Genomic DNA, 72,089 nt, shown 5'->3' on the forward strand with positions numbered 1-72,089 from the left:
TGTACATCAGTTGAATATGTCACGAGCATTGGGAGGATATCACATTAATCGTAATGTTTCCGGGGATGAGGTTAGACATATCATATTAATGATATCTTGTCAATAGTACTGTAAACTTTGTTGTGTTTTTGACCACAGGAGTACAACAAGTTCATGATGCACCATGATCTTTGCAAATTTTTAAGTACACACTTCTCTAATGGTATCGGCTTTGTCAATGAAAATACAACATTTGTGAATGTTTTACATATGCGGATGCAGTATAAAGTTCATTCAACATCCAGACAGTCCGACAAACAATGAAGGATAGAAAAGAAAGTGCATTGAGTTTCAATCCAACACAATAGAAGGTACTTAAAGATCCGTTCACTGGGATTCAGCGGTGCTCTTTTAGTCTGATTCACTTTAGTTCATGTTATTTGTTGCCATAATAATTAAAAACCCACCTGCCCCTAAGACCAGAATAATCAATTGTCTGTTGATATTGCTAGAGAATAGAACAGTTGTAAAAGATATTTTGACTAACTATATATCTATGTCTTTTCAGGCTATTCCAGCCTTTTAAAAAAATAGTATCAAATATAGACAACATTGGAAGTCTTCTTAAAATATAAAATTAACTAATATGTACCACCATTTCAGATATCTTAACCAGCTTTGCTTGTGGATAGGCCATCTGACTTCAAGTAAAAAACTAACTTATTCAATTGAGAAAGTGATAGATGCGTCACGTTTCTGTGCCCAGCATGAACACTGTTGCCTTGGTACTTCCTGGGAGTCTGAATTGTAGCTAGTATGTGAACAGGAGCAGGAGAAGCAGAGGCAACTTCGCACTGGTCCGCAAATGAAGGGTAAAAAGAATCAGCGCTTCATGGCAGTTTTCAGAGTTTGAATTGCGACCAATCAGCGAAAGGGATTCATTAGCAAGGGCAAATAAGAATAAGGCAGAGGCAAGCAGAGTGATCAGTTTTGGAGAGGGCCAGTGGGGAGGCTTCCATTTTGGCTCATCAGGCTTGGACTAAGTAAGCAGCTGAAAAGATTCTTCTTCTTTTTTATTCTTCACTCCTTGTCTGTTATAAGGCACAGTTAGATCAGTGATAATGACTGCAGGAGAGTGTGATGTTCTTTATGTAATATGTGGGAATTCTGGGAGACCTACAGCATAGCAGATAAACACATCTACACCAGGTGCACCAAGCTGCAGCTCCTCAGAGAACATGTGGTTGAGCCCACTAGGGGATCAGATATTCTGGATTGAGTGTTGTGCAATGAACCGGAATTGATCAAAGAGCTAAAGGTAATGGAACCCTTAGGGACCACCGATCATGATAGCATTCACCCTGCAATTTGACAGAGTGAAGCTAAAGTCAGATATATCAGTATTACAGTGGAGTAAAGGGAATTACAGAGGCATGAGAGAGATGCTGGCCAAAATTGATTGGAAGGGGACACTAGCAGGGATGATGGCATAGCAATTTTGAAGGCACATGATAGATATATCCCAAAGAAGCATAAGTATTCTAAAGGCAGGATGACACAACCATGGCTGACAAGGGGAGAAAAAGCCAACATAAAAGCCAAAGAGGGGGCATATATTGAGCAAAAATTAGTGGGAAATTAGAGGCTTAGGAAGCTTTTAAATACCAATGGAAGGTAACTAAAAAAAGGCATAAAGAGGGCAAAGATGGAATATGAAGGTAGGCTAACTAATAATATTAAAGAGAATACCAAAAGTTCCTTCCAATGTAAAAAGTAAAAGAGAGGTGAGAGTAGACATTGGATTGCTGGAAAATGATGCTGGAGAGGTATTAAAGGGGTACAAGCAAATGGAGGTTGAACTGAATAAATACTTTGCAACAGTCTTCATTGTGGAAAACACTAGCAGTGTGCCAAAAGTTTGAGGACCTCAGGGGGCAAAAGTGAGTGAAGTTGCCATTACTAGGGAGAAGGCACATGGGAAACTAAAAGGTCTGAAGGTGGATCAGTTGGTCTAACCTTGGGGTTCTGAAAGAGGTAGCTGAAGAGATTGTGGAGGGAATAGTAATGATCTTTCAAGAATCAAGTGATTCTGGCATTGAAGACTGGAAAATTGCAAATGTCACTCCACTTCAAGAAGGGAGAGAGGCAAAAGAAAGTAAATTACAGGCTGGTTAGTCTGACCTCAGTGGTTGGGAAGATGTTGAAACCAGTTGTTATGGATAAGGTTTCAGGATTCTCGAAGGCACATGATAAAATAGGCAAAAGTCAGCATAGTTTCCTTAAGGGAAAAATTTGCCTGACAAATCTGTTGGAATTCTTTGGAAAAATAGCAAGCAAAATAGTCAAAAGAGAATTGGTGGATGTTGTGTACTTGGATTTTCAGAAGGCCTTTGACAAGGTGCCACATATCAGGTTGCTTAACAAGTTAAGAACCCATGGTATTACAAGAAAGATACTAGCATGGATAGAGCAGAGACTGATTGGCAGGAGACAAAGACCGGGAATAAAGGGAGCCTTTTCTAATTGGCTGTCAGTAACTAGTGGCATTCCACAGGGGTTGGTGTTCGGACTATTACTTTTAACTTTGTATGTCAATGGTTTGGATGACGGAATTGATGGCTTTGTGGCCAATTTTGCGGATGATATGAAGATAGTTGAAGGGACTGGTCATGTTGAGGAAGCAGAGAGGCTGCAGAAGGACTTAGACAGATTAGTAAAATGGGCAAAGAAGTGGCAAATGGAATAGAGTGTCAGGAAGTGTATGGTCATGCACTTTGGTGGAAGAAAGAAAAGCATAGACTATTTTCTAAATGGAGAGAAAATTCAAAAATCTGGGTGCAAAGTGACTTGGGAGTCCTCATCCAGGCTTCCCTAAAGGTTAATGTGCAGGTTGAGTCAGTGGTGAGGAAGGCAAATGCTATGTTAGTATTAATTTCAAGAGAGCGAGAATATAGAACCAAGGATGTAACATTAAGGCTTTATAAAGCACTGGTAAGGTCTCATTTGGAATATTGTGAGCAGTTTTGGGCCCCTTATCTAAGAAAGGATATGGTGACATTAGAGAGGGTTCAAAGAGGTTCTCGAAAATGGTTCCGGGATTGAAAGGCTTATCATATTTGAAGGCTCTGGGCCTGTACTCACTGGAATTCAGAAGAATGATATTGGTGGGGGGGGTGGGGTGCGGGGTTCTCATTGAAATGTTGAAATGCCTCGACAGAGTGTTTGTGAAGAGGATGTCTCCTGTGGTGAGGGAGTCTGAGAGCGGAGTGCACAGCCTCAGAATAGAGGGACATTCATTTTGAACGGAGATGAGGAGGAATTTTTTTTTAGCCAGGGGAGTGGAATTTGTTGCCACAGGTGGCTGTGGAGGTGACATCTTTGGGTATATTTAAGGCAGGGGCTGATGAATTCTTGGTTAGTCAGAGCATGAAGGGTCATGGGGAGGAGACTGAGAGGGAAATAGATCAGCCATGATGAAATGTTGGTGCATAGTCAATAGGCCAAATGGCCTAACTCTGCTACATCTTATGGTTTTATGGACACTTTCAGAGATTAACTTCTCCAGCCAACCGCACAAGCTGAACCAGACTGCTTGGTATCCTGCTTAGCTTGTTATAGGGTCCCAAAATTTACATTCTGTCACTGTCTAGACTTCTCACTCCCGCACAGTCAACAATGCTCCACTCAGCCCCAACTTCAATCTACTGAAAGCCTTCGACATTTCATCTCATTTCTCCACTAAATAAACATTTAAAACATTGGATGTAAATCAAAATAAAAACAGATAATTCTAGAACATGCAGAGGGTCAGCTAGCATCCAGGAAAGAGAAGAGAGTTAATGTTTCAGGTTCATGGTGGGTTTTAATTTGATTCTTCGATGTTCTTTCCATTTGCACAGAAGCTGCCTGACCTGCCAAATGTTTCCATGTTTCTGGGATTTTCTGTTTTTATATTTTATTTCTCCAGTGTGCTCCTTGCAAAAGTTAAAGAGACGTGACGAGCAAATCTGTTTCATTTGGAACGTTGGAAGGTGATAACCAGTCAACTAACTCTAAAACCACTTCTTTCAAAACTTTGGGATCTTGGGATTTATTAGAATTGGGTCCTACTAATTTCCCCATTGTTATTATTTTGCTGCTGTTAAGAATGGAGCGAAACCAAAGACATCAGAGCCCAGAAATTGGATTCCACCTTAAGCATTGTGGCAGGTAGAACTAAAACTGAATTAGAAGCCTCCTAAGAACCATTCAACTGGCTGAAAAGGTCATTTGAAACAACACTAACGCTATGTTGGTTTATACAATCTAATGGCTGGTTGCTTCTCAAAAGGACCACGTACAGTTCAGTATGACTGTTGAGGTGCTTTGCATTGAATGCACATGAACACACATTGTGTGTGTGTGTGCTCACATGCATACAATGTATAGAGGTTATACATGTGCATCTGCACATACACTTCTCCAGACATGAGGAGATTATCCATCACCCTTCTGGTTAAAGATGCTACCTAAGAATTGGGCAGAGTAGAAGTCTGTAAGGAAAGGAGAAGGCTATGATGAGGGATCAGAATCAGAATGTCTAATATCATTGGCATACGTGGTGAAATTTGTTGTTTTGCTGCAGCAATACATAATAATAAAGAAATACAAATTACAGTAAGAAATATATATATATATATAATTTTAAAGTCTAATTAAATAAATAGTGCAAAAAGAGAGCAAAAAAAGAAAAAATATATATTGGGATAGTGTATATAGTTTATTGTCCATTCAGAAATCTGATGGTGGAAGAGAAGAAGCCAATTGAATCATTGTGTTTACTGCCTCACCTCAAGGGACAGGTAGTATCAGGTTTCACATGTAGAAACAGTGAACATTAATGAGCAGGAATCTAACAGCAGAGTGGGGATATAAAGGAGATGAATGCAAGAACAGTACAGTTCCAGAAGAATTTGGGTTTGCTGTTCTAGCAAACTAGAAGGACTCCTAGGAATGGCTAAGAAATTTGGGAGATAACACATTAAGAAATGAAACATTGCTTCATCTTCATCTTCTCTAGAAGCTCTTATTTCATGTTGGGTCCAGAAAGTAGTAAGTTTATGTGTGAGGGACTTAGTGAAATGTGATGGCTTGTGCAGAACAGCCACAATCAGTCATTGATCAGTCCAAGTAAAGACTGTCACACTATCACTGCCCTGTAGTGGACCTTGAAATGGCCAATTGATGCAATGATTTAAAATGAACCAGAGTCAGACAGTCATAATGGATTTCACATTGACGAATAATTGTTTGATTTCTTAAACTTAAAATGATATGCCTTCCTTAATTCCTTTATGCATGGACACCGTTGGAAGAATGTTTTCACATCTTTTTCTCTTGCTGCTGTGGCTACAATGCTCCCTTGTGACAGTTAATGCTGAGCAGCAGGAAATGGGTTCAGCAAGGTGGAGAAGATCTGCAGAGAGTATAGTTTGTACAGTGGTCACGGTTCTTTCAGCACAGTATCATCCATTGAGAAATACAGAGATTATGTAGCAAGTCACAGGTTATGGGACTGGGGACCATTACCTGATTCATCTCAGGTGGATTTGCACAGCACAACATGGAGATTTGCTGTCATCTGGGCTCTTCTTGCTGATTAATGAGGCAGTGTATTGTTGCTAAGAATAATACTGCAGAGAGAGTCACCTATTGTGTTTTGAGAACCGTGACTTTGCTAGCTTATATAAATTATTTACCATTTGGGTATCCCTTATGATGTTTGTACTCCTGAGCTCAGCAGGGAGACGAGAGTGTGGCTGTTGACTAGGGACATCCCCCAACAGCATATTCTTTCTCCTCCTCCTCTTGCTCCTGCTACTCTCCAGCTTAATCTCAGAACCTTGGGCTCTGCATCTCTTTGCCCTTCTTTCTCAAAATGTTGCCTTTGTTGTATTATAGTGATGGCAACCCCACATCCATATATGATGATGTTCAGGGCACCCCACCCCATCCACTTGCAGCCAACAATTCTCAGCCTGAGGAGTCCATTGCCATTTTCCACTCTGCTACTCTTAAGGTGATTGGTGGAAAGTATAGAGGGGAGGTCAGAGTTATTTTTGTTTACACAGAGATGGTAAGTGTGAAGCAGCTTTGCCAGAATTAGTGCTAGAGGCTGATACTTTGAGTATTTAAGAAACTTTTAGATAGACACGTGGATGATAGAAAAATGGAGAGGTATGTATGAAGATTAGATTGATCTTAGAGTAGGTTGAAAGGTTAGCACAACATTGTGGGCTGAAGGGCCTGTACTGTGTTGGAATTTTCTATGTTCTTTGTTCTGGTCTGTACATTATTGCTTTAATTGGAAAGTGCACTGTGGGACAGCCAAGGAGTATGATGTCATTTCAAGGTGATACATCTCACATATATTTATGCAACATAGCCCTCCAGCACCAACCATCAAGCATCTATTTACATTAATCATAATTCAATGCAATTTTTTCAACATTCTCCCCCTTATTCTCATCAATTCTTCCCAGATTTTTCCACTTAGCCATATACTAGAGGTAATGAGACCTGGCTATTCATCCCAGCAACCTGCATGATTTCAGATATGGGTGAGCGAGCCTATGTAGTTAGACGGAGAGCATGCAAACTCCACAGAGACAGCATCAAGGTTTAGGATTGAACTCGGGACACCCAAAGGAAAGCCGTGTTGTCACAGAAAGATCATGCAGACTCCACAGGGGCAGCATCAAGGTTTAGGATTGAACTCGGGACAACCAGAAGAAACCTGTGTAGCCACAGGAGGAACATGCAGACTCCACAGAGACAGCATCAAAGGTCAGGATTTAACACAGGTTTCTGAGCTGTGAGGCAACAGTTCAACTTGTCTGTTGCTCATTTTGGACGGTAAGAGTTTTGTTTAAACTTACACATCCACTTTCAGAACTTCTGAGGTACAGTGTGTTATGTTTCGGCAAATTCTTACTGGTCTGTGCCCTGAAGGATTGTCAAAGACTTGCTGGAACCCACATGTAGTTTTAAAAAAGTTTTGTCCAATTAAGCTGTAAAAATTTCCTTTGCTATGAGGGTTTGAAGAGAGATTACAGAAATAAGAATGGTGAAGAGCAGTTAAAGAGCATGTGCGCTTAGTACAATCTGCCATTTCAGGAATGTGAAGTTAAAGCTGATAAAAGTTTGTACTAATGGGTTTCTTATTCCTCAGCTCCACATATGCTGTTTTTTAAGCTGTGTGGTTTAGAGTTTAAGGTTTGAAGGCTGTAGTCCCTCCCTTGCCATCTGTGTCACAGCCATTACCTGTATTTATTTCACAGCGCCTTTAAAACAACATGTCATTCTACTAATTCCTTACAATAGCACTGGAAGTTTCTGCATGTACAAGCCTGCTATATTAAATCAGTCCCGTTCAACATCTGCTCTGTTGCTGTGCTCTACTTGAGCTTTCTCAGGCAAGGGTGGAGGGGTTGCTAAAGGGGACAGGGAGCTCGAGCTGTCACTAAAACTCCTTGTAGTCTTTGGGTAAGTTTGATCTTGTGGCTGGGCCAGATTTCAGTTCTCACAGATTTATATTAAAGTTCAGTGTGAACTCCACCCAGTAATGGAAGCTCCTGGTTTTCTGTTTCCTTCAGCTTTGTTCAAAGAGTCCCTTGGTAACTGACATATTTTTTATAAATTTCAGATATTTAAGCACAGTTGCAGTCCTTTGCCTCCTGAGCACTGGAGATCATTAACTTGATAGGCATCATCAGATGTACAACTGGGTACAGAGCACCAGGTGTATAGTTTCTTCTCTATGAAATATTGTAAAGTGAGATTACCAATTTTAGCTAGAAGGAAAACATAAAATCATTCTTATCCTCATAATTCCTGATTGGAAAAATATGAACAAATATAATTATAAAAAACTAATTAAGGCAAACATATTAAAAACTGCAAAATAATTAATTAAAGATGGTGACTTACTTGTCCAGTGACCATAGAACTAAGGACTCACAAGAATCTATGTCAGGTTATTTCTGGTTCACTCACACTCAAATCATTACCATATTTTCAAAGTTTCTGATATAAGCCACTCATAAGTCTTTCTCTGCTTCCTTCAGAAAGAATATACCATTCCTCCAAAAAAAGATACATCCCATATCCCCTAAGGTTAAAAAGCTTTAGCAGCCTTGGAGCCAGCAGAGGTTATGATGATGAAAGCTGTTTGGAACTTTACTGTGGCAGACACTGTAAAGATCTGATTCCAGCAATTTGTGGGACATTTCCTGAAAACATGACCCTGTGACAAAAAAGGAATGGTGATATAACTCCAAGTAAGGATGGTGTGTGGTTTGGAGGGCAATGCCTCACTGATGGCATTCCTATGATTTTGCTAGTAGAGCTTGAGGGTCTGAACGGTGTGCCGATTGGTGGTGGAGTGAGTGAATGATTGTGGATGGGGTGTTTCTCAAGCTGGCTGTTCTGTCCAGTATGGACAAATGTCACGGATGCACTCATTTAGGCAAGTGAAGAGTTTTCCAGCACACTCCTGACCTGTGCCTTGTAGATAGTGGGTAGTCTTTAGGAGATAAGCAGTGAGTTTCGCAACCAGGGATTCCCAGCTTCTAACTCACTCTTGTAGTCACATTCTGGCTGTGGTTCCTGCAGTTCCATTTCATATTCATCAAATTCAGTTGCTGTGCTAATTTTAGAGGCTAAGTCAAGTTTGCAGCTTCATTCATGAGCCAGATGCTTTGCCAGCACTCAGACCTGCTCAGAATTTTAGCTATCACAGAACATTTTCAAACACAAAGCATTATCCAGGAGGCAAACAGTGGACCATGTTGGAAATAGATATACAGGTCACTGTATGAGATATAGGTCATCCAAAATACCTTATCCTAAACTTATACCATGTCCTCATAACTTTATGCTGGTACCTCATGATAACATTCTCATCGTCTCATTTACAAGGGTTTAATCCATCTCACAGCCTGATCTCACCCAGGCCCATTGAATCTGCTCCGCCATTTTATCATGAGCTGATCCATTCTCCCATTTAGTCCCACCCCCCCGCCTTCTCACCATAACCTTTGATGCCCTGACTACTCAGATACCTATCAATCTCTGCCTTAAATACACTCAATGACTTGGCCTCCATTGCCGCTCGTGGCAACAAATTCCATAGATTCACCACCCTCCGGCTAAAAAAATTTCTTCACATCTCTGTTCTGAATGGGCGCCCTTCAATCCTTAAGTCATGCCCTCTCTTGCTAGACTCCCCCACTATGGGAAACAATTTTGCCATATCCACTCTGTCCATGCCTTTCAACATTCGAAATGTTTCTATTAGGTCCCCCCTCATTCTTCTAAACTCCAAGGAGTACAGTCCCAAGTGGTCAAATGTTCCTCATTATTAACCCTCTCATTCCTGGAATCATTCTAGTGAATTTTCTCTGAACCCTCTTCAATGTCAGCACATCCTTTCTTAAATAAGGAGCCTAAAACTGCACACAGTATTCCAAGTGAGGTCTTACCAGTGCCTTATAGAGCCTCAACATCACATCCCTGCTCCTCTACTCTATTCCTCTAGAAATGAATGTCAACATTGCATTCGCCTTCTTCACCACCGACTCAACCTGGAGGTTAGGGGTATCCAACACGAGGACTCCCAAGTCCCATTGCATCTCAGAACTTTGAATTCTCTCCCCATTTAAATAAAAGTCTGCCTGTTTATTTATTCTACCAAAGTGCATGACCATACACTTTCCAACATTGTAATTCATTTGCCACTTCTTTGCCCATTACTCACTGTTTCCTCAGCACTACCAGCCCCTCCACCTATCTTTGTATCATCAGCAAACTTGGCCACAAAGCCATCTATTCCATAATCCAAATCATTGATAAACAACATAAAAAGAAGTGGCCCCAACACGGACCCCTGTGGAACATCACTGGTAACTGGCAGCCAACCAGAATGGGATCCTTTTATTCCCACTCTCTGTTTCCTGCCAACACTCTATCCATATATGTAACTTTCCCGTAATTCCATGGGCTCTTGTTTAGCAGACTTATGTGTGGCACCTTGTCAAAGGCCTTCTGAAAATCCAAAAACACAACATCCACTGGGCATCTCCCTTGTCTACCCTAATTGTCATTTCCTCAAAAAATTGCAATAGGTTTGTCAGGCAGGATTTCCTTTAAGGAAATCATGCTGAGTTCTGCCTGTCTTGTCATTTGCCTCCAGGTACTCCGTAACCTCATCCTTGATAATCGACTCCAACAACTACCCAACCACCGGTGTCAAGCTAACAAGTCTATAATTTCCTTTTTGCTTCCTTGCCCCTTCTTAAATAGCAGAGTGACATTTGCAGTCTTCCAGTCCTCTGGAACCAGGCCAGAATCTATTGACTTGATATTAGGTATTGCATTGAACTGCAGCTTATTTAACAAATTTCATGTCACATGCCAGTAATAACAAACCTGATTTTTATTTTGATTCTGATTCCTCCTGTCTGTTCTAAAAGTTCTCCCCTCTATTTTGTAGCTGTGCCCTCTGGTCTTATACACTCCCACCATAGGAAACTTCATTTCCACAATACAGTAGTTTAACCAGCTATTCATCAGTACAGTTTATCAGATTTGCTGAATTTTGCTCTTGAGAATTGCTGCTTCATTTCCCTGGGCATGTTTTCAACAACATTAAATAGTTTTTAGTCCTGATGAAGGGTCTCAGACCGAGACAAACAGTTTATTCATTTCCACAGATGCTGCCTGACCTGCTGAGTTCCTTTAGCATTTTGTGTGTGTTGCTTTGGATTTCTAGCATCTGCAGAATCTCCTGTGTTTAGTTTTTAGCGTGTTGAATTGATAAAGACAATTCATAGTTTATGTTTCTAAAGTTAAAATGTTGATATAAGAGCAATGAAAACATGCAAGAAGGATGCCAAGAAAGGGGTTGGGGGTAGGAGGTGGGGAGAGGTGCAGCCATCAAATAGTATTAATAGGATAAGGTTTTGATCTTTTGTTGAGAGAGCAATATGGTGGAAATTTGAGAGGATGAACACTGGGAAAGTTGTTTTAATCACACTTCTAGGAAAGCACAAAATCAAGGGTGATAAATACAAAATATCAAACATTGAAAACGATTGACATGATACTAAGGTTGAAAAAGAAACCAAAGCAGTATTATTTGAGGTATTCTCATTTCTAATCCTTCCTGGAAGAGTCATAAGACTGTACAAATAGGGACCCACATGAAGTTTGCCCTTTGCTGATTTTCTGCCTATATGAACTTTTAATTGCCAATTCTATCTGCTTCCACTTCCAAACATTTTCCATCTCCACTTTCTCCTTTGTTTCCTCTAGGCTTAACTAAAGTCTCCCCAACTCACCTCCCATCCTGCATTTTCCATAAACATGAGAGTTCACCCAAAATGGACTTCCAGTCGACATCTTCTGGATAGATCATGAAACCATATATTTCACTTCTTTTATGTCTTTTACATTTCTATTTGTCTTGAATCTGATTCTGGAACTGTTGGAGTCTGTGATTTGCAGTTTGGGGAGTGTTTGTGTCTGCCGTCTCTGAGAGGATTCTGGAAGGCAGAGGCAATGTGCGGGAACCTCATGCTGAGAAGGCTGCAAGTCGACGTTCGACTCCATTTCGCAGATTAAAGTTTCTGTTGTTCACTGATTAAAGCGACGAGGGAGATCGAAATGCCAGCTGCCTGCCTTTTTAACACCGGCGGATTGCATCTGCTGCTGAGGAGGGGAAATTGCTTTTTTAATCGGTGATGAGATCATTCTGCTACGGAGAGGGGAGATTGCCTTTACATCACTGGTGAGATTGCCCTGCTATGGAGAGGGAGAATGTTGCCCAGGTTTTCTGCTTTTTGGATGTGGACTTGGACTGTGGACATTTTTTCAGTCTTATGGATTTTTCTGTTTAGTGCTTTTCGCCTTATCTGTCTTGTATTTTTTGTGTATGAGGGAGGGGCATTTGGGACTGGATGCACTTGCTCAGCTTTTGTTCATTTTTTTGTGGGGAGGAGGGATTTGGGGGTTGATGTACGTGCTGCCGTTCCTTTCTTTCTTGGTTTCGTGGCTACCTGGAGAAGAATTTCAGAGTTGTGTGCTTTGATAATAAATGAACCTTTGTACCTTTGAACCATTTCAGGCCTGCTAGCTTCCAGGTCCTGTTCAGTGATCACCCCTGTGTTTGGTGGATTATACTTACTCCGTTTGGGCACAGCAAATTCCTGCCTTTATAATTCATGCTTATTTTAAATCCCTCTGAAGTTTCTCTCCTCAGTATATCTATACTGAGTCCAGGATTAATGGTCAGTTACCTAAGAGGGTGGATGAACAAAGGGACCTTGGGGTTCCAATCCATACATCCCTCAAGATCGCTACACAGGTTGATAGGATAGTTAAGAAGGCCTATGGGATGCTAGGCTTCATTAACAGGGGGATTGGGTTCAAGGGTAGAGAGGTCATGTTGCAACTCTACAAATCTCTGGTGAGACTGCACTTAGAGTATTGTGTATAATTCTGGTCACCTCATTATAGGAAGGATGTGGAAGCTATGGAGAGGGTGCGGAGGAGATCTACCAGGTTGTTGCCTGGTTTGGAGAACAAGTCTTATGAAGCAAGGTTAGCAGAGCTGGGACTTTTCTCTTTGGAACGTAGAAGAATGAGAGGGGACTTGATAGAGGTCTACAAGATTATGAGAGGCATAGATAGGGTGGATAGTCAATACCTGTTTCCCAGGGCACCAATAGCAAACAACAGAGGACATATGTACAAAATTAAGGGAGAGAAGTTTAGGGGAGACATCAGGGGTAAGTTTTTTTATACAGAGGGTTGTGAGTGCCTGGGATGACTTGCCAGGGATGATGGTGGAGGCTAAAACATTAGGGGTATTTAAGAGCCTCTTGGACAGGCACATGGATGAAAGAAAAATGGAGGGTTATGGGGTAGTGTGGGTTTAGTACTTTTTTTATGGCTTATGTGGGTCGGTACAACATGGAGGGCTGAAGGGCCTGTACTGTGCTGTAATGTTCTATGGTTCTATAACTTGCTTTATTGGTAGAGCCTTGTGAGCCATCCAAGTCTCTCCACCTCTGGATTCTTGAATGAAACATGATTTGCCTCACCTGACAATGGTCACTGTGTATTTTGCTCCCTGGCCCCTAATCTCTAGCATTCAGTATATAAAGGGATGTTGTTATTTATCCTAATTGATGCAGCATTATACTTCTGATGGTGAGAAACTGTCTGAATTGTGGCATTAGCCCAGATTCATCACAGAGAAAGAGACCGATATTTGTTTCAAAAACAAAGTACAATGCATGTAACTCTGTATGTCTCAGGGAGGATCACCTGTTGCAATCAAGAACTTTAATGCAGCTCTGTGTTCGCTATTTTGCTCATTAGTGGACAAAATAAGAACAGACAGCTTAGCACAGGCCAATTGATCAACTGATGTGATTTTACCTGCCCACTTGTTGTACTATTGTTGATTCTTCATACGTTGCACTATTAGGAGTGGCTCACTTATTAGGGGTTATCTGTATTAAATAAAGCTGGACGTTGTACGTGCAGGATTGTTCGTAGTGACACTTTAAAGAACAATTTGTATCCTGTGTGTTGATGCTTATCAGGGGGAACTAGAGCTTCAGAAATAGTGGTGGAGAAGGAGCCTTGCTTCAGGAACTGAATAAACCGGTCATTCTTATTCAGAGCAACACTCAGCAGGTCAGGCAGCATCTATGGAAATGAATATACTGTCGATGTTTTGGGCTGAGACGAAGGGTTTCCTTTCCAAGGCATCAGAGATGTCCTCTTTCTTCAAAGACTGTTCTTTCTCTTCCTCCACAATTGATGCTCCCCTCACCTACATCTCCTCCATTTCTTGAACACCCTTATCTTCCTGTTGCCTTAACAGGGATAGAGTTCCTCTTATCGTCACCCACAACCCCATGAGCCTCCCCACCCAATGCATCATCCCCTGCAGCTTCTGCCACATTCAATGAGATACTACTGCCAAACACATCTTTACCTCCCCCTCCCCCCCCACTCTCCACCTTATGCGGCGATCGCTCCTTCTGTGATTCTCTTGTCCATTCGTCCCTCCCCATTGATCTCCCTTCTGGGATTTATCCTTGCCAGCAGCTGGCATGCTAGACCTGTCCACTCCCAACTCCCTCAACTCCATTCCGGGCACCAAACAGTCCTTCCTGGTGAGTCCATCCGGCGCTCCCAATGCGGTCTCTTCTGCATCGGTGAGACCCAATGTGGATTGGGGGACTGCTTTGTCAAGCACCTTTGCTCCATCCGCAAAAAAGCAGGATTTCCCAGTGGCCAACCATCTTAATTCCAATCCCCATTCCCATTCCGACATATTGGTCCATGGCCTCCTCTCCTTCCATGATGAGGCCATTCTCATGATACAGGAACAACACCTCATATTCTGTCTGGGTAGCCTCCATCATAATGGTTCCTTCCTTTTTTCCCATTGTACACTCTCATCTCCTATCAGATTCCTTCTTCTCCATCCCTTTACCTTTTCCACTTATCAACCCCAGCTTCTTATTTCATCATCCCCCCATCCATCTGTTTTAACCTATTGCCTTCTAGCTTGTACTCTTTCCCGACCCCACATCTTCTTACCCTGGCTTCTTCCCCTTTCCTTTCCAATGTTGATGAAGGGTCTTGGCCTGAAACATTGACTGATTATTCATTTACATAGATCACGTCTGACCTGCTGAGTTCCTCCAGCATTTTATGTGTGTTGCTCTGGATTTCCAGCACCTGCAGAATCTCTTTTTTTTACATTTCAGAGCTATGCTTAGCATTAGTTTCTTTATAATGCATCGCTTGCATCAAATCAAATCAGTGAGGATTGTATTGGGCAGCCCACAATTGTCGCTATGCTTCCGGCACCAACATTGCATACTCACAACTCACTAACCTGACTGTACATCTTTAGAATGTGGAGTGGAACTTCTTACAGACAGCAGTGGGAATTGAACTCTGCTCTTACAGTTGGTTTTGCTAATCGCTACACTATCGTGCCACCCTGAGAAATAAAGATTGCAATCTGAACCTATACTTCTTGTAATTTTTCCTGATGACCAATTTACATTTCAGTATTGTCCACTCTTCCTTTTGGCACACCTGGAAACTTCCAACTACAAATATGCTCATATTAATCGATACAAATCAAAATAATTGCTTCTTAAATGCAACTTCTTTCAAAATTTGACATTAAATTTACTGCAGTATTTCCCTAAGGCAGAAGGTTTTTACCTAATTTATGGTGGTAGTGGCACTGAAGTCTACCAAAATACTGTTCTTCCCCTCCATAGACGCTGCCTGACTCGTTGAGTTCCTCCAGCATGTTGTAAGTGGTTCTCCATGATTAACTTCTTTGGCAGAACAAAAAGTATGTGTGGGTGTTGGGGGGGGGGGGGGAGGAAAGCTCGGAGGGTTATGAATAAAACACAAGAAACTGTGGGTAGCAGGGAGGATGCTGTGGTTGGCATGGGCCTGTTGGGTCGAAGATCCAGTTGCTGTGTTGTATTACTCTATGACTATGGCCAACATTTATCATTATATCTCTCAAATCAATTCTCTTATAAAGTTCCTATAAATACATTTATCTATTGCATGACTTGCAACAATGCACATTGGGTCCAGTGTCTTACTATTGTCATGACCCATGACTTGAACCAAAGGCTGCCTGTGTCTGAAGATTGTTGAAGCGTTGAAATTAATTACAATATGTTAAACAACACCATGAGGGACACCACTGGGGCCACAATTTTTAAGAAAATATATTTGTAAGGAACATTTTTTAAACAAAATAAACTATTCACAATAAAAATAATTATTTACAAGAATACATCGTTCTATGCCTTTCCATTCTTTATATGCATGGTCAATGCTTTCCATTCTGTTTTAGGACAGCTGTCACTCATGTGGCACTCTGGCGATTTATGGTAAGTACTACAATAATTGAGGGGCTTCCACCCCCACTCAGCTCCTCCCTCTCCAGTAGGAGAAGAACCCTGCACAGCCGTCCTTCCCCTCTTTTCAATTTCATAAAAAAAATTAGAATTGATTTTGAATCCTTCATTCTTTTAGTGAACCCTGTTTAGTCTGCCCTCTTTTCATTATCGCATAAATATTTCCAGTAATGAACTTCTTATGCATAGAAAAGAATTATAAGAGGGTTCCACAATATCAGACCTTACTGAGCATGAAACAAGCCATATTTTGATGACTGTCCCACCAGCCCAATATTCTATGACTGCCTTGAAGAGGAGTTTTAAATAATATTTTATACTAATTAGATCATAGATAACTCTCCTTCAGAAGTTCCTGCAACCAATTTTATCCTGAACATCAGTATTAGCTGATAGAGAATCTGTACACGATAGAGGAAAGAGAAGCAACAGAATAACTTACCAATGCTGGTGATTTAGAAGGGGAATGGAAGAAATCCCCTTTAATCTCTGGTCATTCAGTAACATTGCCAGTTCAGTAAATTGGAAATGTTACTGATTGATCAGAGATTAAAGGGGATCTGGATGTTAAAGGGAGTCAAGGGATGTTGAACAGTGCAGGAAAAAGACACTGAGGTAAATCAGCTTTAATCTCATTGAATTTAAAGGGACAGATAGCCTACTCTAGTTCCTCAGTACCAGGACATTACGACAGGGTAAAATCATGGTGTGTTGAAGCTGTTTTTGATTGCACAGTTCATGCGTACACTTCTAATTGTGATAGAGCAAGCCAGATGTGGTCTCATCAGAACACCACACATTATTTTATCTATATTGCAATGCATTGTTTGACTACAGTTTTCAATTCTATATACTTTGCTATTTTGTTGCCATATGTTAATTTGGAAACATGGAACACTGAATCTACTAAGTTGTCTAGAAATCCTCCAGCTTCATCCTGAGGTATTCTGATGCAATTCATTGAACTTAATGATTATGTACCTCACACAAAATGCTGGAGGAACTCAGAAGTCAGGCAATATCTATAGAGAGGAATAAACAGTTGACATTTCAGACCAGACTGTTCAAAGTTCAAAGTAAATTTTTTATCAACATACATATATATCACTATATACAACCCTGAGATTCATTTGCTTGCAGGCATACTCAATAAATCTATGATAAAGTATAACCATAATAGAATCAATGAAAGACTGCACCAACTTGGGCTTTCAGCCAGTGTGCAAAAGACAACAAACTGCAAATACAAAAATAAATAAGTATCAAGAACATGATGTGAAGAGTCCTTGTAAGTGAGTCCATGGGTTGTGGGAATGTTTCAGTGATGGGACAAGTCAAGTTATCCCCTTTGATTCAAGAGGCTGATGGCTGAGGAGTAATAACTCCTCCTGAACCTGTAGTATGAGTTCTGAGGCTCCTGCACCTTCTACCTGATGGCAACAGTGAGAAGAGAGCAAGAACTGGGTAATGGGGGCTCCTGATGGTGGATGCAGCTTCCCTCCAACAGTGCTTTGTGTAGATGTGTTCAATGGTGGAGAGGACTGTATCCTTGGTGGACTGGGCCATATCCACTATTTTTTGTAGGATTTTCCATTCAAAGGGTGTTGGCGTTTCCATACCAGAATGTGATCCAGCCAGTCAATAAACTCTCCACCTATGTTCCCTCTAAGCTGTGTGCACGCACACACATTTTTCAACCATTGCACAAAGGAAATTAATGTGCACACAAAAGGTTAGTTACCTAAAATAATGTAGTAATTAATAATTATACTTATTGAAAATAATCTTTTAGCTAAATGCTTCTGTTAACTAGTTAGTTGATTTTTCAAATACCTCAATGCACATCACTAATTTACGTCACCTCACCTCTCCTGTTCCAGTTTGTACAGCTGCATCTTAGCAATAGCCATCTTTGGCAGACAGTGTTCATATCGTAAAGTTTACAAAGATCTGTTTCAAATCCTGTAGATAGCTTACTAAGTTTTTATTGGGAAAAAAATATTGATTCACTATGTCGAATTCAAAAGAAGTGAAAGGCGTGAAGCGCAAAAGAACTGCAAATTTGTTTAAAGTTTTGCTAAGCCAACAACATGAAGAAAACGTCACAGTAGATACAAGCTCACTGTTGACTTTTATAAATAGTCTTTGTGTTCAGCTAGAAGAAAGGTTTCCTGAAGATGAGGTGCAAGAATGGTCAGCTTTTGATATCTCCGCAATTGCAGATTGTGACTTCGCATTTTGCGATGAACAAGTTAATGCCTTATGTCTAAAGTATGATTTTCTAGCTGAAAATACTGTAATAGTTAGACAGTTTAATGATTTCAAATTTTCTGTGCAAGAAAAAATTAAATTCAAACTGATTCCAAACTTTGCTCAAATGGTGGCATTTGTACTTCAAAATGAACAGCTTTGTGACCTTGCACAGTTGACGGACATTGGGAGAACCTTTCTTGTGTCTAGTGCGGACTGTGAGTAAGGTTTTACCCTAATGAATCAACTCAAAAACAAGCTGAGAACCGTTTAGCTAAATGTCATTTGGATATGTTAATAAGAATCAAGAGCTATCAATTGGATGGAAGTTCCATTAGTCTAGATAGAGTTTACAAAGAATGGGTAAATGCCAAAGACAGGAGAGAGAAAAAATAACTGAGTGACTTAAATATGTATGTCATTTTGTTGCTATTCTGTGCAGTTTTATATGAAATATTTTGTAAACCTACATAAACTGTGCCATGTGTGCATTCAGTGCGCACATACTTTTGTCACAGGAAAACAAATTTGCACAACATAAGATTTTTGCGCACACTGGCTACTAAGAATTAAAGGGAACATTGCTCTCCACCACACACCTATAGAGGTTGGTTAAAGTTTTAGATGACATGCCAAATCTTCACAAACTTCTGAGGAAGTACAGACACTGCCATGCTTCCTTCGTAATTGCACTTACTTGTTGGACCCAGGACAGGTTCTCCCAAATGGTAACACCAATGAATTTAAAATTGCTGTCTCTCTCCACCCAAGGTCAATATTCAGCTCCTTGGTCTTGCTGACATTGAGTCAGAGGATGTTGTTGTGACACCACTCAGTCAGATCTCCAATCTCCCTCCTATATGCTAATTCATCATCGCCCTTTATTGGCTAAGGACAGTGGTGTCATAAGCAAACTTAAATATGAATTGGAGCTGTGCTTAGTCACACTATCAAGAGTGTAAACTGAGCAGAGCAGGGGGCTACACATGCTGCCTTGTGGTGCACCTGTACTAATGAAGATTCTGAGGAGATGTTGTCACCAATCCAAAAGGAATGGGGTGTGCAAGAGAGGGAATCGAGGATCCAATTGATAAATTTTGAGATGATGATAGTATTGAATACCAATATGTAGTTGATAAAGAGCATCCTGATATACGCATCTTTGCTTTTCAGATGTTCCAAGGTTGAGTGAAGAGCCAATGAGATGACATCTGCTGTGGACCTGTTGCACCTGTAGGCAAAATAGAGAAGATCCAGGTCACTTCTCAGGCAGGTGCTGATATGTTTCATCACCAACCTCTCAAAGCACATTATCACATGGATGTAAGTGCTACTGGACAATAGTCATTGAGGCAGGTTACCACGTTCTTCCAGTATAAGTGAGGTCTGCTTGAAGCTGGTGGGTACTTCAGACCGTCGAAGCAAGAGGTAAAGATCTCAGTGAACTTTCCAGCCATTTGATCAGCACAGGTCTTTAGTACCTGGCCAGGCAGCTGTCTGGGCCAAATGCTTTTTGTGAGTTCGCCCTCCTGAAGGCTGTTCGCACATCGGCCTCAGAAACTGAAATCATAGGACCATTGGGGGCTGTGGGAGTTTGTGATAGTTCCTTCATATTTTGATGGTCAAAGCAAACACAGAAGGCATTGAGCTCATCTATAAGTGAAGTCCTGTTGTTGCCTCTGTTGCTTGATTTACTTTATAAGAGGTGATAGCATGTCGAGCATCCTTCATTGATTCAAGTAAAGTCCGAAAATGCCTCTTCACCCATTGGATGGCTTTCCAGAGATCATACTGTGACCTCTTGTAAGTCTCTTGGTCACCAGACTTGAATGCCTCTGATCAGGACATATTGATTATGTTTTCTTTCCTAAATGAAGCTCTTATGTAATTTCCACTCCTACTGTTCTGTCAGTTTAGACGTTTGTCCCTTCCAGTTTGAAATTCCTGGTCCATCTTCTCAGAAGCAACTATCCCTCCTGGCATGATAGCACTTCAACATTTTGTCTGATCTATAGATATTACTAAAACCACAGCACTATTGTCATTTATATGTAGGGAGCATGACCTTCAGAAACTGTTACATAATTTGAACATTATTTAAGTAGCACTTTGTATTTATATTTCATCTGACACTTATGTCCCCAGGTGATCCCAATATTTCACAGCCAACAATCATTTTTAATTGTATTCACTGTAGAGAAGTAATAGTTTGAAGACGCAAAACAGGTTCGGTACAAATAAAAATTTTTAAAAGGGTTTGATTATGTTGATGGCATTGATCATGACATCATTTTAGCAAAAGGAGGATCATCCTCTTGTCTTTTAAGTTACGTTATGGGGCATTTAATATCCACTTGCACATGACATTTGTTCAAAATTTAATTCCAAAGAAAACATCTGATCCAGCTGTCCTGTGCTAATGTGTTGACCTGGCTTACCTACTCAAATCCTACAGTGGCATTTGAATTTGCAGTTCTCTGGCTTTGATTCAAAGCTGCTGCCACCGAGCCAAATCTTCAATGCTTAAAAATAGTAGATGCCATCGTATCTTAATGTAGGTCTGAAGCCCCACTTAGTCAACAGAAGTGTGACATAGACTACTAATTATGATATTAGAGAGCAATTATTACATTCCAAACAGGTTACATACACACATTAGAATTTGTTCCCAACTGCATTCACAAGAAGCTTAAACAATAATCCTTTAATAATGTAATGTACCTATGATGCTCCAAACCCATAATAACTTTAGTACCTCCTGGCTAATATAGCAAGTAATATCTAGCATTAACTTACATGGAATGGACAACACTTGGAGCTGATTCACGATGAAAGATGAAATGTAAGCAAACGTAACCCATGGTGTTGGTTGACTTGCAGCTATTATTGTTAAGATGAAGTGCTAGACCTTTTGTCACTTTCTCTAGGGTACATTGAGACCAGCAGAAGGTAATTATGGTTTTAGTGTTTCCTGGATAACCTGACAGGCAGTCTGGCATTTCTTCAGAAGTCAGTGCATTTTCTACTTAAAGTCTCTTTTGATTGATGAAGCATATTCATCAGTCAGATGACTGACGTTTCTAAATGACTGTGGTTTTGCACCTTCAGGATGAGGTCCTTATCATTATTTTATTGCAAGTACACTTGTCGAAATCCAAACAGATCTCTTAGATTTACTTATCGGCTCCTTTATCTATCATATGCTTCCTTTAGTATCCAGAATTTACATGGATTAACTCAAGAGTATAAAGTGCTAAAAATATCTCTTGTCCTGTATACAGTAGTTTATCCATTGCTATTAATAGAATCTATCTGCCCAGTAAATATGGTTCAAACCATAGCTAAATATCTGAAACCTAAAATCCCATCAATTTTAAATAGCTGTAGTCAGTGAGCCAGTAATAAATCAAAGAGTAAATCACTTTGTTGTTTAATTTAAAGCTGAAGAGTCTTTTAAAAAACTTTACCTGAGTCTTAAAGCAATTTTGAAAATAATCAATACTTTCTAATAGTTGCAACATCAAACCTTTTCTTGTGGTGGATCTGATTGTACTCGATGGTCAGAATCAGAATCAGGTTTAGTATCACTGGCATGTGACGTGAAATTTGTTAACTTAGCAGCAGCAGTTCAATGCAATACATAGTATAGCAGAGAGGGAAAAAAATAATAAATGAATAAAACATAATAATAAATAAACAAGTAAATCAATTACGTATATTGAACAGAATATTTACAAATGTGCAAAAACAGAAATACTGTATATTTAAAAAGTGAGGTAGTGTCCAAAGCTTCAACGTCCATTTAGGAATCAGATGGCAGAGGGGAAGAAGCTGTTCCTGAATCGCTGAGTGTGTGCCTTCAGGTTTCTGTATCTCCTACCTGATGGTAACATTGAGAAAGGGGCATGCTGGAGGTCCTTAATAATGGACGCTGCCTTTCTGAGACACCACTCCCTAGAGTTGTCCTGGGTACTTTGTAGGCTAGTACCCAAGGTGGAGCTGACTAGATTTACAACCTTCTGTAGCTTCTTTTGGTCCTGTGCAGTAGCCCTCCATGCCAGACAGTGATGCAGCCTGTCAGAATGCTCTCCATGGTACAATTATAGAAGTTTTGATATTTGTTGATATGCCAAATCTCTTCAAAATCCTAATAAAGTGTAGCCACTGTCTTACCTTCTTTATGACTACATCAATATGTTGGGACCAGGTTAGATCCTCAGAGATCTTAACACCCAGAAACTTGAAGCTGCTCACTCTCTCCACTTCTGATCACTCTATGAGGTTTGGTATGTGTTCCTTCGTCTTACCCTTCCTGAAGTCCACAATCAGCTCTTTTGTCTTACTGACGTTGAGTGCCAGATTGTTGCTGTGACACCACTCCACTAGTCGGTATATCTCACTCCTGTACACCCTCTCATCACCACCTGAGATTCTATCAACAATGGTCAAAGATTAATGCAGTCTGCAACTGCAAACATATAAATATTTGTAACAAATAATAGTTGCAAATATTGAGTTATATACCATGTATTTATGACAACTAGAATAGCAAATTCCTCTATGCCCTGCTGCTTTGTATTTCATCCTATTGATGGATTGAGAGGAGCAATCTCTTATTAAAAGCCTTTAGAACAAGAGAACCAGAATCAGAAGATTTTATTTAGTTCAATTCTATTTAGAGATACAGCGTGGAATTGGTCCTTTGAGCCGTGTTGCCAACAATCCGCTAGTTTAATCCTAGCCGAACCATGGAACAATTTACAATGACCAATTAATCTACAAACTGATATGTCTTTGGACTGTGGGAGAAAACAGGAGCACCCGGAGGAAATCAAGGACCTACAAACTCCACTCAGATGACGTCAGAAGTGAACTCCGAGATCCAACGCCCCAACCTACACTACCGTGGCGCCCACCATCTTCCCAAGATAGGAAGAAGAATCGAGAGACCACAAGCGAAATGTGAGTCAACGCATTCTTGGCCTCTGCACCAAGTGCTCAGCAAAGTGGAAGTCAGAGTGGAGCTGGAGTTCAGCCACTAGCATGCTTGGGAAGGACCCCAGTGAAGGGGTATTCTGCTACAGGAGAGTAAGGGGGTGGGTTGGGAGAGGAAAGCCCTCAGATATCGTAGTAGTGTACCACCCAGGGGGCCACAAGAGTGGCAGCAGTGCTATTGGTGTGTAGGAATATAACTGAACAGTACTGAAAGAATTTACTATGAATATAAGAATGAAAAGGCATTGTATGGTTTATCTTCGTAAATATATTCTTATTATAATGAATTAAGTTTATTTTGATATAAAAATATTTGACTTCCTGCTCCACCACCAGACTCAGCACTAATTGCAGGAGGTGAGAAAAGTGCCACAAACAGAGGACTTGGATATATTTCACATTTACCTTCTCAGCATTACAGCAGAGTTGAATAACGTAGTAAGAGCATCCCCTTCATTCAAGTGAGATCTCTGCTTCTGATCAAAAAGTAAATTCAGGGAAGCACTTTGATTTTTCTTTGTTTTACATAACAATGATATTTTTCATTAACTTCCAAGGTATTTTAAGTAATTTATAATTATTTTTTACTTTAATTCATGAAACCCCTTTGAACTGGTTTTGAGCCCTTCCCGGCTTTAGACCCATACAAAGTTCAAAGGTACTTGGCAATAGAAAGCTGTGAAATGTCCTGCAGGACATGTGTTGTCTAGGGCCTAGATGCCTCTCATGACCTACTCTGCCCGACTAATCCACAAGAGCACAATGTATGTACTCCCTTAGGAGCAGATAGTCTGTGTGCTTGGGCATCAGGCAAGGTTGAAGGTGATTGGGTCTAAAAATTCTTCAAGACTGGAGGCCTACATTCAGCAGAAGGTGAGAGCCTTTATTCATAAAGTAACTAGCATCATCCTGCATGACAGTGACCACCTTCCTGTTTTCCTCATGACAGCAGACGTTCTGAGATTGCATTCAGCCATCTCTCATTGTTCCTCAGCTGTGAGGAACTGAGGAAAGAATTATTTAATTTAGATATTTTAAGATATTGATTAAAGGTATTCAATTATTTTAAATGTTAGAGATTATTGATTTTTAATTCTTAATCATTCACAGTTTTGAATTTCTCTGGAAGTTTTTAAAGTCCATAACTTATAGAATCTTAATGAATTGTCAACATTTACCCTCTGTCAGTGTGTTCTGGAAGCCAATGAAAAAGTAGAACTTGTGGTCCAATATAAATCAGAGGTGACCTTGCTATGGTCCAATATTTGATTCCGCTTGGAGCCCAGCAGTGAAGCACAATGTGCTGAATTCCCAGCAAGTATATTGAGGCAAATACGTGACAAGTTGAACCAGGTTCAATAGCTCAAAGCCCATTCGCGTGACTGAAGAAAAACAGCTTGCAGAAGGTATTTTTTATAGTGTTCGTTTTAGAATGTATTTAACTTAGATGTTAATTTGTAATAATATTTTGTTATTTAATTGGCTTTTAATAGTTTAATAACATTGCCATTATCAAATGCCATACCAGCCTTTCTTTACAAAGTAAATTGCTGTGATTTGCAATGCACGGCCGAAAAGGATGGAAAAGGCTATTGGAATAAAAGTTGAAAGTGAAGGATTTTTTTTGGACTGTAAATAAACGCAGGGGATAGATCTAATTGAAACTTAATTCAATGGTCCAAAGAGATTGGACTTGTGCTGGAAAATTCCTGGAGCTGCTGGCTCTGGAAGCTGCGTCACAGGAGGCTGGTGGGAGTGATCACACGGGGCCGAGCTGGGCCAGGATCCTTTCCAACTCCCCAAATGGACACCATCAGAGGGAAGGAAAGGCGTCGCCTAGTTCAGGAGGAGGTGAGAGCAGCAGTGGAGGAGGCGAGAACCTGCAAGGCGGTGGGAATGAAGCAACAGGGAGCTTGGACAAGATGGGAGAATGTGGTGGAGAGGAAAGTGACCTGGGCTGAGTTTTGGAAAGCTGAGCCACACCGCATCCAATTTCTCATCCAGGCAGTGTACGATGTGCGCCCAAGCCCATCAAACCTGCACACATGGGGCAAAGCAGAGTCATCAGCATCCCCACTGTGTTCCAAGCGAGGAACCCTGGAGCACATCCTCCACAGCTGCACAAGGGCACTTGGTGAGGGACGGTACCGATGGAGGCATGATCAGGTCCTGAAGACCATCGCTGAAGCCATCAGCTCAGGAGTGAGTGGGCAAAGCGGTCCCGACCCTCCAAGCAGACCATTGCCTTTGTAAGAGCTGGGCAGCAGCCAATACCCACCAAAAGAACATCAGCAGGTATCCTGACCTCTGCAAGAGACTGGCAGCTGTTGGTGAACCTCGAAAGACAGCTGAGCTTCCCCAACCATATCGCAGCCACCACCCTGCGACCAGACATTGTCCTTGTGTCTGAATCTACGAAGCAGGTGGTGCTCCTGGAGCTGACAGTCCCATGGGAAGATCACTTGGAAGAGACCTTTGAAAGGAAGCTATCTAAGTATGCAGGACTGGTCAGCAACTACCAGCAGGCTGGATGGAGAGCGAGGTGTCTCCCAGTGGAAGTTGGTTGTAGGGGATACACAGCCCATTCCTTAGCCAGAGCCTACAGCAATTTGGGCATTGAGGGAGAGAGGGAGAGGAGAGCCATCCGCAGTACCACCGATGCGGCAGAGAGGGCCTCAAGGTGGCTGTGGCTCCAGGGAGGGGAGCCATGGAGTCATGTGTAGCCAGCCATCTGGACACAAGCTGGGGTCTGATCAGCCCCGGCTGGGTCACCTGGAGAAGGGTGTATGATGTTGAAAGACCCGAAACACCCGATGATTTCAGGAACATCACTGATGATGTGCCCAGAGGCTTCAGTAGATGTATGCACACAGTAGCAGAAATTAATAAATAAAATAGAGTGCTGAACTGTGTTGTTAAATCATTAGATTGCACGTAATGGAGTTGACATATTCAAACTGTGTAGTGAATTGCAGCAAACTCTTTCTTAGCCAGTAGTTATTCATCCAGAATTCTCATGCAAACAGCAAAAATTAGTTTTTTTGGAAAATAACCTCAGTGAATTTAATTTCAAATGATATACAAAGTGTGAAAATCCATCTTTTTTTACATAGATGTATATCAGGGCAGTGAGTTGCATGGTGATCAGAAGCAACAGCCTCTGAGGGTTTGGCACTGCACGTCTGGGTGAGTGCAATAACTTATTTGATTTGTTTTCGCTATATTTTAAATTGATACTGTTTAACCTGAACTTATAGAATTTCAAAGTAAAACATTTAAATGCTAAGGGGATGATACGTAGTTCAGAAATTTCCTTAAAGGTTTATTTTCATTGAATTCAGTGTGTGATGCACTTTCACTATTTCTCCTGCAACCAGCATATTCCTGGAATCTGCAAAGCCCCATAATCCAGAGGATTCTGGATGAGTGAAAGTATTCCAGTGTCAGACCATTCAATGGTAACCAATAATGGATTTTTCCTTCAAGTTTATAGAACACTAATTCAGCTACAATTGAATGCTGGACAGGACAAGATGTGAAGGTGTTGGAGAGAGTGCTAAAGGCATTTACCAAAATGATTGCATGGATGTGTTAATGCAGGGGTTGCCTTTATTCAGATTTGAGCTCTGGGCACAAAAATATATGAGATTGAGAAACAGAGAATGAGACCGTGGTTGTATGTATATAATAGCTCATCTCATGACATCCAAGGTGATTTAAAATAAATGAAGGGTCACTATTGTAAATCAGACAGCCACTTGTTATTTGTTACATACACCTGTTAGGGTGTAAACTTCAAGTCAAATGAATGCAGATGGTATACTGGTATTTAGGGTATTTTCTGAGTCAGAATGTATATTACTCTGGAGTTGACTGTAACGTTAAATATGACTTCGGAACAAAGAAATATAGTTTAGTTTATTGTCAAAACGCAAGTGTGCAATGAAATCCCTTGCCATTGTGAAGATCTGTGAAATAACAGTATATGTTGCAATACAGCAATAAATACAGTGAGCTCAAAACCACAGCATGGCGTAAAGGCAGCAGTATAATCTGAGGTAGAGCAAAAAGAAATTATGAAGAGGCAATGACCAAATAACCAAGAGAAGTAGAATTAAGAATACGAAGTTCCAAATGTAGAAAAGTGGAGACAGAAAGGAACGCAATCTGCAGTAACACACAAAAAAACGGGAGGAACTCAGGCAGCATTTATGGAAGGAAATGGACAGATGGCATTTTTGATTGAGACCTTTCATCAGTCAATTGTCCTGTTTCCTCCGAAGATGCTGCCTGATGTACTGAGTATTTTGTTCTCCAAAATTGGGTGTGTTGCATATGTTAAACTCTATCTACATAGTCTCATTGTTTTAGTAAATCAGTCTACATAATCACCCCAGACATCCTCTTTTATCTCCCTCCCACTGGGCAGAAGATAAAAAAAAAGGTTGAAAGGCTTTACGAGGCTCAAGGACAGCCTCTCTCCCACTGTTATAAAATTATTGAATGTTTTATTAATATAATAAGATGGGCTCTAGACCTCACAATCTGCGTGGTTCTGAGCTTTACTGTCTATGTGTGCAGCACTTTCTCTGAAACATAACATCTTATTCTGCACTCTCTTATTGGTCTACTTTGTGCTGCCTCACCAAAGCTACAGCACAACATTGTAATGATTGCATACGTATGAACGGCATGCAAAACAGGCTTTTCACTGTACCTCGGTACATGTGACAATAATAAACTATTTGACATGGAAATCTGCTAATTCGAAATGATTGCTGGCTAGAATCCAGAAGGGTCAGGCCAGAATTCTGCAGTTACACACACAGAGGAGCTCAGCAGGCCAGGCAGCATCGATGGAAAAGAGTACAGTTGACATTTCAGGCCGAACCCCTTCAGCAGGACTGGGGAGAATAGCTGAGGAGTAGATTTAAAAGGTGGGGGAAGGGGGAGAGAAACGCCAGGTGATAGGTGAAACCTGGAGGGGAGGGGGGACAAAGTAAAGAGCTGGGAAGTTGATTGGTGAAAGAGACAGAACGAAAAGTGGGGAGGAGCACTGGAGGGAGGCGATGGGCGGGCAAGGAGATAAGGTGAGAGAGGGAAAGGGGGTGGGAAATGATGAAGGAGGGAGGGGTGGGGACACTACTGGAAGTTTGAAAAACAATTTTCATTCCATCAGGTTGGAGGCTACCCAAACAGAAGATAAGGTGCTGTTCCTTCATCTCAAGTGTGGCCTCATCACAGAGGAGGTGATGAGTGGAAGAACTTGAGGAATTAGTTTTGTCGGCGTTAGCTAGTTGAAAATGTATACAGTTAAAGTTGAAATACTGTCATCTAAGAGCAATTTTAGATTTATTTACTTTGTTTAAAGATGAGAAGTTGTGGGAGCATAAAGAGCAAAGTCTTTCTCGGTCAGCTGTAAATTTCCAAAATTGCTGGACCTCAGTAGCAACTCATCCTGTTCATTTAGAAATCCAGACCATCAACCTTGATATCACCGAGGCAAGCAGGGTGCCACACCTTTGCTCCTAACCACATGCCTGGCCTGCACATTGCTCTTCACTATCTTCTGCTGCAGCTAATACTCCTTCATCCACACATTGTAACATTTCCATTGATACGATTATTTGGTGCAAGTGTGTTGGTGGTGATTGACATTTTCATGGGCATGTTGCAGTTGTGAAAAAGGTTGCTGTTTGCTGTCATGATGGGTAAAGTAAATTAATTGATTCTCCTCGGTTTTGTGGAGAATGAAAAGCTATTGAAAGAAAAAAATGTTCATTTGCCATTTACAAACAGCTGGAGTAGTTAAGCATGCTGAGGAACATATTTCAAAGATTAATAATACCAAGGAAAGAATATGCAACTTGGGCTCCTACCTTGTTCTTCACAGCATGTCCTGGGTGCTGTAATTTCTGTTTGGCCAAAATTCTCACTAGCACAGGCCCTTTTTAAACCTACTGTAAGATCAAGATCAATCTATCCACATAACACACAATTTTCTATGTAATGCCCTGGTTCATATTTTTCCTGTTATGCTGTATGTATTTCATTTAGCAGTTCTGTAAGAGCAATCTGTTCTGCTGTCAGCCTGTTTGGGTTATTGTTGAAGATAAGGGATGACGAGGAATGTGTGCCATCCAATTAGGATGGTAGAGTTAGGGGGTTTTCTTGGTGAGGGTCACTAAGGTTGGTCTTGGGGTTTTTTTGGTTCAGCAGGAGATGAAGAGAGAAAGCACTGGGGAGAACCAGTCATAGGATACAGGAGGGCAGTTTGTTCGAAACGGCTTGCGAGCGACGTTCGGAAGGTGGTGTGGGCTTTCACACTGACCGAGGGCCCAGAGTGTGAGTGACAGTGAAGTTCAAGATGAGCTCCAACTTGTGCACATTTGACTGCTTAATTAAAATGGCCTTTTTCTTTTTGTTTTTCTTTACTAAATCTTTAGTTCAATTAAGATCCGTAAACATATGTAAAGGGGGTTTCTTTTTTTTCTTTGTTACTGTTGGGAAAGGGTTTCCTTTTGTTAACTAGCAGGAATGCTAATTTACTGATAACGAGAATTGTATTCCTTTGTAAACCAAATGGGGATTAATGTTCTTTCTTCTGAGTCTGTAAGCTTTTGTTGACGGGCTTTTGGGCAGATCGGCGCGAGGGGGTCGAGAGAGAGGACGCAATGCTCTAAGCTGGGCGAGGATGGTCCGAGGCCGGGAGATTCTCCGAGGGGGGGGGGGATGAAGCTAGATGTGCTTGGTTGACCACTCGGAGGGTCCTGAGCTGTTTGGAGAGTCGAGGAGTTCGGAGGGTCCTGAGCTGCGAGTCGAGGAGTTCAGAGGGGATCGAATGGTGGCCAGAAGACTTCAGTAATTGAGCTCCAACGGCTGTGCACGAAGTGGTTTGGACTTTGATAAGTTTGGCGCCTTTTCTTTAATTTTCTCTTCATATATACTGTATCGTTATTAATCACTTAGTTATAGTAACCTTTATAAATTGTACTCATTTAATCGCATATGGTGTACTGTCTGTTTTTGGGCGAGGCGGGGACATCACACAGCATCCACACCAGCTGATTACCCAGTTTGGCGGGGCCGAAGGCTGCTCCCCCTAGAGCTGAGCGAGCCTGAGGCGACCCAGGGTGTTACACATAATTTCTTTAATCATACGCAGTGATTAAAAAAATTAGTCTGTTATTTTGCAGCACTAATTTGTAACAGCGTAGCAGATTACACAGCATCCACACAGACCGGGGTTTGGTGGAGGGGAACCGTCTCAGTCTCGTGAGTTTGGCGGGACCGAAGAGTGTTTTCCCTAGACCTACACAGCCAGGGTGTTTCATGGGGTTTCACCTATCATCCATGTATTTATATAAGAGTTTCTTAAGTGTCCTTAATGTATCTGCCTCAACCACCACCCCTGGCTGTGCATGCCACTCTCCATGTAAAGAACTTATTTAAAAGCTTATCTTTCACCTTAAAATTGTGCCCCGTTGTAGTAGCCATTTCCATGCTGGGCAAATTCTTTGGCTCTCCACTCTATCTATGCCTCATATTATCTTGTACACCTCTATCAATCTCCTCTCACCTTCCTCCACTCCAGAGAGAGAAGTCCTAGCTTCCTCAACCTTATCTTCATAGGTCATGCCCTCTAGTCCAGGCCTCCTCTCCTCTGCCCCCTCTCAAAACCTTCCACATGCTTCATATAATGAAACGATTGGAAATGAACAGTGTGGTCTCACCGGAGTTTTATAGAGCTGCAACATTACTTGCAGTTCTTGAACTCAGTGCCATGACTAATGAAGTCCAACACACCATACGCCTTCTTAACAACCCTATCATCTTGCGCAGCAGTTTTGAGATGTCTATAGACTTGGACCCCAAGATCCCTCTGTTCCTCCACACTGTCAGGAATCATACCATTTACCCTTTATTCTACTTTCAAATTCAATCTTCCAAGTGAAGTACTTCACACTTTTCCAGCTTGAACTGAATCTGCCACTTCTCAGTCTAGCTCTGCATCTTAAAACTTACCTGAGATTTCCTGTCCATAAGTTGTAATTTTTAAAATTCAGTTCTAGAAATCTTTAATCTGTAAATCATGTTTTACATCGATGCTTATTACCTCAGATTTATCCAGAAGTTCACCTATTGAAAATGTATCTGTGTTGCAAATATTTTCATTTTTCTTCCAATTTTTGCCCTTTGTCAAGAGAATTGTTGCTGTTTTTCCATCATTATGAATATTTATGTGACTAAAACCCAGCTGCAGTACAATCAAAACCACTTACCCTTTTGATTAGCCGTTAAAATAAGCAAAAATTATTGAGGAGAAAATACTATTTATCACAGTTATGCTTCTCCCACATTCTAATTCTAGTTTCACATTGGCAGAAAAATAAAAATACATGTAAGACCGACCTTCTTTGTTTTTCCTAGGTTATTAGAAAAACTTCCTGTTTTCTTTTCAGATTTTTTGATAGTGTACATGTTCTACTTTGATGGCACAGTTGAACATAATAGCTCTGTTCATATTACATCAACCAAGTTATGCTGACCTATATTCAATCTGTCAGGTTGAGATCTCTCAGAATATGATTAACTTCCAAATGGGAGGGAGGGTAAAAAAACCGGGCTGAACGTAGCACATGGCTTTATTGAACATTAGCAATCAGCTTTGCATTTATTTGACAAGCTATTCAAGTTGTGTTACAACTGTACCGGCAGCAAAAGTATTGCAGTAATGATTCCGATTGGACTGGTTGGAGCATGAAACATTGATTGTGAATGACAGAAATTATTTCCAAGTTTCCAATAAAACATTAGCTAACGTGAAAATCACAAAAGATGCACCTGATTCAGAAATTTTTAATGAAGTTAGTTGTTTTGTAAAATTAGAACAAACTAGAGTGGAATAACTAGAACAAACCTGTGAGGAAGCCAAACATACTGCCTGCTTCAGGTAAATGGATTACTGTTATAGTACGCAACAATGTAGCTGAATTTTTTTGCAATTACCAGGAAACTCTACCCTTATCCAGGATATTGGAGTAGACTAGGTGTATCTAAGGATCAATCTTCATAAAATAATGAATGTTGAATTGACCTGACATGAGAACCACGTTAACAGATGCAAGTCATGATCATTGCTTTATTCTCGTGTCTGCAAGACATAAAACTAAGAAAATAAAACAATGAACCTGGATAGTTGCTCCTCTGCCCTACAGTTTCAGTATTTACATTTACTCCTGGCTTTTCAGCAATAATGTAATTTCTGTGTCTTCTTACCCTCCCGGGAAACAGAATGCAGAATGGTTGCAAGGAATTTCATTGCGTTCTGGTGCAAATGACAATGAACTATTCTAAATGTGAATTAGACTTATTGCATTCAGTTCTGGTTGCCTCATTATAGGAAGGATATGGAGCCCTTGGAGAGTGTGGAAAAGAGGTTTTACCAAGGTGCTGCCTGGACTAGAGGATATGTACTATATGGAGAGTTCAGACAATGCAAACACAAGGAAATCTGCAGGTGCTGGAAATTCAAGGACGTCAGGATGAAGGGTCTCGGCCCAAAACATTGACTGTACTTCTCCCTATAGATGCTGCCTGGCCTGCTGCGTTCCACCAGCATTTTGTGAGTTTAGACAAACTTGTTTTCTCTGGAGCAGTGGAGGCTTCTCAGGAGTGGAGATCTTTCGGAAGAGTAATGAACTAGAAGTATAGATAAGGTATCCTTTAACCCAGACCCAAATTGTCTGAGGGCAAGCACTTAATATGAGAGGGTAAACATTCAAAGAAGTGTGGGGCAAGTTATTTCTACACAGAGAGTGCTGGGTGTCTGGGATGTGTTGCCAGAGTGTTGGTAGAGACAGATATGATAGAAGTGTTTAAGAGGTTCACAGATAGACACATGAATATGCGGAGAATGGGGAGATAAAGACCATGTGCAGACTGACGTCCATTTGTACATTCGTTCATTCGTTCATTCGTTCATTATGTGCCATGTCATATAATGTGGGCAATCCATGACCATTATTGTTCTTGGCAAATTTTTCCGCAGAAGTGGTTTGCCGTTGCCTTCGTCTGGGCAGTGTCCTTACAAGACAGGTAACTCCAGCCATTATCAATACTTTTCAGAGATCACCTGCCTGTCAGTGGTTGCATAACCAGGACTTGTGATAAGCACCAGCTGCTCATATGACCATCCACCAACTGCTCCTATGGCTTCACATGACCCTGATCGGGGAGGAGGAGGGGGAAGTAAGCAGGTGCTACACCCTGCCCAAGGGTGACCTGCCGGCTAGCAGAGGGAAGGAGTGCCTTACACCTCCTTTGGTAGGGACATATCTCCACTTGCTTTAATCAAGCATCATTAGCTTAATTAATTCAACACAACATTGTGGGCTGAAGGGCCTCTTCCTGTGCTGAACTGTTTGGTGTTGTATGTGAGGCATTTAGAGGCATCTCGATTCATTTCAAATTATTTTACTGTGACACACTAAAACCTGAATTTGTTCTGTCACAAAAATGAGAATTGACAAAAATTGATTGAATTTTAGTTACTAATCCTTTTCTTCGGGTTAGGAGGGGGTGAGAACATTAATATTGCAGGATGTTAACTGAGAAATGATTCTACTATTTAATGTCCTCTTATCTGTTCATTAGCAGTAATTTGTGAAGTATAATTGAAAGGTCATTAAAATCATACAAATATGATGGTAAGTCAGTCACTCAGTCAGTTCAAATAACAACTTGCATATTGTTCTTGTAACAAACATCAAATGATAGCATCAATAGTAGCTGCCAATGTTATTATCATTGTCAGTGACCCTACCTATAGCTCACAACACACCATTGATTAATAAACCTTACATTTGGACATCTAGTCTTAGAGACGCTCTCATATAATTGGCATACTGATAAAGAGCAGATGACCAGGTGTGATAAATAAAATCAGACAGAATAATTTTTTGGGGGTTTGTTGCTGCATTTTGGCCCATTAAGGTTTTCTTAAAATGTCAAAATATGCTTCAGCAGTCATTGGAAGTATTTGTGAATCATGCAGTTCCATGAAAGTAAAGACTCTGGGAGTTAAAATGGGCATGTGCAATATCCCTTCCCATCTGTGACTCAGCTTACAATCCAGCACAGACAAACTAAGCAGTATTCCTTTACCTTTGAAACTTCTGTGACCCATTGCTCCATATTTTCCATACTAAATACACAGGCCTAGAATTACAGGTCAATGGTGAAGTAATAGCACTGAGATCTGATCTTGGCTAACTTTTTCAGCCATCAGTTCATCCCATTATTGTCACCCAGCAGACGCAATGCCCACATAACCTGATCAGGAAACCAGAATGCCATTCATTCAGATCTGAGAGCTGTCCTATAAGGCCATAAGATCTTATGACATAGGAGCAGAATTAGGCTTTTCAGCCCATTGAGTCTACTCCTCTATTCGATCCTGACTGACTTATTTTCCCTTTCAACCCTGTCTCCTGCATTCTCCCTGTAACTTTTGATGCTCCTACTAATCAAGAACCTATCATCCTCACATTAAACATATCCAATGACTTGGCCTCCACAGCTGTCTATATCAATGAATTCCACAGATTTACCACTCTCGTGAAACAAAATCTTCCTCATCTCTGTTCTAAAGGGACATCCTTCTACTCTGAATCTGTGCCTTCTGGTCCTAGACTCTCCCACTTTTGGGAACATCCTTTTCACATCCACTCTATCAAGGCCTTTCAATATTCAATACATCATGCAGAGTAGAGAAGGCTGCAGTGGATGTAATTTAAAAGTATCTTACGTTAACATCAATTTGACAGATTCTTCTTACTTCAGTTCAAGAAGTTATGAACATTAACGTTGAGATTTCCACATTCCTGGTATGACTGGCATTGGACTGTAGAAGTGGATTTCCCAGCATGAGAGCAAAACCCAGTTTTCAGGACCCATTGCTGGGCCAGCAGAGTGACAGGTGCACTCATTAAAGTTCACCCTTTCTAAGTCAGTCTGCTGATGTGGCATCTTTGACTTGGTCAAAGTAATAAAGGAAAAGCATGGCCAAATGTAGTTTAAGGGAATAAAGCTTATGAAGAATTTGTAGTGTGTGCCAACAGTGGCAAAGTAAGGAAATACCTTCTGTTGCACAACTAGTTCGCTCAGGCTGCATATTAGGAGCAGGGCAGCTCAGGTGCCCTTGTTAAAGTTGGCCATGAATAAGTCCAGACAGAAGGGCCATCAGTCACTATGCCCTGCCTTTTCACCACATGGGAAGGATTCACAAAGATTTCTTTGTAAGGCTACCTAGCTCCAGAGAGGCAATCTTTCTAAATGATGAATGAGCCGAATGGGCCGTCTCATCAATGTGAAACTGAATTAACCGTTAAAAGTTGAACCACTGTGATTGGTCTCTAAGGAACTCAGATGTCTCACTGTGTGCAAACTGGAAACCAGCTGAGTGGTCCGAGAGTGAGCCTCGGTGCACTTAGGATGCATAACAAGTTGTTCAACGGGAAAACTGGGAAAGGAAAGTGTCCCAGATCAATACCTGGGAACGTTCATCGGCGGAGGAACATGCAACTACTTCGTCCAACAAGCCAGTGATTTTCAGGCTGAGAAAACTTACGTGAATGGCAACCACTTCATGGAAATTTTATTCTTTGCAACAATAAATGAATTCAACCAAAAGAGGAAAAGTAGGAAACCTTTCTTTAGTTGTACCCTGAGTGGCAAACACCACCTACCATCCAATGCATTATTTCTCCCAAGTCTGTGGAGTTTAGCAACTGCTCCCATTCTTCTTCAATCTTTTTGTTGAATATTTTTTAGTTTTCATTTTAACAACCTATGTGATTTCTTTTTCCTGCCTTTAGCCCACATCACTTCACACAAGGAAATTTCAAACAGATGACACTTTGTTAATGGTTATGTGGTCCACAAGTTGGTCTGCTGATCAGACTCACTACCCACAGTCCAACAGAGTGAAGTGAGCTCTGCGTGGTGACCAGAGCTCAGTCTGAGTCCACAACCCCAGTAATGGATTTTAAACTCCTTAATGATTTGAGACTTCTTTTAATCTCTATTCAAATAAATTTTGAATATTGACAAATGATTAGACATTAAAATATATTCAAATAAACAAAAGTAAGAGCTTACCTGCAGTGAGTTCACCATAAGCTTGATGACCCAGTTCAAAGGAGAGGGGTCAAAGTTCATTTATCAGCCAGCCCCAGCCTGGATCCAAGGTACAAGCAGACGTTTCCTCAGTGAGCCAGTGCTCTGCTGTTGAGTTCAACGAAGAGGTGGCAGCCACTGGATAGTCAGTTGCACTGGCTGGTGGCCAGTGTTCTTAAACTTTTACCTTTGACTTGTGTTATAGAAGTATGAGATGTGCTGGGGCATGAATGGTGACAACTGAGAAGTTGTCAGGCCAGTTTAGTCTAATGTGATCAATGTTCATTTCTGTTGTTGCACGGAAATTAAGACTACACTGCTTCCTGAAGGATTATTTTATAAATTTATCTTACTTTGACTCTGTTAATTCTCTCACTCCTTCCTTCATTTCCAATTTCTCTCTTTTTTTAAATCCAGTTTCCCGTCCCTCTCATCCTTTCTCTTGTTATACCTGGCATGACCCTGAATTCACTTCCTTCTCAATTCTTGCATCAGTACTTCCACAATCTGATCGCCAAGGGAATCCACAGCCGATCAGGTCACACGCAATAACACAACTTCCAGCTTGGCCATCCAGCAGCATGGCAGGTAAAACCATGAAGACAAATGGACGCAGAGAATAATAAACATGAGCAGGACCAGTGGCATTTCTAATTGTTCGTTCTTGTTCAGGACGTGAGCAACACTGACAAGACCAACATTTATTGCCCTCTCCTTGGTTCACCTCAATAAAGTGATTCTGCAAGTTACAATGAGATCATCTCTCATAGAGTCATAGAAAGCTATAGCACAGAAACAGGCCCTTCAGCCCATCTAGTTCATGCTGATCCATTTAAATTACCTAGTACCTCATGTTTCTAACCATCAAATAACAGACAAATTAGACAAAGTAGAGTGAGTGCAGGTTGTTTACTTGTATTTTCAGGCCTTTGACAAGATACCGCACATGAGCTGCTGGCCAAGATAAGAGCCCATGTTATTACAGGAAAAATACTAATATGGATAGAAGATTGGTTGACTGGCAGGAGGTAAACAGTGGGAATAAAGGGGTTTTTTTCTGGTTGGCTCCCAGTGACCGGTTGTACTGCACAGCGGTCAGTGTTGGGGAACGCTTCTTTTCAGGTTATATGTGAATGATCCGGGTAATAGAATGGATGACTTTGTGGTCAAGTTTATAGTTGATTACTTGAATTTCGACAGATTAGGAGAAAGGGCAAGGAAGTAGCAGATGGAATACAGTCTGGGGAAGTGTATGGCCATCCACTTTGGTAGAAGGAATAGAGGTGTAGGCTATTTTCCAAACATGAAGGAATTCAGAAATCGGAGGTTCATAGGGACTTTGGAGTCCTCGTACAGGATTCCCAAAAGGTTAACTTGCAGGTTGAATTGGTGGTGAGGAAGGCAAATGTAATGTTTTCATTCATTTCGAGGGATTAGAATATAAACACATATGCTGGATTTGGAGAGGATCCAGAGGAGGTTCGTGAGAATGATCCCAGGAGTGAAAGGGTTAGTGTATGAGGAGTGTTTGATGTATTGTATTGTGCTGTACTGTCTGGGCCTATACTTGCTAGAGTTTAGAAGAATAAGGGGGAATCGCATAGAAAACTATTCAATATTGAAGTGTTTAGATTGAGTGGGGGTACCAAGAATATTTCCAATAATGGGAGAGTCTAGGACCAGAGGGCACAGCCTCAGAATACAAGAACATCCTTTTAGAACAGAGATGAGGGATTTCTTTAGACAGAGGATGGTGAATCTGTGGAATTTATTGCCACAGACAGCTATGGAGGTCAAGTCACTGGGTATACTTAAAGTGGAGGTGGATGGGTTCTTGATTAAAAAGGTGGGGAGAAGACAGGGTAAAAATTGGGTAAAGGGATAATAAATCAACTATGATCAAATACAGGTTCAATTTGTAAAATGGCCTAATTCTGCTCCTATGTCTTAATCTCTGCCCATGGAAGTAGCCCAGGATCTGCAGATGCTGGAAATCTAAACAGAAGATGATGGAAACAACTACAAGGTATGGCAACAACCTTGGAAAGAAATGCCAGTTTGGTAGTTCAGGTCCAAGGTCATTCATCAGAACCGAGAGAGAAAGAGAGAAAACAAGTTACTTTTCAGTGGCAGAGAAGGTGGAGGAAGGATGAGCGGAACGAAAGGGAATAGCCCTGATAGCATGAGTCCAAATGAATTAATGTGGCAGCTAGAATCACATTGTGCTTCAGTGCCTGCGTTGCTTGCCAGTAAGAGAGGGAAAAGCTGAGACAAAACGGAGAAGAATGGCAGACAGAAAACGCCAATTCCAATACAGACAGAAAGAAGGAGCAAGTTACTTATAGCTATTGATAGTACTGACATGTCGGTCCACGGCCTCATCTTCTGCAATGATGAGTCCACCCTCAGTGTGGAGGAGCAACACCTTATATTCTATCTAGGAGGCCTCCAACTTGATAACATGAATACCGATTTCTCCTTCCGGTCAAAAAAATTCCATCCCCTCCCCACTCCAGAATCTTACCTCTTCTCATCAGCCTTACACCGCCCAAGGTCCCCATTCTCCTAAAGTCCACTCTCCTCTCCTATTAGATTCCTTCCTCTCCAGCCTTTTCCCTTTCCTACCCACCCGGCTTCATCTACTACCTTCCAGCTAACTTCCTTCCCATCCCCCCACCACCTTTTTATTCAGGCATCTTCCTCATTCCTTTCCATTCCAGTAGAAAGGTCTTGGCCCGAAACATTGACTGTTTATCTTTTCCATAGATGCTGCCTGATCTGCTGAGATCCTCCAGCTTTTTGTGTGTGTTGCTTATAGTTAGGTGCTTGGTCTCCTCTTTTCCAGTTCTGACAAAGGGTCTTAGACCCCAAATATTAATTCTTTCTCTTTTCACAGATACTGATGTTTCCAGAGTTTCCAGCTTTTATTCCAGTAACCAGTCTGAAGGAAAAATAAAAGCTTTTGGAGGAACTCAGAAGGTTAGGTACCATTTGTGAGGCAAAAAAAAAGTAGCTGACATTTTAGGTCGAGACCCTATATCTAGACTGCAAGTATAGAGGGAAGTTAGTTGGTATATAAAGAAGTGAGAAGGAGAGATGAAACAGCCTAGATTGATGATAAATTGATAAGTGGAACCAAATAATGAGGTGGGGGTTGTGGAATGTTGGGCAAATTGAACAAGGCAGAGTATTGTATAGGAAAGATGAACCAAGGGAGAAGAAACCCAGGTGGATATGAATGTGGGTGATGGGAAAATGGAATCAGCTGGGGGAGGACAATGTGGTTTGGTAGGGAGGGATGGAAAAGGTAAATAAGTGGAGAGAGAAGCCAAGTTGAAGTGGGGTTGTAGGTGACCTGATTTGGAAATTTCAGTATTCATTCCATTGGCCTGTTGGATGCATGGACAGAATATAGGCCATATCTTAGTAATGATTTTTTTTTATTTTTACAGAAGTTTATTTTGTCCATAAGTCTATTATATTGTCCATTATTGTGTGCAGTTTTGGTCACCGAATTGCAGGAAGGATATTAATAAAGTTGAAAGAGTGCAGAGAAGGTTTACAAGGATGTTGCCAGGACTTGAGAAACTGAGTTACAGAGAAAGGTTGAATAGGTTAGGACTTTATTCCCTGGGAGCATAGAAGAATGAGGGGAAACTTGATAGAGGTATATAAAATTATGATGGGCATAGGTAGACTGAATGCAAGCAGGTTTTTTCCACTGAGGCAAGGGGAGAAAAAAACCAGAGGACTTGGGTTAAGGATGAAGTGGGAAAAGCTTAAAGGGAACATTTGTGGGGGGGGGGGGGGCTTCTTCACACAGAGAGTGGTGGAAGTGTGAAATGAGCTGCCAGATGAAGTGGTAAATGTGGGCTCACTTTTAACATTTAAGAAAAACTTGGACAGGTACATGGATGAGAGGTGTATGGAGGGATCTGGGCCAGGTGCAGGTCAGTGGGACTAGGCAGAAAAATGGTTCGGCACAGCCAAGCAGGGCCAAAAGGCCTGTTTCTGTGCTGTGATGTTCTATGATTCTATGGTTTCTAAGTCAGAAAATAAATCTCTCAATATGGTAATTGTACCTCCACAGTTTTTTTTTTATGAATGACATTAACATAGATAAGACTGATAAGATAGAACAGTTACTGAAAGTGGAGGGAGGAAGTTAGTTCAGCCATATGTAAGAGTGATTGTATGTACATCAGACTTTTCAATTTAGTAATAGGTTGGAGTTCATTCATACATAGGGTGTTTGTAAGTCGTGCATTTGTAATCCAGGGACAGCTGTGTGAGTTTTGGTATCCCCTCAAAACTAATAAATAAGCTTCAAGACCTAGGCTTCAATATCTCCTTGGACAACTGAATCCTCAATTTCCTTATTTACACACCCAGTCAGTTCGGATTGGCAACAGCATCTCCTCCACAATCTCCCTCAGCACAGGTGCACCAAAAGGTTACTTGCTTTATGTTTAGACTGTAAGGCTAAGCACAACTCCAATGCCATATACATGGAAAGTATTCTTAGAGATGGTATATATAATTATCTGGATAGACAGGGTCTGATTAGGAACAGTCAACATGGATTTGTGCGTGTAAGGTCATGTTTGACAAATCTTATTGAATTTTTTGAAGAGGTTACAAGGAAAGTTAATGAGGGTAAAGCAGTGGATGTTGTCTATATGGACTTCAGTAAGGCCCTTGACAAGGTTCCGCTCGGAAGGTTAGTTAGGAAGGTTCAATCGTTAGGTATTAATATTGAAATAGTAAAGTGGATTCAACAGTGGCTGGATGGGAGATGCCAGAGAGTAGTGGTGGATAACTGTTTGTCAGGTTGGAGGCCGATGACTAGCGGTGTGCCTCAGGGATCTGTACTGGGTCCAATGTTGTTTGTTATATACATTAATGATCTGAATGATGGGGTGGTAAATTGGATTAGTATGTAGATGATACTAAAGTAGGTGGCGTTGTGGATAATGAAATAGGTTTTCAAAGCCTGCAGAGAGATTTAGGCCAGTTAGAAGAGTGGGCTAAACGATGGCAGATGGAGTTTAATGCTGATAAGTGTGAGGTGCTACATTTTGTTAGGACTAATCCAAATAGGACATACATTGTAAGTGGTAGGGCATTGAAGAATGCAGTAGAACAGAGTGATCTCGGAAGAATGGTGCATAGTTCCCTGAAGGTGGAATCTCATGTGGATAGGGTGGTGAAGAAAGCTTTTGGTATGCTGGTCTTTATAAATCAGAGCATTGAATATAGGAGTTGGGATGTAATGTTAAAATTGTACAAGGCATTGTAAGGCCACATTTGGAGTATTGTGTACAGTTCTGGTCACCGAATTATAGGAAAGATATCAACTAAATAGAGAGAGTACAGAGAAGATTTACTAGAATGTTACCTGGGTTTCAGCACCTAAGTTACAGGGAAAGGTTGAACAAGTTAGGTCTTTATTCTTTGGAGCGTAGAAGGTTGAGGGGGGACTTGATAGAGGTATCTAAAATTATGAGGGGGATAAATAGAGTTGACGTGGATAGGCCTTTTCTATTGAGAGTAGGGGAAATTCAAACAAGAGGACATGAGTTGAAGGGTTTAAGGGTTTAAAAGTTTAAGGGTAACACGAGGGGAATTTCTTTACTCAAAGAGTGTTAGCTGAGCTTCCAGTAGAAAGGGTAGAGGCAGGTTTGGTATTGTCATTTAAAGCAAAATTGAATAGGTATATGGACAGGAAAGGAATGGAGGGTTATGGGCTGAGTGCAGGTCAATGGGACTAGGTGAAAGTAAGTGTTTGGCATGGACTAGAAGGGCTGAGGTGGCCTGTTTCCATGCTGTAATTGTTGTATGGTTATATATGGTTATATTTAAGTTTTCTGATGACACCACTGTCGTAGGCCAAGTCAAAGATAGTGACCAATCGGCATATTGGAGGGAGGATGAAAATCTGGCTGAGTGGTTCCACACCAACAACCTCTCACTCAGTGCCAGCAAAACCAAGGAGCTCAATCCTGCACTAAATGATCCCACAACCTGTAGACTCACTTTCAAGGACTTCTCATCTCATGTTCTTGATGTTTATTGCTTATTTATTATTCTCTCCTTTTATCTTTTTGTATTTGCACATGTTGTGGCCTTTTGCACATTGGTTGTTTGTCCATCTTTGTGGAGTACAGTTTTTCACTGATATTATTGTGTTTCTTTGTATTTACTGTGAATGCCTGCACAGAAATGAATCTCACCCATACAGCTTTGAGAAACCATTGGCTATTCAACAGAGGGCCATTAAGCAAATAATGAAAGAAGAGATGTCATTGCTCAGAAAGTACATCTCTTCAGTTTTGTAGTTGCACATTAAAATTGAACTGCTTATTTAATAATTCCCATCCTTTCTCTCAGATCCCAGTCTGGAACAGAAAAGACAGCAACTTTTTGTGTGTCAGTATAACAATACCTGGATATTCAGGTAATACAGTGCTCGATTTTATCTTAGCAAACTGATTGTGTACATTTAAGTTAAGCAATATAAATAAAATTTAAATAATTAATAACATTCATTTCACAGATCACAATCGAATATCAGTTACTCCCCTTTTAAAGCACAGACAAGAGAAAATCTGCAGATGCTGGAAATCCCAGCAATACACACAGAGTGCTGGAGGAACTCAGCAGGTTAGGCAGCGTTTATTGAGAAAAAGTACAATCGACGTTTCGAGCCAAGACCCTTGGGCAGGACTGGAGAAACAAAAATGAGGAGTAGATTTAAAAAGTGGGTGGAAGGGAGAGAGAAACACAAGGTGATAGGTGAAACCAGGAGGGGGAGTGGGGTGAAGTAAAGAACTGAGAAGTTGATTGGTGAAAGAGATACAGGGCTGGAGAAGGGGGAAATCTGATAGGAGAGGACAGAAGGCCATGGAAGAAATAAAAGGGGGGGGGAGGAGTACCAAAGGGAGACAATAGGCTGGCAACAAGATAAGGTGAGAGAGGGAAAAGGGGATGGGGAATGGTGAAGGTAGAAGGGGGGAGGGATTACCAGGTTTGAGAAATTAATGTTCATGCCTTCAAGTTGGTGGCTACCCAGACAGAATATAAGGTGTTGTTCCTCCAACCTGGCTTCATCGTGACAGTAGAGGAGTCTATGGATTGACATGTTCTTTTAAAGCACATTTTTTTTACACCTGGGTTCATGAGACGGAGGTGCTCATATTAACACCAACACGAGAACTTGCAGGACAGATACAGAAAGGAAGAATTAAAGTTTTTACAAGTAAAGCATTCTTCAATAAAACTAGGTGAAAGATTCTACTTCATTCTTCAATGTGTGGTTACTTCAGTGCCTTTATTGTCAGTATGCATTGACTTTTGCCCGGGCCAAAGTAGCATACAGTAATTGTTTCCAGGGTTTTTGTTAGGAGCAGTAAATAAGTTCTGTTTAGGAGGTGCTTTTCGAGAGGAGTACGTGAGAGGTTCATCGTCAGAACAGGAAGTTTTAGATCCAGTGATGTGTAATGAAAGTTTATCAATAGGCCTGGTAGGTAAGGGTCTTGACAAAACAATGATCATAATATGACAGTTTTATATAAAAGCTGAAAATGATTTAGTTCAATCTCAGACTGGGGTTTTAAACCTAAATAAAGCAGGTTATGAAGCTGGGACTTGCCTATAGTAGTTTAGAACCACGTTAAAAGACCTAACAGTAAATAAGGATCTGATTTATAGGGAAAGTTTGAATGCGTTAGGACTTTATTCCTTGGAGCGTAGGAAAATGAGGGGAGAGGTATATAAAATTATGAGGGGTATAGATAGGGTAAATGCAAGCAGGCTTTTTTCACTGAGTTTGGGTGAGAATACAACTAGAGGTCATGGGTTAAGGACGAAAGGTGAAATGTTTAAGTGGAAGGTGGGAGGAGAACTTCTTCACTCAGGGTGGTGAGAGTGTGGAGTGCCATGCTGGCAGAGGTGATGGATTTCAACATTTCAGAGAAATGGGGATATGTACTTGGGTGTGAGAGGTATAGAGGTCTATAGTCCAGATGCAGATCGATGGGACTAGCTGGGCCTAATGGCCTGTTTCTGTGCTTTAGTGTTCTATCAGAGTGGCATATATGTACTTAGATAATACATTTACTTTAAACTTTGAACTTTCTAGCCTGCACCTGGCATCCTTGTGGCAGAGTCAAAAGTTAAGGCAATAGGTTGGTGTTGGAATGGGAAGGAGAGTTGAAATGGTTCATAACTGAAAACTCAACATGGCTGTCATGGACAGAACATAGGTGCTCTGCAAAGTGGTTGCCTAGTCTACACCTGGTCTCGCTGACGTAGAAGGGGCCATATCACAGGGAGTAAACTCAATAGATCACTTATGAACTTTAACTGAACTCTGTATCGTGTACAAGAGAAAATCTCCAGATCTGGAAATCCAAGCAACACACCCAAAATGTTGGAGGAATTCAGCAGGCCAGCATCTATGGAAAAGAGTAAACAGTCAACGTTTCGGGCTGAGATCTTTCATCGTTACTCTATATCCTTTGTTAGGAAAGAGAGACCACGCTGACACAGAATATTCCGAGAGTAATCTTGCCAGGGCCCTATGTAATTTTAATACTCAAATATTCACAATTTTTAACTAAATCAAGCATACCATTTGCCTTTGTGGTTGCTTGTTATACTTGAAAGTCAATTTTCAGTGATTTGGGTACAAGCATACACAGGTCTAAACCTTCCCCTCGGCTTTCAAGATCAAACAGCTTTTCTAATTCTCCCACAAACGTGAATGGCCTCACACTTTTTGCATAATGTTCCATCTGCCATGTCCTTGCCTATTCACCTAGCCTGCCTGTGTGCACATGATGCAGTCTTCACTGAAGAGATCCAAAGGTAAATGGTTACAGCTCTCCCATCAGTGTTCTCCTTGTTCCTCATCTTTGTTGTAGAACGTTTGTGTTTGAGGTGAGCACAGCTGAATTCTTGTCATTTTTTACTGTTGTGGTTCTGAACAATTTTAATGTGAAGTATAGATTCGGGAACAAAGTGTTTTCCAGTTACCGTGTTTTGTGTTCAGTGTGCTTACACTCAGCTGGCCGGTGGTGGAATGGCCTCCATATCAGACCTCGAGGCAAGTGGTCCTGGGTTCGAATCCAGCTGGTACTTTGCATGCTTTCCTTCTGTGCTGGGTTGAGCATCAAGCTAGCAACTTGGCCTCACAAAAACAAACAAAAATGCCAAAGAAACAGCAACGGTGCCTCCTAATGTGCCACAAGACACAGATAGGAACAACATATGCTTACACTTACACTTTGCAATATGTTTAAGAAGCCCAATAGCTTTGGTGTGAATGCTGTTTCTCTTGAATTGTGTTCTTTATGGGATCAAATTTGATAGCATAGATAACATAGATTCTGATTTCTGGTAGGCAGTTTCATGCCTAAAAACCTTCCTCGTGGAATGATGTTTACGTTACAACCAGGAGAAAAAGAAAGCAGGAGGGTAAAAGTTCTGGAACTTGCAAAGTTTGTGAATTCTTAGAAAAGTATACATTGACAGTTATCTTTACTTCAGACTGCAAGGAAGGGAAAGGCTCACTATTTGGCACCTGCAGAATCAAAAAAGACCTGTTTAATCTGTGAAAAGGGAACATTTATGGGACACTTTGCCTAAACCTGGATTTTGCACCCAGATGCACAGAAATGGATAAAGCAAGTGACTTTATGCCTAATGCCACAGACAAATATTTCTGTAAAAAATTAGAGATTATGCCAGTAAATGAGAGGGAGAACAGATCTGCAACTCTGGATTATTTCCCACAGCGACAAGATTACTATTAAGGCAGCTAAAAACTGTTTAGGTCTAGAGATTACATCAAATGCAAAAGTATCTGCTGCTCCAATAAACTGCAGCAAGTGTGTGCAAGATTCCCGATAAATGTCAACATGCTTTTCATCTGAAGCACCCCACTTCCAAAACTTCTCAGAACTCAGAGGCTGAGTTTGTCAGTTTAAACCAATAAGTACCCTTTTAAAAGTGAAGGCATCTTAGAGGAACAATGGGATAATGTACAAGAACAATAAAGGAGTGAAGTTAACTTTATAAACCCTCGATCGCACATCAGCTTGTAGCTCCGGTCACCATGCTGTAGGAAGGATATGACAACTCTGGAGAGGGTGCAGAGGAGATTGACCGGGACCTTATTTGGGATGAACTCCGCTGGACGATCCCAAGCCCAGCTGCAAAAGGAGAGTTGGGCTTGGGGCTAGCAACCCCATCTGTAAAAGCACAGTGCTTCAGGAACACCAACAGCTGCTCCAAAGACCTCATCGCTAGAAAAGGAAGGAAGGATACACTAAGAAGATGAGCTGCACTTGGGGGGGACAACTTGAATAAATGGCTCAGGACGGAGGACCCTGGTGGGCTCCTGTCAGAAGCCCATCCCACTGTAGGGCTCACAGGCTTAAGTGAGGAAGTAAGTTGCTTGGGTTGAAGAAGTTTTTTTATGAAGAAGCTCCCTCTGTTCTCCCCAGGCAGAGGAGGTTAAGAGGGGCCATGATTAATGTATAGATTGGGTAGACTGCAGGAAATCGTTCCCTCTATTTGAGACAGAGAAAACAGGAGGACGTAACTGAAAGATTAAAGATCAGCTCTGTTTGCCACATATGCATGGAAACATACAGTGAAGTGTGTTGTTTGTGTCAAAGCAAATCATCAGGGATTGTGCTGGGCAGCTGTGCAAGAGTCGGCATGTTTCTGGAGCCAATTACTCACTAACCCTATGTCGCACTGTACACCTTCGCGATGTGGGAGTAAAATGGAGCATTTAGAGGAAACCCACATAGTCACAGGGAGAACATACGAATTCTTTACAGACAGCTGCAAGAATTGAACCCCAATCTTACAGCTGGTGCAGTAAAGTGATTGTGCTAATCGCTACACTACCGTACGGGAGTATTAGAGGGAATGTGAGGGACCTTTCTCTCTCCATTATCCAGCCCAAGTACATTACAGTCTACCTTAAAAATGCTGGTTTGAGTTGGGTTTTTCCAACACAAGTTTAAAATATTGCTTTTTCTTGGTTGATTTCATTGTAGTACTGGTTCTAACTGAGCAGTTTTGAATTTTGACCCATTTCTTGCAAAGGAATTAACTATTTTTCTGTTTCTAATTTAGATAAGCAACCTATTAGAAAAATTCAACTTTTCTGAATCAATTACTAATTAAAATGATAGAGGTTATTTGACTGGCTCATTGAAGTTCCTAGACTCAGAGCTTTTCACTTAAAATCTGCACAAAATACGTGATTAAAAATTCTAGTGACAGGCAATTTTCCAGAGTTATAATTTCTTAATTAACATGAATTGCACAAAGTATGCAGAATAAGAATGTGCCAAAGTTAAGAGACATAACAAAAAGTAATAAATCTTGATTGGCTGCAAGTGAAATAAATATCAAGATATGACTGCATATTCTGTTGACACCATTCAGCTAGTTCAGTTCATTATTCATCATGTTCACATATTTTTATTCGAGATTGCAGAAAAAAATTGCAAAGTTTGCTATCGAAATTTGGAGACATGTTTAGTATGTTCCATCCCTTCTGACCCAAAAATAACAATTTTGAGCTCTGGTACTTAAATCTCTTCTGATATAACTACAGGTTTAAATAGATAGCAACGTTTCACAAATTGTGTACAGGAACTGAAGTCACCAAAGTGATGGTGGGAGTGAATGAATGAGTTCATTAGAATATTCTACTCATCTGTTTAGAAATGTTTTTTAAACCCTGGCAGCTGTATTTCCACAAGGGCTGAGTTTTCAAAGTGGATTTGCTTCTGACAGTGTTTGTTTCTGCACAGAGTGGTTTGTTCCCTTGGGACTCATTCAGCTCCATTTGAAGCATGAAGCAGCAAGGCCTAGTTCGAAAGATGTTTTATGGAGCAAACTGGGACACTTTGATCTTAGCTCAGGTGACCAGTGCTCCACCTAACAGGATACCTGGCAGATATATCCTTCAGCCCAGTTTAGCCTCAGGGGAGGTGTCTAGCTGACCTCAAAGCCCAGTCTAGGCACTTGATACCTGAAGGAGGGTCTTTGAGTGGGCAGGCAGGACTGGCATCACTTTTTATCAGCCTGTCAGTCTACCTTTTAATGCTAAAGACAGAGCATACAGGAAGAAAACTCCTGGAGGGATTGGTGTCTGACCAAGTTTTATTGTCTGAAACGAGAAGGCAAAAAACCACCATATCTTAACTGGCATTGTTTCTGAGTTTGTCCTCTGTGTTATACTAACTCCCATGAAACCACAATGTGTATTATTCTGTTTGAAACATCTCCAAAGGTCCAACAAAAATATCAAGTAAACTTGTGTTGAGCTAGATTGTAGAATTTTGACAAAAACGAGTCACTTTGAGGATGAGCATCAGATCACTGGCTGACAAAACTGCTTAAATAATTAGAATTTAATTGCATTAAATTTCACACATTGATAAACTGAGTTAACTCTGCAAACTCCTTAGGCTATTTATTCTAATAAATTATTGATAACATTTATTTTATCGAAATGAACATTGACATGTTTTTAAGCAGTCTGTTTTTAGGAAGTTGCTTTCCACAATTTTACTTTAAAAACACGTATTGATAGATGGAGATTAACCAGTTCTAAATTGTTTTTCCAAGACCTACCATTTTCCTCAGACCACCCAAAATGTAGGATTTTACCCAAACATTTCAACATAGGTGAAAGGAAAATTAAATTAAATTCTTCATGGCAGTATGAGAGCCAGACCAGTCAGGAGTGAAATAAGAAAGTATAGCTTCTCACTAGCTAGTAGAAGCATTAAAATCTCTTTCTTCAAAGGCTCTGGGTGGCGATCAGCTTTAAGATTGCAACCAATAAACTTTGTTCAGTATAGGTATCAGGAAACATGGAGTAATGATGCTTTTAAAAGGATTAAGATGTTAATCAGCAGTTATCCAACTGAATTGTGTAACAAATGTAAGGGGCTCATTGGAAACATTGGACTTAGTGATTGGTTTCTTCCATTTATGTCTCTTCTTGCTGCTGATACCCAGAACTATTTCTCATTCCATTAAATACAGAAGCACCAGAAAATCTCCTTCAATTACTTTAAATGTGAATTTAAAAACATACGTTGTTCAAAGTGATAGAGTTGCTAATTGCAGAATATCTTTAAAAACACTTCCGATCAATTTCACTAAATTAAATTGAATCCTATCGTTTACATTCCATTGGTATCAACCATCCATAAAATAGTATTTAAGTGACTGCTTATGCTGTTCCTCTTGACCGTCCTATGAACCTTACGGACATATAAAATGTTATGGACATATTTATTTTCTTTTTTCATTCTCAAGGTGTGGATATTGTTGGCAATGTCTACATTTGTTGTCCATTTGCCTCTGAACTGAAGAGGCATCAAGAATCAACCACCTTCACATATAGACACATACTGTATGTGGGCAGATAGCCAATATGTGTTTCACATGTGCATGTGTGTGTAAGCACATAAGCTCCACTTACATGACAGATATAAATTTCAAAGTTCAAAGTAAATTTATTATCAAAGTACATATATGTCACCATATACAGTACAACCCTGAGACTGGGTTTCTTCGGGCATACTCAATAAATCCAATATCTACAATAGAAAACAACACCAACAGGGTGGACAACAAGTGTGCAAAAGACAACAAACTGTGCAAATACAAAACAAAAGAATAAATAAGTAAGCAATAAATATCGAGGATGAAAAGTCCTTGATGATGAGTCCATAGGATGTGGTAACATTTCAGTGACGGGGCAAGTGAAGTTACCCCTTCTGGTTCAAGATGGCACCAATGAACGATGGTGACGTTCTGCAGGCTATGCACGTATAATAAATTAGAAGATTATAACTGTATAACTCATATGGTTATAAGTACATTTCAGATCACTGTCCCTTCATAAGGACTAGGAAAGCTTAGACATCAAACATGTTTAAATTGGAAGCAATTTGGAAGTTGGGTGATGGAGAAAACAAATCAAATGTATGCAATAGGATGGAGAGCAAGAATAGTGCATCAGAAGTGGACAAATCTGTTGGATTAACTGTAGAGCCAGCACAGTACATCTTGACTCAACCCTATTGCAGAAATCCTTGTTTCTCTCTTCACAGCCTGCCTTCTCTACAACTGAAAACACATTTGATTTATTACTCTTCTTAGTGGTAGTGAAATGTTAACTCTTTCTCCGTCCATAGACGCTGCCTGACCTGCTGAGCAATTGCACCATTTTCTTTTTGTATCATTTCTTGCTCTTTATTTGAGGAAAGAGACTTGCCTTGGGTCCGATCCCCTCGCTGCCCAGATGGTGAAATCCAGCATGAATTAATTATTCATAATACTTGCACAGGTAAAACAACAGAGAATGGGATGTGGAGAATGATCACCAGGGCCAGCTGCTTTATGGGTTAAAGCTAGCCACCCCATCAGTTGAATTGGTCAAGTGAGATAAATGTCAGGATGAAAAGAACATGTTTATCTTGAAGCTACAAATTCATCATCCTAATGTAATAGTTAAGATTACTTTGATATGTCTTACTTGCAAAAGTATGACAGCAGCTCTGCACCATATTAGGAGTCTTGTTCCTGTCATTTTATCGGCTTTTGCAATCGGATAATAGAAACAGGCAACAAGCTCTGTCACAGGCCCTGAGGTTATACCAGATAGAACAAAGTGTGTGTGCCCTGTATATCACAGGAACACCCAAACCCAGGAGGCTGTAATAAAGATAAGGCAGTCAGAAATGGGATACCCCATGATAATGGATTAGTGCTGAGGACACTACTGATATTAAACCATGACAATTCACAGGAAGTAAAACAATCTGCTTTCTGTTCCCCAAATACATTAATAACCAACAGAGATTTTTATTTATTCCCTCAACCAAGTTAAAATGATATAAAGCATTGAAATGAACAGGGTTTTAAAGCAATGAGCCAGCAACAGTTGCTGAAGTATGTTGTTAAAAAAATCTCGTTATCTCACAATTTCAGGTTTACACTAATGCTTTAGTAAACCAGAGCCTGCGTGTTTCCACACTTGTTCTGAAGCTTGGTACTATAATCACTCAGCGCATGAATCCACATGGATAGATTCGTAATTCATTTAATTTACAGTTCAAGTGTTCTTTGTGTAGATGGATGCTGTGTGTGTGTGTGTGTGTGTGTGTGTGTGTGTGTGTGTGTGTGTGTGTGTGTGTGTGTGTGTGTGTGTGTGTGTGTGTGTGTGTGTGTGTGTGTGTGTGTGTGTGTGTGCGCGCGCGCACAGTGACAATATGCCATACAAGAGTATTGTTCTGGAAAGGTTCATTACAACAGCAGAGATGTATGAATGTACAAATACAGACTACAGAGCTGCTAAGGAATGGAGAGAACTTCAGTGTGCTGGAGAGTGGGCTTCGTAAATTAGGAGAAGAAATTGCATTTAGAAGAATTTAAAGGTGATTTTCTACATTTAGAATCCAGAGTATATCAGGAATGTTACATCATCAGCAAACTGCATTTATCGAAGTTGGAAAAAGGGATATCGGTACCAGTGTTTCAGAGTGAACATGGAGTTACAAAAAAACTCAGTTAATTGTGAAAATTACTTAATTCAACAATCCAGAGAATTTTATTGAAACTGTTCAAATATAAACTATTTTAATCAATTGTCACCAATTTTACAATTAAGATACTTCAGCAATTGTTTTAAATTTAAAATTACTAATTTTATGAATTTGTATTAATTTATATAATGTTAAATGTTAAAATCTACAAGAAAAGTATTGACTATAGTAACTACTGCTCAGGTAGAGCCAAAGTGTCTTGTGTTGGTAAGTAATATATCCAACGAGTACCTAGACATGTTTACTACAACACCTGACTATAAAATGCAAATTACAAAATATTAAAGACAGTATATAAAGGAATTTGAAATAAAATCTGGAGAAGAAAAGCAAATATAGAATGATTCCAGAATAGATCCATTTGCAATCAGCAAAAGCAGATTCAAGACAGAATAACGTTTTGGATCATTTGTTTGAACTTGGAATGTGTTTCTTTTTCTTTTGGTACTTTCTCTTTGAGCAGTTTCTTGCATACTACTATTTTGATGAACATGGGGAAATTGTGATGGACATCAATATATTTTTTAAACATAAAACATTTAGGGGAGGCAAGATGGTATAATAGAGGCTAGCGTAATGCCATAACAGGGCCAGCAACCTGGGTTCAATTCCCAGCATCACCTTAAGGAGTCTGTACAATCTCCCCATGACTGTGTAGCTTTCCTCTTGGGTGCCCTGGTTTCCTCCCATATTCCAAACACACAGTTTAGTTGGTCACATGGTTGCAGTTCAGCTCTTTAGGCAGGAAGGTCCTGTTACTGCACAGTATCTCTAAATAAAAAAAATTATTAGGAAAATGAAAGCTGTCTCACTTTAAGGGAATTGATCAGAACTCTAATTAAATGCTACCTTGTGTCTTACTCCATCGGAGGGCTGTGCTATATTCAGCTCACTGGCCATGATCTTTCCCTGTGCTCATCTGTGTCGATGTGACGGTATGGATGAACTGACCACCTCTGCAGCACAGCAGCTTCCAGCAAGGCCTCAGACAATGCACTGCTGGGGCTGCACACCCAGAATACTTTGACATGGATTTTATTTTTCTAACATGAGTCGCACTGACAGCAGTGAGTCCTTCTGTTGTATCATAAAGCTGGCTGAATGTCTCCATAAGATGGAGAATTCTTACAGACAAACATTTGTTTTTTTTAATATTGTTTTTAAAGAGAACAAATGAAAACCGTGCATAAATGTGGATTAATATCGTGGATGAATTGTCAGTAACAATAATTTAACTAGAATTTATGTTTATTATTTTTGAACTTGTGGGATTTTGAATTCTTTTTGCTACAGTAATTAGACTCCATTCAAGTAGGGAAAGGAAAGGTGTTCAGTTATTGTTCTTTGATATGCTGTTAAGACTGCCAGTAGGGTATAGGACATAACATATTATATATAAAAGATCACTACTTCTGTCTTGATCACTATGGGAGAGATTGGGAAGCTATGTGTTGTGTGGTGAGACAGTCATTATAGATGGCAGCTTCTGGGTTACAGTATTTTAACTGCAGTCGTGCAGATATTATAATTATTATGACAGATCGATACCAACAAAGACTCTTTTCACTGTTTTGCCATACCTTTCCGCACTGATCTTATTGCACAACTTTCAGATTTGTAAACATGCCCTTATTTTACCAAGGTGCTACAATCTCACCATAGCTCATGTTTGTTTGCTGAAAGAACAGTGGTGTGGAGCCACTGTTAGCACAGAGCAACCATTTTTTTTACCACCACTCTGATGGTAAAAACTCTGATGGTAAATAACTCTGTGATAAATAGTTTCACTTTTCCCAGATTGTTGCTGCCTTCCAAGCTATCTGCTATTACACACTCAGTTCACCGTTCTATTGTAGTTTTAGGCCCCTGATCACTGTTCTGGAGAGCTACCCATTCCCATGACAGTGCTTTTTCAAACTTCAAAGTATTTTTTTAAATCACAAGTACATATTTGTCACCATATACAAACTGGGATTCATTTTCTTGTGAGCATACTCAATAAATCCAATAAACATACTAGAATCAATGAAAGACCGCACCAGCTGGGTGTTTCACCAGTGTGCAAAAGACAACAAACTGTGAAAATACAAAAAGAAAGAAATAATGATAGTAAACAAATAAGGAATAAATATTGAGAACATGAGATGAAGAGGGCTTGATAATGAGTCCATAGATTGTGGGAGCATTTCAGTAATGCGGCAAGTGAAGTTGACTGAAGTTATCCCCTCATGGTTGAGGGATATGAACTGTTCCTGAATCTGGTGGTGTGAGTCCTGAGGTTCCTGTACCTTCTTCCTGATGGTGGCGGTGAGCGGAGTGGTGGGCATTCCTGCGACAATGCTCCATGCAGATGTGCTCAGTGGTGGGGAAGGCTTTACCTGTGGTGGACTGGGTAGACACAAAGGTGTTAAGCTCAGTAGGTACTACAGTCTCCATTCGAGGTGTTCCAGGCTTCATCCCTCACCTGGCCCTCTACCAGGTTGTACCTATCTACCTGTAACCATGCCACTATTTGAGCTGAGCCAGTTCTTCTGATAAACATTTTCCGTTCTAATTCGGATTACATCTTTTCCTGTAAAAGAGTCATTGAATCATCGAATCATACATCATGGACTCAGACCCTGCCCAGCTTGCCTGTGCTGATTAAGATGCCCATTTGTCCATGTTTAGTCCATCCCTCTAAACTTTTCTTACCCATGTCCAAGTGTCACTTAAACGTTATTATTGTACCCTGCTTCTGTTTTTGTGACCAATACTGAATGCAGAATGTAAGTTACAACCTGAATGAAACAACCTACAACTTCTGCAGAATGCTTTAAATTATTCACTTCTTAAAATCAGTTCTATGTTCAGTGTTTGGGTTTTTTTTACTTGTACAATCAATGACAATGTCCAGATGCTCCTTGAGTCTGTACCTTTCACCAGATTTCATAGACTATAGAAGAGTACAGGCCATTTGGCCCCAAATCAGTGCTACCTATATCAATCAACTCCACAATCAATCTAACCTTTCCCTCATATGCAGCCCATAATTCTACATTTTACTAACATCCATATGCCTATCTAAGAGTCTTTAAAGTGTGGCTATTGTATCAGCCTCTACCCAGCACTGTACTTCAGGGACCTATCACTCTCTGTGCAAAATACCTACTTCCAACACCTTCCATAAACTTTCTTCCACTCACCTCAAACTGATGACCTCTGGTTTTGGCCATTGCAGTCTTGCGAGAAAAGACACTGACTGTGAGCTCTATCAATGCCTCTCATAATCTTATTCAACTCAATCAGGTCACTTCTCATCCTCCTTCACTTCAAGGAGAAAAACTAGCTTGCTCAACCTTTCTCAAATCCAGGCAGCATCCTTGTAAATATATCCTTCATTTCTCTAGAACTCCCATATCCTTCCTATGATGAGGTGACTAGAACTGAATACAGTACTTTAAGTGTGGTCTAACCAGGAGCTGCAACTTTACCTTGTGACTCTTGAACTCAGGCCAACACACCATTCACCTACTTGATCACTCTAGCAACTGATGGATCTTTGAGAGATCCATTGACTTGGACCCCAAGATTCCTCTGTTCCTCCGCACCGTTAACCTACCTGTCAGTCTCAATAGACAAAATCCTATTTTATTTTGTCCAGAATTTCATCAGCCACATGTCTGTCAAAATACAGCTATTAACTTGATCTAAATGGTTGAACTTTTTTCTCTTAGTTGGGTCTACTACTACATCTGCTCTTCTCTATTCCTATTGCCACTTATAAAATATAAACACAAGAGATTCTCTAGATGCTGGAAATCCAGAGAAACACACAAAAATGCTGGGTTCCTCCAGCATTTTGTGTGTTGCCACCTATAAAAGATCATTTGGGGGCATAAACTCTTTCAGTAATTGTTTCATATGAATGCTTTTAGTCCAAGAAATACACAATCTAATTTTCACTCCGCTGAAGTTTTTAAATGTAGCATGGAGGGAAACAAAGTATAAACTCTGATGTGAAATTTGTGCAACTGGTGAAATACAATAGATTACTTTACACTTGTTATTTATAAATGTCTGTCAATACTTCTAATTATTGTCTATGAACAGTACCACATTAATGGAATATACTCATTTAAAGCAACATGTGAGTCATAGATTTCAGTGAAGTTCCTCTTATACCTGTTGGTTTTATGTATCAAAGCTCCATCTTCGGGGGTTTCAAATGTCCATCTCCCACCACACCCTCCACACCAATAAATGTTTCCTCCACAGATATGAATAGTTTCTTTGTTGTGAGAGTGCAATCTGTCTGCGTGTGTGCATGTGTTTTTAAAGAATGGCAGTTTTCTCATTGTCTAGGACTTTATGTAAGATCTGTAACAAAAAAAAGCCACTTTGGTCACAAGCTCCTTCATGGATCTCCTCGCCATAAGTTAATGAGAGGAGAACGCTCTGTATGTCTCCATCTATCTGTCCATCTATCTCACTTTGTTTCTCTTTATCTTTCTCTCTCTCTCCCTCTTTCTCTTTCTTCCTCTCGTTCTCTCTCTTTTTCACTTGAAATTCTATAAAAACACAACTGCCCAAATACATTTTCCAACCTCTGACCCTTTCTCTCATATTTCTTTTCACCTTCAACATTATTTGTTTCCTCATTTGAACTGCTCTCCTCCTCCTTTCACACCTTCCCTGCTTTCTTTCTCTATCTTCCACTTCATTCTCTCTTCCCCTCGCTTCACCACTCCTTCTCCACTTATCGCCCCTTTCGAGCTCCCTGAATCCTCTCGGCCATGGACCCAAATGCTACTTGATCTCAATAAAACACTTCATCTTATCATCCTGTGCTGCAGGAATTCAACAAATTACTTTTTTTTATGAATAGAGCAATTTGCAAGCCTGAGTGTTGGGGCCAAGGACTAGAGGTTGAGAGGGCCTATACTGGAGTTAGAGACCTATCGGTTTGGGAGGGTGAGATGGGGCTCGTGGTGCTGCTGTTGTCTACTTTTGTTACTGTTGCTTCTTGTGTTGTTCTGCTGAACATTGTAAGCATGCTCTTCTGAGATCGCAATGTGTGATGCCGGCTTCGGGCTGCTCCCTACGCATCCTTGAGTGTGCTGGTTATTTATGCATTTCGATGCATATTTCAACATGCATGTGATGAATAAATCTGAATTGGATACAAATCTCCTTGTCTCATGGTTGGTAAATGGAATTATGTACAATTTATGTAAAAGAACACTTGTCAACATGTGTTCTGAAATATCATACGCAAAATTTTGCTTTGTTCAAGGTTTCTGGTAAATATCAAAGTTCATCAAATTACCAGTGAATTGTATATTCTTAAGTATGATTAAATATAAATACTAAATGCAATGAAGAGTTATATTTATTATTTATCTTTGTAAAGGTATTTAAAATGTACTAAATTTAGTGGAAGATGTGAGAACGTGCTTTAGATGTGGTAAAAACAAAGTTTTTATTTCTAATGTTCATTTAACCATCTTTTGTGGGAAGTACAACTTAGAGCAATGTTTTCAAAACCAAAAGTTCTGTGTGCCCAGTAAGATGGGAAAGATTTGTGCTTTGCAGTTATATTATCTGGTTTCTGTTGAGGCCAGAAAGATGTAAGATCTGACAGTAGAGGTCAAGAAAACCAAGACCTTTGGTTCTGGCCAGAAGCTATTCATCTAATCATTCAGAAAAGACTGTCAGTCACCATATCTGGAATGAAGCTGACATCCTCCTTACATGATAAAGATACAACACAATCCAGTTAATTAAGGCTGCAGAAACTGCATATTATTTTCGCAGTGTCACATAATAAGCATAAGTATATAGGAGCATTTAATCTATTGTCCGCATCAAGGGACTTTGGAATCTTTCCTTTGTAAAGGTAACAGATGATGAAGTGTTGAAGGTGACAGATTAAAATATTAAATGCATCCAATTGGAATTCAGTGCATTGTTTTAATTGTTCTTTAGGAACGTTTTGACAATTAACAGTTATCACAGTGCAAATCATTGTGACAAATTGAGGATGCTCAGACTTATTCAGGCAGATAAGATTATGACAACAGAATGAGAAAACAAGGGTAAAACATTGTTATTGTTCTTATCACTGGAGAAGGTTGTGTTGTCCCTTACTAGTTGATCTGAGTTACCAATGCCCAGAGTAACAAAGCACCTTGGTGAGATCGCGCTCTACACCAATGCACTGAGAATAATGATTAGATACGAAGCTGCCTTCCAGCCCAGCTCAAGTGGTCCAATTCATGGTTCAGATCTTCCGCACTATTAACGTTTTTATCTTTTTCTTCCTTCTCAGAATCTCTGTTCAGTTTTCCCCTATTGGGCTCTCATCACTTCATTTTTCCCACCTTCTTCCAACCTTATCATTCAACCGATATTCCTCTCCGCCTCAGCTCCACTGTGATACCCCAGCAAAAATATATTCTCCTCTCTCGTTGGTACAGAAACCAAAGGATGCCTGAAAGACCTGTGTGATACTCAGGTCGAATCCTTCTTCAATACTCCCCACCTTTTATGTCCCATGGAAGCTTCCTGCATAAATGAGGGAGATGCAACTCTTTCCCTCTAACCTAGGTATCAAACATACCATGTGAAATGGAAATTCACTTACACTGATAGTTAGTTTACTGTATTTTCTGCTCATAACACAGATCCCCCTACTTTGGGGAGACCCAAGATTGATTGTATGATTGTTTTTGTTGGAAACCTCTGTTCAGTCCTGAATTGCAATCTGAATTTCACAGTTCCTGCCAAATTACTTCTGGCTCACACCCATTACAAAGAAGCTCAATATAGGATGTAGGAACAGAAAATCATCCTCCAATTAGGTACTGTGTATTACAGACTCAACGCTGACTTCTACAGTTTCAAATAGTGATTGTACTTATCCCATTTACTGCCCCTGTATCTTTTGTTTATGATCCTTTACTTGTTCAACTTCTATCCTCATTTGTCTTCCACCATCAATCCTTAAGCTATTAAATCACTGCTTACCAGAATATGCAACACTTCGCCTGTGTGTTGAAATTTTCTTCCTGGTGTTGTGATTAGAGAAGCAGACTTCTATTTGTTAAAGTGATAAGTACTTCATTATCATTTTCAGAACAAAAAATTATTGACCCTCCAAACCAAGATTAGGATCCTTCACTAAAATAATATGTATTAATGTTCCTGAATTAGAGCACATTTTCCCTGATTTTGCATTCCAAACAAGGTAATGTTTATAATTATTGGCAATTAAATTCTGCCTGACTTCCTCCAAAATAGTAACTTTTTGTTTCAATATCATTTCCAATAGTTGTAAATGTGTAATTATAATGTAGGATACTGTGGGAAAATCAGAGTTTATAGAATGTCGTGCATAATGACAGCGTTCAATATAAAGTTAATTAGTTGCTGATGTCATTGAATGTCAGCAGGCACGAAGTCTGACAGTACAGTATGCTAACTCTTTTTTATATGAATATTACTACAATTGAGAGATTTTTGTGGAATCCAATAAACTTAATGGTAGAAAAAGTACTTTACCTAGCATGGGAATTACCATATGGGAAGTTAAATCTGTTATTTTATTATGTAAATGTTGTGAAGAAAATGTTTCAAACCTGTAGCAAATTAAGTATATTAAGATACACATACACCTGAAGACACTCAGCAACTATGGAGGGAAATAAACAGTCGACACATTTATGTTGAAAGAGTTATTTTTAAATTACATATTCAATCCAAACTGTTTGGATTATTATCCAAGACCCATCATCAAGACTGGAAAGGAAGAGGGCAGAAGCTTTTAAGAACTTTTCTATTTATTTTTAATCAGAATACGGAGATGTTATTTTGAAACACAGTGGATTCCAGTTAACTGGGACATATCGGGACCAGTACATTTTGGCCCAATTAAGTGCCTGCCCTAATTTGCCAAAGTTTCATAGAAATAATCAGAAAGGTATCAAAAGAGACAAACTATCATTTAACTGAGTAAAAATTATGTATTTAAATGAAGTACAGGTTAAATTAAAACACTACCAAAACTTCTACTGTACTATAAAACTGTTTATGAGTCCCTAACAGTTATCGACAGAGGAATTCATTCCGTGTATGCTGCCATGTTCTTTTGATTAACTGTAAATGAACAAAATCAGTGCAAATGCCAAGTGCAGATCACAGACTGCCTTTGAACAATGCTTTCAAAGATTGCATATTCCAAATCTTCATTTTAATTGTAACATTCAAGATGAGTATCAATACCTTCAAATGCTATGAAGTTCATAACTTCTTGAAGTAGTAAACTCATTTCATTTTCACTCCTGCCATTTCTGGTTTCTCCCAGACTGAATGCTTGAAATTGCAGTGAGCAAAACAGTTCTGAATTGCCTTACTGGTTGTTACTCGCAATTTATCAGGGTCTGAAATCACTGCTTTTTAAAACACAAACATGCAAGCTTGTTACTTAAAAATTGTTCATTCTCAGCACGGTCTAGTGCGGGGGTCAGCAACCCGCGGCTCTTTCATCTCTGTGCTGCGGCTCCCTGTGGCTTTGGAAAATAAATGAGTATTTAATTAAAATGTATTTTATGTTAGTTTGTTAGTTTTTGAAATGTAATTCTAAATTTGAAGATTATGGTGATCTTGTACAATCTAAATAAAACGTTGTGGCGACCCATTTCCTGGCACATCCGAACCGGCTCACAATTTGCCAGCGTTCCGGCTAAGGGAGATAGCCTACGGGAGTTTGTGAGTACGTGTCTTTTGGAGCATCCGCGCCCACGGGGGGCGGGTTGAGGGAGGCTTTAAAGCAAGGCTGTGTAGTTCGAATAAAGTTATCTTTGACTGCAGTTTAACCACTCCGTGTCATTATTTTAGCGCTACGTGTAGCACACCGCTACAACGTGTTTTTATCGCTATTAATATACGTCACCACTGCCAATGCCTGACACCCGCCAGTGCGCGATTTCTTTTAATTTTTCAATCCAAGGTAGGCTACGATGTAGTAACCTTCAACCCAACGTCTTTTTTTCGGAGTTCAAAATGTTTTTGTTGCATGCAGAAATGTAATTTCATTTGCTCTGCAGGAGTTCATCGATTTCATAAATGCAACACATTATAGTTTGTTTATGCATAGCATAAAGACAAAAAAACGTTGTATGCAGTGTTATTTCATTTTAAATGTCAAACAGGTTTTGTGGCTCCCAGTGTTTTCTTTTCTATGGGAAGCGGTTCCATATGGCTCTTTCAGTGGTAAGGGTTGCCGACCCCTGGTCTAGTGCCCAACAGCCAAGCAAGTGCATGTGACAGAAACTAGTTAGAAAATGTTCAGCAACAGTCTCCTGTCCCAATTATGTGGCATAGTGTCCCAAATAAACAAAAGGGAATTCTGGCTATTTTATCAATTTGTTTTTGTTCTTTAAGAGTTGTCCCAAATAAGCAACTGTATTGATTAATCGATGGCCCAATTAACCGGATTCCACTGTAATAATTAGAGTTATCGTTCAGGTAATAATCCAAACAATTTGGATTGAATGCACAACTTTAAAAAAAAAACTGTCATCTTAAATGTGCTGATTGTCCTTTTAAAACACTTGGCTCTCTTGGTCAATTTTTACATGGTTTTTGTTGAGAATTCCCTCCATGTCATTCCGTATTTGATATATTATGGCATAGAAATTTAGCTTCTTTCAACATCTTTTATGCACTACATGAATGCTAGAACAATAGATTTTGGGTTCTAATATACTCTACAACTGTGTTCATCATTTTCTTAGAAGAGAGAGTTTTATTTATATAGCAACGTTCATGACTGCTTCAGGACACTTTAAAACACTATACAACTAATAATTACATTTAAGAAGTACTGGTCTCCTCTATGCAGAACAAGCTTTGATTGTATAAACATCAGTGTCACAATGACAATATATTCAGAATCAGATATAACATCAGAAATAGTTTGGAAGTACATGAGGAAGAGTTCCCTTTTACAGTCATCAAAAAACAGCCACCAATGTTTGGGTTTAATGTGTCATCTAAAAGATGGTACCCCCCAGAATTGTAATACTCACACAATGCTGCACTGAAGAACAACCTTACATTTCTGAGTTTAAATCCTTGAAGTGGAATTTGAATCCACAGCCTTCTTTCTAAGTGCTGCTGGCCTGACTCACAGGTGACAGTGTGGGATGTATAGTACTCTCCTTTGCACAATGGTGTGTATGTCAAGGATCAACTTTATTCATCCATGAGGAATGTCCAGTGGTGTGTTGGTCAAGGTGCGATATGCAACAAAAAATAACGCTCAAGCATTTAAAAGTATAAAGAAAGTTGAAGTTGGAGGTTACAGTACTTTTTTTATGTGGCCAAGAATTATGCATCTTGCATATACAAACAGTTGTCTTAATGTCAATTAAAGCAATGCAAAATCTGGTTAATTTCCATTGCCCAAGGACTAGCTGATGAAGTAATCAACACCATGCAAAGTCAGTACAGTACAATCAATCTCTGCAGCCATTGTTCCACCCCCACTCCAGCTCTGGCACTTTAAACAGAGAGACAAAACAAATGCCCATTCTGTAGCAGTAAACATTCTGTGCTTTCCTCTGAAGTAGATTCTATTGCTTTCAATAAGATGTACTTCTGAAGCAAAGTGTAATGCTTTAATGAAACCAAACAGCCCGTTCAACACAGTGGGCCAAGAATGTGCTTCCATTCAACTATAGTTTAAACAGCTATTTCTAAGCACACATTGACACAGCCTTTCAGTGTTAATGCAAAAATGAAAATCATTTCATTGCCACTGTAACATTACCTGAGCATTCTGACTCTCAACACATGACAGTGAACTAGAATTCCCCAAACACACTACAAAATGAGGTGCTCAGAAGTTCCAAGTCACTCTTCCTAGTGCAAGAGCCTTTCACCATGCTAACATCATAGTGTCCATCCCATGGCATGAGCACCTGGCAGATGTGACATCCTCAATGCTGAAAGAGGCAAAGATAAAGCAACTCTCTGGCATTCTGGGCAACTTAAAACCGACTCAACTGCAATTCGTTTTGTCCCGTGTAACTGTTAAGAGAAGTTTTAATGAAAAGAAAGCAATATTGTCAAAATATTACCAACGGGGTAAAATATTGAAAACAATATCAGCAATATGACATTTTATATTCAATGGAGCTACTTTTCAGAACAATTATGAGAGTATAATGTGGGTTGTGCGTGTGTGTAAAAATAGCAAGTTTACTACATCTATTCATATAAATTATGTGACCAGCTAGTGATAAAAATTCTCCAAGATGCAAAACTATTAAGTTGCAGTTTCACTACATAGATTGCTTTGAATGTGAAGGACACACAGTAAAAGTGGACTTTGCACCAACTTACTTCTACTCAATGGTGTTTTATTTCTGTGTTTCTACTACTGTATGTTAAAGACTCTTGTTTAAGTTATTTTATTACTGTCTCTAAATTACCGGATTCTGGCTGAAACACTTCTTTGTGTTTAGCTGCATTTAAAAATTGAAGTAATGTTTATGAAAGAACTGTGCTGATAACATGAAAATCTTGCTTCTACTTAAATCTAAAGGTTTCTGGGATTAGAAATATTACTGTTGTTTCCCTCGAACACTGGGCATAGTTATATTGTTACTTAGAATTCAGTTAATAAAATAATTCTTTTCCAATTAGTTAATACCAAGTACTAGTTTTTCCAAAGAAAGTAAACTTTAACTTTTATATAATGCCATAAAGAGTTCTAAAAATATATTTTTACAATGTCAGGTGCTGTGCAGAGCAAGGTTTGGGATGATCGTTTGTTCTAAAGTTTATAAATTCTGAATCTTTCTCCTGCACTTTGTGATCAAGCATTTTCATGCTTTTTTTATGTGAAGCAAAACCTTAAGTGGGTTAATTTAAGGTTGGTATTATTTAGCAGGCAATCTGGAACAAAGGATTACAAAACTTAATCAACAATCTAAAATCTACAGTACAACATTTGAGAAACCCTAAACATTGCTGTAGCAATTTAGCAGCTTATTTATGAGTTTTCTGCACACAGCACCTATACAGAGAACCACCCTAACCAGGTTTCCTTGGACATCAATCTGTGGGATCCAACAGCTTAGCATAAAAGCAAGGTTTGAAATCGAAGACGAAAATTGCACAGCAGCAGGATAGGAGTCAGCTATCTGAGGGCTCCAACTGAAACTCCATCCTCTCATATTAAATTTCCACTCACTTTTTCATATCCCTGTCACCTGACCCTTTTCTAGTGACTAGATTGGTGTTCCTGCCCACAGACTAAGTAATGATGTAACAGGAGTGTGTGGGAAAGAGAACTCTGTACCGCATTGTGTGATAAATACAATTTTCCCACTGATTTGCCCTGCCTGGACACTAATTTGCTTAGTCAACTAGGTACTGCCACTGGTTATCAAGTAATTTGAACTGGTGCAGCATTAAATGACATCGTTCGCAAACTGCCTTGTTTTTGACAGAACCACGAGCCAAGAAACTTAAATGAATTTGAGTGAAGGGAGGTAAACAGCCTTTAACAAAATTATTTTGATTAAGTGAAGCCCTAAATAAAATCATGGCTCATTACCTCTTGCCGAATTTAACTCTTTCATTACTTTATCAAATCTCCATTCAAGAGTGCAAATCTCACCTTAAATTAGCTTTTGCTTTGTTGAAGAAAAATGACAAGAAGGAAGCTTAAAGAAGTCATAGGTGAAATAGATAAATGTTGGCAAAAGTGAATCTGTGTAAATGATCCCACAATTACTCTGAAACTAGAAATTCTAATGATTTAAAATTGAAGTTTTTGAACATTTTGAAGAAGGTTTATGTGGTTATTGGAAGTAATTAAAGTAGTAATCTAGTTAAATAAAGCCCTTTGATATTAAAAAAACAGGACAAAAATCCCATTGATGAATCATTGTCATGTCTTCTCCCAAGGCAGTCTGCTTTGTGATATTCTCTAATGAACCTGAATTGAACATTTAACTTTTTAGCCAATACGCAAATCTTTTAGAATGACTACTTCATTCTTTGAACCATGCAGAGACCCGTGTTATTTTGGTTTGCTTAATCAGCAAGTGCACCTTATTTCATAGTCAATGCCTGCATTGTAAGAACTGTGATGAAGGCTTAACTTTTAAAAAATAATTGAAATGAAACTTTACTTTAAAAAAAAAGATGCAGGTGTCTTAAAATCTTTACATGGTAAAGAGTGGCTTTTTCTTTACCCGAACAGAGCAGATGAAGAGGAGAGATCTCATTTCCGCAGTGTATTTCTTTCCAAAATATCTCTGCAACTGAGGAAAATTAAAATGATTTTATTTTCCTGCAAGGTCTCTGGTGATTATGGTATTGAAAGCTGCTGCTAACTGTGATGGTATTGGATTAGATCCATTCAAGATAGAAGTGCAAACTGAAGGTCAGGCTTTCAGAACTTTGTATTACCAAGTCTATGTGAGAACTGTTTGGAAATTCCCATATTGCATTTCACATTTGGGATTGGCCACATTTCTAAATTAATAGACACACTTACCCAATGCAAAACTGGTTTGCTAGCAAGGACTCTGACAAAACAAAGTTTCCTGATGAAAGTACTCCATTTGTGTTTTAATTAATTACAGTTTGACATTAACTATAGTCTGTATCCACCTGTGTGAGTACGTCTCCATTTTTTAAATGTAATATCCATTTATACATTATTTAACCATTGTACTGAAACCAATTGAGTTCATTTTTAATGAAGCGTTCACAAGCCAGGAAGAATTGTGTCTGCTGTTGATCAGTAAATCAGTCTAACACACGTAGTGTTGACTCCCAGTATTTCTTCACCACTTGACTTGATTTGGTGTGTTATTTCAGAACTAAACAAAACCAGAAAAAAAACAAACCTACAACAATGTTAAATATCATTGGAATACTGCTGGATTAAGAAGACGATGTTTGTTGTGCTAAGAGCAGTAAAAAAAAAGAGTAAAGGTTACCAATGACGCCCTTTAAAAATATCCCAGGAATGAATGTTGATTGTTTTTTTTTAAATTCCAGTTCAATTATGGCAAAAAGAAAAATACAATTAAAATCAAAGTATTAGTCAAATGCATAAAAGCTATAACATGAAATTGGTTTTCACCTGTCCAGCAAGGAATTGTTCTGCTTATTTCATTATTCAATACTGAAAAGATCAGCTAAAAGGTTTTATTAAAGGAGCTGTACAGAAAATCACTTGGTTCAAAAAATTGAGATGGAGTTGAACTGATTATACTAATATTTAAAACAACCACGTATTCACAACAGAAATTTTATATTTTACTTGAGGTATATTTTGTATTTTTGAATTTAATTCTCTGAAGATGATCCAGGAATGCTCAGCTCAGTTGGACCTGATTGGAATGCAGGAAGCATATCTGCTGCAGAACTGCAGACCACTTGTAATTAATGAAGAATAGGAGTCCAGCAAGGAAAGTGTTTAATCTTAACCGAGGTAGGCAATAGGTGGAACCAGGTAAGGGAAGAATGATATAGGTAGATGAAAACAAGTGGGGAAAACATTGAGAAATGTGAACCAAAGGAGGAAAGCACATGTGGATAGATATGTGGATGGTGGGCAGATAGAACCACATTGGAGGTGGATGGGCTGGAAAAATAATGCCACAGTTGACAGTGCCCCTACACACTTCTGCATTTCCCATCTGTCTGCTCTCACAGATCCCCCACTCCCTAGACAAAGCAGAGTTAGAGTTTCAAGGTAAACTTCTCCATGACAGCACTTCTGAAAGGTTAACGATTTTCAGCAAGCATGACTTCCTTTCTGCCATAGTTGACGGAGCCCATCTTTGAATTTCATCCATTTCCCAGATGTCTACCCTCATTCAACCCTCTTCCCAGACAAAAAAAGAGAAATAGTTTTCACCCCACTTTGCTATGCATCATGTAATTCTTTGCCCTTTTTACCATCCAAAGATCATAGTCCATGCCACGATACTAAACTAATCATAGTTCTAAAACTAATCATAAACTAATCAAACTAAACACGATACTAATCATAGTCCACGATACTAAACTGGGTGGCAGTGTGACATGCGAAGAGGATGTTAGGAGAATACAGGGAGACTTGGATAGGCTGGGTGAGTGGGCAGATACTTGGCAGATGTCATTCAATGTGAATAAATGTGAAGTTATCCACTTTGGAAGCAGGAACAAGAGGGCAGAGTATTGTCTGAACGGAGTAGAGTTAGGTAAGGGAGAAATGCAAAGAGACCTAGGAGTCCTAGTTCACCAGTCAATGAAGGTGAATGAGCAAGTGCAACAGGCAGTGAAGAGGGCAAATGGAATGTTGGCCTTTGTTACAAGGGGAATTGAATACAAGAGCAAGGATGTCCTTTTGCATTTGTACAGGACCCTGGTGAGACCACACCTGGAATATTGTGTACAGTTTTGGTCTCCAGGTTTAAGGAAGGACATTCTGGCAGTTGAGGAAGTGCAGCGTAGATTCACTAGGTTGATTCCTGGGATGGTAGGGCTGTCTTACGCAGAGAGATTGGAGAGATTGGGCTTGTACACGCTGGAATTGAGGAGATTGAGAGGGGATCTGATTGAAACGTTTAAGATAATTAAAGGATTTGATAGGATTGAGGCAGGAAATATGTTCCAGATGTTGGGAGAGTCCAGTACCAGAGGGCATGGATTGAGAATAAGAGGTCAGTTATTTAAAACAGAGTTGAGGAAGAGCTTCTTCTCCCAGAGAGTTGTGCAGGTGTGGAATGCACTACCTCGGAAGACGGTGGAGGCCAATTCTCTGGATGCTTTCAAGAAGGAGCTAGATAGATATCTGATGGATAGGGGAATCAAGGGATATGGGGACAAGGCAGGGACTGGGTATTGATAGTGAATGATCAGCCATGATCTCAGAATGGCAGTGCAGACTCGAGGGGCCGAATGGTCTACTTCTGCACCTATTGTCTATGCCAGTACCAATGACATGGGTAGGAAGGGTGTTGAGGTCCTGCAAAGTGAGTTCAAGGAGTTAGGTGCCAAGTTAAAGGAGAGGACCTCCAAGTTTGTGATTTTAGGATTGCTACCCATGCCACTTGCTAATGAGGCCAAAAATAGGAAGATCATTGAATTGAATTGACTTTATTTCTTACATCCTTCACGTACATAAGGATTAAAACTCTTTACATTACATCTCCATCTAATGTGCAATCATAGTAATTTATAATAAATAGAACAGTCAATGTAATACAGATTACACTCAAATCAGCGTGAGTTCATCAGTCTGATGCCCTGCTGGAAGAAGCTGTCCCACAGCCTGTTGGTCCTGGCTTTTATTCTGCGATACCATTTTCCAGATGGTAGCAGCTGCAATAGATTGTGGTTGGGGTGACTCGGGTCCCCAATGATCCTTTGGGTCCTTTTTATACAGCTGTCCTTGTAAATGTCCTGAATCATGGGAAGTTCACAACGACAGATGCGCTGGGCTGTCTGCACCACTCTCTGCAGAGTCCTGTGATTAAGGGAGGTACAGTTCCTATACCGGGCAATGATGCAGCCGGTCAGGATGCTCTCAATTGCTCCCCTGTAGAAAGTTCTTACGATTTGGGGGTCCACACCAAACTTCCTCAACCATCCAAGGTGAAAGAGGTGCTGTTGAGCCTTTTTCACCACACAGCTGGTGTGTACAGACCATGTGAGGTCCTCAGTGATGTGGATGCAGGGCAACTTAAAACTGTTTACCCTTTCCTCCCCAGATTCAGTGATGTCAATAGGGGTTAGCCCGTCTCCATTCCTCCTGTAATCCAAAACCAGCTCCTTTGTTTTTATGACATTGAGGTTTTATGACATTGTTTTCTTGACAGCACTGTGTCAGAGAGATGACTTCTTCCCTGTAGGCCACCTTGTTATTGTTTGAGATAAGGCCAATCAATGTAGTGTTGTCGGCAAATTTAATTAACAGATTGGAGCTGTGGGTGGCGATACAGTCATGGGTGTACAGAGAGTAAAGGAGGAGACTAAGAACTCAGCCCTGATGGGCTCCTGTATTGTGAGTCAGAGGGTTGGTGGTGAAGGAGCCCACTCGTACAACCTGCTGGCGATCTGATAGGAAGTCCAGGATCCATCGGCACAAGGCACGGTCAAGGCCAAGGTCTCTGAGCTTCTTGTCGAGCCTGGATGGAACTATGGTGTTGAAGGCAGAACAGTAGACCAAGAACAGCATTCTCACATAAGCACCCTTCTCCTCCAGATGTGTAAGGACGGTGTGTAGAGCAGTAGCTATTGTATCGTCTGTCAATTGGTTGCATCGGTAGATGAATTGTAGGGGATCCAGTTTGGGTGGCAGCAAGCCGCAGACGTAATCCTTGACCAGCCTCTCAAAGCATTTGCTTATGATTGAGGTGAGTGCGACAGGACGCCAGTCGTTCAGGCATGTTACCTTGGCCTTGTTTTGGTACAGGGACAATGGTGGATAATTTGAAGCAGGAGGGCACTCTACACTTCTACTGTGCACATCCTGAGTATTCGCCCTGGGATGCCGTCCGATCCCGCAGCCTCGTGTCGGTCCACTCATTTGCATACCTCAGCCTCAGAGATGACCAAGTTGCAGGTTGTAGCAATGCCTTTCCTCGGAGGCTCAGAGTTAGCAACATCAAACCGAGCAGAAAAGCGATTGAGCATACAGTTTAACATGTTTAAAGTAAATTTGTTATTGAAGTACATAGATAACACCATATACAACCCTGAGATTCATTTTCTTGCGGGCATTTACTGTAAGTACAAGACACACAATAGAATCAAAGAATAATCTTCCCAACCAATGTACAAATGACAACAACCTCGCAAATACAAAAAGTAAAAAACAGAAATGATAATATTATTATTATGCAATAAATTTCGAGAACATGAAATGAAGAGTCATTGAAATTGTGTCCATAGGTTGTGGGAGCAATTCAGTGTTGGGGTGAGTGAAGTTATTCTCTCTGGTTCAAGAGCCTGATGGTTGAGGGGTGGTGTGGGTCCTGAGATTCCTGTACCTTCTTCCTGATAGCAGCAGCGAGAAGAGAGCGTGGCCTAGATAGCCTAGGTGGTTGTTCCATGGGCTGGCCTAGATAGCTGTGGTGCATGGTGGGATGTATTAATGATAACAGATTATAAATTAAGTTAGGATTAATCATTAAGTAGTTATGGAAATAGGTGATCATCTGTTAATGTTGATTAATAATTAGTTGAAGATGAACCGTTATTATTACGAATGAAACTTGTTCTACTTGGTGAGATGTCACCCTTGTGTTTTGTGATGTGCTGCAGTCCCAACAAACTGTGGGGATGTGTAAATCCAAGAGGTAATTCACTGATGTTCCCTATAATGAGTAATGAAATAGCGGAATATAAATTAATGAGGATTAAACATAGTATGTAATGATAGTAGGGGAATATAGATTAATGAGGAATATAGATGAATAGGGCACAGTTTTAAGGTGCTTGGAAGTAGGTACAGAGGAGATGTCTGGGGCAAATTTTTTTTTAAAACGTAGAGAGTGGTGAGTGCATGGAATGGAATGCCAGCAATGGTGGTGGAGGCAGAAACAGACTCCTGGATAGGTACAAGGAGCTTAGAAAAATAGAGGGCTATGGGTAACCCTAGGTAATTTCTATAGTAAGGACATGTTCAGCACAGCTTTGTAGGCCGAAGGGCCTATATTGTGCTATAGGCTTTCTATGTTTCAGCGGGATCTAGACTAGCTAGGAAAGTTAGCTGAAAAATGGCAGATGGAATTTAATGTAGGCAAGTGTGAGATGTTGCAGGTTTGGAGGACAAAGACAGGGTAGGTCTTACACAGTGAACAAAAAAGCACTGAAGAGTGCATGAGAACAGAGGGAGCTGGGAATTCAGACCCATAATTCCTTGAAAGTTACATCACAGGTAGGTAGGTTCATAAAGATTTTGGCACATTGGCCTTTATAAATCAATATATTGAGTACATGAGTTGGGATGTTACCTTGAAGTTATAAGGCATTGGTGAGGCCTAAGATGTAAATAAGATTGAAAGAGTGCAGATAAAATTTACAAGGATGTTGCCAGGACTAGAGGACCTAAGTTCTAAGGAAAGATTGAATAGGTCGGGACTTTACTCCCTAGAGTGCAGAAGAATGAGGGGACATTTGATAGAGGTATACAAAATTATGAGGAGAATAGACAAGGTAAATGCAAGCAGGTATTTTCCACTGAGGTTGGATGAGACTAGAACTGGAGGTTACTAGTTAAGGGTAAAAGGTGAAATGTTTAAGGGGGGAACATGAGGGGGAATTTCTTCACTCAGAGGGTGGTGAGAGTGTGGAACCACCTGCAGCAGAAGTGGTGAATGTGGGTTTGACTTCAACATACAAGAGAAATTTCGATAGGTGCATGGATGTGAAAGGCATTGAAGGCTATGATCTGGGTGCTGGCTAATGGGATAGACAGATTAATAGTTCAGCATGGAGTAGATGGGCCGAAGGGCCTGTTTCTGTGTAGTCACTTCCATTACTCTATGACTCTAATATTGCTTTATGTGTTGTGCGTGTGAGTTATAAGTACTTTCTCGTGAACCTAGGTCTGGAGGAACATTATTTCATTTGGTGATATACATGTGTATCTTTAACATTGTTGAAGCCAGGGGTATAGTGGGGTTAATCTCCCACTACCTATTAAATGCTCCCAATGGTGTGCATCTCAAATAGCCTCTGACAACCATTTCTAGCTCTTGACCTTGACAAGTGGCTTAGCTACTAAGCCAGACGGAATCATATGCCTCGACAGGAGAAGGAAGGGGCAAAGGTGGGCTACTTGTGCCTTAAAACCAGTCACTTCAGGCAGATGGGAATCACCAGCTGTGGTTGGCCGCTCATCTAGGAGAGGAAAAACTCCGATCTCATCCCTCTGCTGCCTTGTGGCTATACCCACTCATGGGGAAGGCTTTGAGAGTAAACTCTGAGGGAAAAGTCCAGAGCTGGGGTACAACACGGA

Source organism: Hypanus sabinus, chromosome 2 (assembly GCF_030144855.1).
Source record: "Hypanus sabinus isolate sHypSab1 chromosome 2, sHypSab1.hap1, whole genome shotgun sequence".
Lineage (NCBI taxonomy): Eukaryota > Metazoa > Chordata > Chondrichthyes > Myliobatiformes > Dasyatidae > Hypanus > Hypanus sabinus.